General features: G+C 43.2%; 3 protein-coding genes across 11 annotated transcripts in view; all 3 read right to left on the bottom strand.

Moving 5' to 3' along the window:
* LOC306946848 (scavenger receptor cysteine-rich domain-containing protein DMBT1-like) overlaps nucleotides 1-5949 on the bottom strand; it is a gene marked incomplete at both ends in the record, with an annotated part of 7628 nt that extends 1679 nt beyond the window's left edge. Inside the window, 7 exons of the mRNA XM_079535949.1 lie at nucleotides 504-898; nucleotides 1286-1458; nucleotides 2979-3187; nucleotides 3420-3573; nucleotides 4048-4098; nucleotides 4360-4671; nucleotides 5889-5949. Of these exons, the coding sequence (XP_079392075.1) occupies nucleotides 504-898; nucleotides 1286-1458; nucleotides 2979-3187; nucleotides 3420-3573; nucleotides 4048-4098; nucleotides 4360-4671; nucleotides 5889-5949 (1355 nt within the window). The remainder of the gene's footprint in view (nucleotides 1-503; nucleotides 899-1285; nucleotides 1459-2978; nucleotides 3188-3419; nucleotides 3574-4047; nucleotides 4099-4359; nucleotides 4672-5888) is intronic.
* A 12688-nt stretch (nucleotides 5950-18637) lies between these two features.
* HTRA1 (HtrA serine peptidase 1) lies at nucleotides 18638-45263 on the bottom strand (the record flags this gene model as incomplete). The annotated part of the gene is made up of 9 exons (XM_079535321.1): nucleotides 18638-18806; nucleotides 20740-20835; nucleotides 21694-21751; nucleotides 21876-21990; nucleotides 22884-22916; nucleotides 23589-23783; nucleotides 32429-32633; nucleotides 32964-33063; nucleotides 44807-45263. 9 exons carry the CDS (start codon nucleotides 45261-45263, stop codon nucleotides 18638-18640), a joined length of 1428 nt encoding a protein of 475 aa, XP_079391447.1.
* Nucleotides 45264-50384: 5121 nt separating this feature from the next.
* Nucleotides 50385-64560, bottom strand: PLEKHA1 (pleckstrin homology domain containing A1; the record flags this gene model as incomplete). Of its 9 annotated transcripts, none has more annotated exons than XM_079536262.1 (12): nucleotides 50385-50714; nucleotides 53440-53514; nucleotides 54549-54638; nucleotides 55865-55928; nucleotides 56774-56838; nucleotides 57406-57474; nucleotides 58284-58427; nucleotides 59020-59151; nucleotides 60683-60780; nucleotides 62936-62981; nucleotides 63783-63839; nucleotides 64420-64560. In XM_079536262.1, 12 exons carry the CDS (start codon nucleotides 64558-64560, stop codon nucleotides 50385-50387), a joined length of 1311 nt encoding a protein of 436 aa, XP_079392388.1. The 9 variants fall into 9 exon arrangements, with proteins under 9 accessions (XP_079392388.1, XP_079392389.1, XP_079392391.1 ...); XM_079536265.1 differs by having other exon boundaries at nucleotides 50489-50714; nucleotides 53440-53498; XM_079536264.1 differs by having other exon boundaries at nucleotides 50489-50714; nucleotides 53410-53480.
* Between the last annotated feature and the right edge of the window lie 4233 nt (nucleotides 64561-68793).

Below are 68793 nucleotides of genomic sequence, written 5' to 3'. Positions count from 1 at the left end.
AAGCACACAAGGGAAATAAATTAGCAAGAGTTTTTCTTTCCTGGAAGAAAATGTGACACCAAGAGCAACACTTTTATGCTTCTAGCTCTTTGTCTATTTAGCATTACTGACAAGAGAGCACAAATATTCCATTTCAAATTAAAAGGCAAATTTTGTATAAATTCAAGGAAACAGTATTTAAAAAACTTTGATTTTGGAGTACAGAAACAAAGAGCCATCGACATTCCAGTATTTCATTCATCTATGTCAGAAACAAGTCTAGACCTCAGTTTCTACGCTGCCTCCTGGAGTGAAACTGGAGCTTGACTGCTACTTCTCAATGGGATTTCGATTGCCACATTTAATTTTATTTAGTCTGTGACAGAAAGTGTTTATTAAAAGTGTGTTTGTATTGAGAATGATAACCAATGCACACTGGTCCTAAGTTATATCTTTCACAAATGACTCACTTTAAGATCTCTGTATCCAAATACTTTCAAAATCATTCCTAAGAAAGTTCTTACCCACTTCTGATCAAGTCGTAGGTCAGTGTTGTAAAATCGTTAGGATCAGGTGATGCCACACACGTATCCACAAACAGCACCAGATTTGAGTCATTGCTGCGAAGAGAAGCTTGAAGGAACAAATTCTGATTCAGCTCAACATAGTAAGGAAAGTTATACACTGGCAAAAGGAAAGAGGAGGAATTGTAGAATGCAAAGTCCACTTCATATCTGCCATATTGGGTTTCATCAATGTCAGCAACACCACGGTCATTAGCAGTGTACATTACTTGTACCCAGGTTTTCTTGAGCATTTCGCAGTTCACATGCAAGTAAAGGTCCTTTTTCCTCTTGATGGTGGAATCAGAAGCAAATACTCTTATCATGTTGGAATAGGTGAAAGTCTCGTTGCTGCTCTGTTTGACACATTAGATGAGTGCAAGATTATTGCGCGTAGTTACGTTCACACCGTGCAGTACAAACTGTATGTGTCAGATCCTGCTATTACTCAGAAAGGAAGTGTCATACTCAGAAACCTAAAGCATCCTATATGTGACTGTTCACTCTATCCTACACTTTCTTCTTTAAAGCATCACTGAAATACATACAGATATTACTTAAAATCTAAGAAGGACAAGCAGGAATGTTTAATCAACCTTAGCCTCCGGAAAGACATGCTTCTTTTGTGTGTTCTGAATACTTGTAGACAGCAATGCCCCGTGCAATTCTTGACAGTATTCCAACTGCATATTAAGTTTCTGTGCCCAGATCTGGAGATATGTCCAAAATACACTGACACTCACCTGTCTACGGGTACCGCAGCTGTTGTATGGAATGTTGAATATAACCTGGGTTGATGTAATTCTTGGACTACAAGAAGAGTCAGACAAGCTAGCGTTCCACACAGAGTAACCCTGTGACTGGAGGTAGCTTCTCTCTACAACTGCACGCATGTGGGTTGGGAAACAAAAGAGAGCTAGGGCAGAAAATATGAATTATTAGTGAAGTGATGTAATTAATAATGTTCACATGATAAAATTTCACCAAATGCAAAAGCTTCTACCATTTAGGGAAGGTATTTCATTTTTACACCTCACGCTTAGATATGAATAATCTCTGACAAACTTCAGTTTAACTTCAGTTACTCTCCTAGCAAAAACAAGTAGAATACCATAGTATTTTGATGACACCTTGATCCAGTATCACCACTCATGCAAAAATGATAAGAGATGGGAGTCTTTTCTAAATAAGCATCCAAAAGCTAATGTGGAAGTTGTAGAGACAAATGTACACTGTTTGCAGAAACACTACTTGCTTAGGGAGATCTAGAAACCATCCTCATGACTGGATCCATTACATGGAAAGGAATTATCCCAGGGAGATTCTTGCTTCTGGCAGAGATAAGTGTCCAGGGACAGCAGGTGATTTCGTAAGTATTGATGGCAACTATTTGTGCTTGGAGTGGCTGTTAGAAATTAGAAATGCATTAGAAAAATTCCCGCTCTAGACCGCAATGGAAGAGATCACTCAGAGAAGTTGTGGCTATGAAAATTTCATCCTTTGGTGATTTGCAACTGATCATCAGGTTCAATCTTTCATGGGATAAGGAGGCACAGATGAGGTTATGTAGCAGCCTGTCCAATCTCATCTAGAGAAACTCCAACGACAGAGATGCTAGAGATTGATTCTTCTCACTGAAATTTTTTTTCTTCTACCAAGACAAGACCTCTAACCATGCAACTTGTACCTGTTGCCTCTCATCTCCTCCATGTGGCCCTCTTGAAAAGAGCTTCCATCCTCTTTGTAGCCACACTCTTAGCACAGGAAAACTGTGATGAGGTCCTCCTATCTAACTCCTTCAGTCTTTCCTCCTAAGGCAAGTTCTCCACCCTTTGAACATCTATGTGACCACCTATGGACACCTCTCCAGTCTGTCTACATCACTTCAGAATTGGTGGGACAAGAGCTGAACACAATACTCAGGCTGCTGTCTGACAAGCACTGAGTAGAGGGAAATGATCACATCTGAGTCTCTGCAGGTAAGACCCCTGGAGATGCAGCTCAGAGTCCAATTTCACTTTCATTGCTACTTAAATTCATAATGGATGTGATCTGGTGCTGGTGATAGTCCTGCTTGGAATAGTTGGAGTAGGGAAAATTCAAATATCCTTTCTAATGAATTTTTGTACAAGAAATTGTCCACAAGAATGGAAAAAACGTGAAAATAATGAGGTGATAAGAATAAAGATGAGTTTAGACTGACCATCATAAAAAAAACCGTGTAAGTGGAACCAACTTGATACTTGAAGGTCTTTATAAAATGAAAAATTAATTATTGTCTGGAAGTAATCAGTTAATAACCACTTACAAAATTCAAGTAAGAATGTCATCTTTTTTAGGAGCGGTGCAAAAACATTAACAAATAGTTTGGCAAATAACATCAGGGTATAAAAGCCTTTTGGCCAAGAAAATGTTATAAAGTGAATGGAAACTTACTGGTGTTCTGATCTGCTGGAAAGGAATGATAATCAGCATAAAACCCTCTATTTGAATATCTAGAGTCACTGTGAAATCTGACAGTCAGCATATTTGAAGAGGATGTGTACATGATGTTGTAACCAGAACAAATTCTTCCAAGCAGAGGAGAAGTACTTGGTGGACCATCATAGATCTCAATATAGTCATACTGGCATCCACCTTGCAGCCTGGGGAAGGAACACGAACATAGGGTAAAACATGAACAGTGGGGTAAAACGCATTTGGTAAAGTTCAGTATTATAAATGCTAAATAAACAACAAACCAAGATACTGCACTGACACAGTTTCAAGGTAATATTTATGATACGCGTTTAAGTATTGGGAAAATGTTTGAGAACTGTGCTTTTAAGCTGAAATTTTTGCCCCATTAACTAGTCAGGAAACAAGCCATTTACTTACTGAATACTTCCAAATGTGAGCATAATGCGATAATTGTTCACGACTTGTATTTCCCACAAGCAATCTGCATTATCTGGATAATTTGAAGGATAAAAGGGACTCCGAATTGTTCCAGATGAATTGGAAAGGAAGCTACCACAGAAATATTTTTGAGCTGAAAAAAAGAGATGTAAATGAGATTCACTTAGATTTCCTTATCAACAAATTGATATACAGTAAACCTACACATACCAGAGCAAATGATGGCAAAGTGTCCAGATGAAATGAGTGGATATACTCTTCTTAACAAGGCTAAGGTGTAATCATTACAGAACTATGAAGCTACACTGCTAATTAGCATTTGGCAGGCTTAAAGCATAAACATCCATGAAAGAAAAGAACAGAAACTGGCTAAAATGGCATAAAGCATATGAGAGATCAGGAAAGTGACAGATGCCAAAATATTCTCACAGGACAATCAGAGTAACGGAAGGGTAAAAGGTAGGATTTCACAAGTTAGTAGATATCGTGGAAAATTCAGAATTTTATTAAAGACTATTAAAGACAAAACTTTGAGATATAAAATATAAACGACAACCCATACAAAAATAAGCAAAAACAAATAAATAAATAAAAATCACATACATACCAGGCGTGCTGGATGGTGGTGAAGTAGGAACAAGGGTTGAGCTATTAGCACCTGTTGAGGCAGGAAGAGAAAGAAGCAAGTAAGGGACACTGGGAGGAAGGAGCGCACCAGGTTTGCTCCCAGCACTGGGGATGGCAGTGCTGCCCTGTCACGCTGCAATGCTCAGTGTGGGGGACTCAGCAGGGCCATCTCCCATAGGAGCACGGCAAAACACGGGCTGCAAACGTGGCTCCACGACCTCCCCATGCCAGGCAAAGTAGGGCCAATTCATCAGCCCAAGTAGCAGGACTTGGGAAGGACAATCAATGGTACCTGAGCAGACCACGCTGGCATCCTCAGAGTGGTTACAGTTGTGCACGCCCCAGCCACGGCTCCTGCACTCAAAGAGGGACGACTCGTTCCCCGTGCACTGCACATGGTCCAGGTAAATTGTGCCTGTGCCTTGTCCAAAATAGGCATTTCCTGGTGCTGAAACTGCAAAGCCACAGTCCAGCTGCCTGCACACAACTGTGGCATCATTGATGTCCCAGGAGTTATCACAGACCGTGCCCCAACTCCCATTGTAGTAGACCTCAACGCGCCCCTCACAGCGGTTCCAGCCATTCACCAAGCTCAGAGAGGCATCTGGGAAAGGAGAAACAAGGAACACATGGGAAAACACTGCAGCACGCACACATCTCTCCTTCACAGGGCAATTTTCAACATGAGTTCAAGGCCATGAAGATTGCTACTCTCAGCTGACCTAGGCTCCTCGTTTCCATTAGTCTCCTCTCCCATTCCTCTCTTCTGCATCTCTCGTGCTTGTTGAAAGGATGTAGGAGTTCTGGTGGATGGAAAGCTTAGCATAATTCATTTCTGTTCTTTGGCTTTCAAAAGGGCCAAGCCTATTTTGTGGTGCACTAATCAAGCTGCAGTCATCCTGTCAAAAAGAACACTTGTCCCTCTACATTCAGTGGAGATGCAGCTGCACATCCTGTACCATGTGAAGCTTTGGGCTCCGAAGTTTAAGAAGGATATAAAAAAAATGACAATGACCTAGAGGCATGGCTTAATTGATACAGAGAAGCCTTTTTTCCAATGCAAACTGTGATGCTGTCAGGTATGATACAGCTCCAGAAGTGTTGACTGGGTATATTGTGTATTCAAATATTAACTCCAGTAAAATATCAGTAGTAGTCAGAAAGTAATACTAAATACTGGTTTCTCACAAAGCCCAACCTACCTGAACACGGTTGTGATTTGCAAGTGTAAATTTGCCAACTGGGCTTGTATTGTCTCCAGGTTTTCTTTCTATGTGTATGAAAGCCTCAAGGACACATCTGGTAGAAAAATACATGTCCTTGAGACTTCATGACACCATATATGATAGCAGCTGTATCTTACTACTGTGTTTCCATTACATGATACAAAGTGAAGCATTGCTGCTCCATGTGCATCTGCAAGTTGAACTTTGAAGTCTTTTAAAGCAGGTATGCACAGGCAAGAAACTACATTCATCCTAAATTTCATACTAATAGACATGGATTTATACAAATAAAGTCATTCATATTTTCACAGTAGTACTTTTTGTTTTAATCTATGCTACAGGACACTGCTGTAAAAGTCAGAATAGCATCAGTTCATTGCACTAAATTTACTTCAACGCGAATAATAGTTAATCACAAAGTTGATTCATATTTTTTATAAGAAAACAATGCTATCTAATTGCAGTCTGTTTTACATATACAATCTTTGAACACAGTATTAGCACATGAGATACGTGTATGAAATTGGTGAAGAGGACTAAGCCCCTCTTCACTACCTATTTGTAAGGATGTTCTAAAAGATTTTAAGTAGTTTACCTGAGATGGCACACAGAATTGCTGTGCTTACGAGGAAAAGCAGGATCTTCTTTGTGCCCATCGTGCACAAGAGGTGCCAGTGAAGCAGAGCATCAGAATTTATACCCCCCACCTGTGAAAGGGTGAGGCTCCCAAGGCCAACCTGTCCAAACACTGGATGATTATGAAATGTAGTTCAACAGTCATGATCCAATTTATACCTGACTTCTTATCCAGTGTTTTACGACAACCAGATCTGTACAGCAACAGAACCTACTAAGAACAAAGTTCCTGTTTCCTGGAAAATTTGTTCTATCATCATTATTACAAATTAACTGTATATTTGACTTGTGAGCATGTCCAGCATTACCTTTGGACCAGACTGGTGAACTTAGGTATTCCTTTGCTCCTATCATCCGAGTTTGATTTCTTTGCTGCCTGTAGCTAAAGACTTAATTAAGCAGATTGCAACACATATTGCAAGGCCAGGCAGCAAACTCACGAGCAGAGATTCCAAACTCACAAGCAGAGATTCTATGTCATAAACATAGATATTTATGTTTCTGATGGCTTCCTCTTGAAATTACAGGCTTGCTTCTCTGCTGGCTCTCAACAAACAGCACATAATACATGGGATTAAGTCACGTATCAAAAATAAGGTATTGCAAGTTATTTGTTAAATACCCTAACTGGAGCTCATTAGGAGTCTCTGCTGAGCTTGCTCTGATTTAGCAATATCTGCCCCAAATCTGCCACTGTGCTCTTCTGTTGAATTTGTCAGCAATTCTTTGAATCGTAAAGCTTATCAAAAGGGAAGGAAATAAGGTCTGATGAAAAATCCATAGTTCCATGGAAATGGTTTCATCAATTGGTCAGTGTGAAGTCTTAATGCAGTTTTAGACAGCTTTGGGAACAACTGCCCATAATCCTGTCCTGCTAATCTCTTAGCTGGAGTCATTATATTGCAGTTCTGTAGTTTTTCCTCCTCACATACAGGCCAGCTAGCAACAGATCGTTTGTTGGTCTAATATTCCATTCAGTGCACTTCAACCAAGCTTTACCTGTCTGCTCATTTTGACTATGGTACAAACAGCAAACAAATAACAGCTGAAATAATTCATGATTCCTGATGGTATATTCCAACTCTTCTCCTGCAGCAAAACAAGTCTTGCGTGTAGAAACAAAAGGAAATAACAAGTCCTCTTTCTGCAAGGTTCACAGTGCTACAAGAAAGGAAGAAAAAACAAAAGGGCAGGGTCCAGCAACAGAATCAGGAATTATCAAAGCAGCCACTGAGAAGAGCAAACAATTGGAGCACAGTGGTAAATACGACTGATTGTATTCATGTACTGATAAAGAAATGTAAGCATGAACATTGCTATTCACAGCTCTGCCTTCCTGACAAAAGCAAAAGCACCATGTGCTCAGTGGAGTGATGGCACATTGTGTTTGGGAAGGGGCTACAGGCTCTTATTCCTTCCTCTAAATTCCTGAGAAATGACCATGACATGGGGCATCTTCAGGGCTCTCTCCTGATGGGGGGCTCCCCTGTGCCCCCCTGCTTCCAAAATCCGGGTAAGCCCAATGCAGTGAAACCCACCTGGGGTGCTGATTCCAGTCTTGGGTTACCCAACTTGTAAGAGATATGGACATAGTGGAGGGAGTCTACTGAAGATACTAAAATGATTAAGGAGCATCTGAAGAATGGAGCATCTGTCTTACAGGGAGAGAGTGAGATATTTGAGACTGTGCAGTCTGGAAAGAGAAAGCTCAGAGGGATCTCATTCGTTTGTATAAAGACCTGGTGGGGTGGAATAAAGACACAAGTTGACTCTTCTCAGTGATGCCTGGTGGGATGGCAAGAAGCAGTGCGCATGAAGTATGGTAAATTCCATTTCAACATAAAGCATTTAGGTTTGATAACAGGTACTTTTGATTTACGTCTGCTGAAACGCCAGCATCCTCTGTTAAAAAAAAGAAAAAAAATCTGGAGCTTATTCCTCCTTCCTACTGTAAATCACAGCAGGAGGAAGTGTGATGTAAAATAAAGTACCATGAAGACTATAAAACACCCAATGTATTGCACTGCAGTCTTGATAACATATCAGCAATTAGCTGCTGTTCTGACAGCAGAGCTCAGCTTTTGGCCACGCAACACTGAGACAGAATACATGAGATCTAGTGTGTGCTACCACAAAACAAAAATGCCAGGCATGCAAAACCTAAAGGAGTTTGCCTGAGAAAACCCACCTGATGTCTCAGGACATCTTATATTGGAGTTCAGATGTTTGCTAAAGCAAGTGTCCTCAGAGTACTTCCACTTGGATTAAAGACAAAATGTTGTGTTTTTTATGCAGTTAAATTAAGTATTCCTCAGGTTTTTGTTCTTAGCCTGTTTTACTGTGCCTCTATAACATGAGAAAAAAAACGTTAGCTGTCAGTCTACAAAATAAAATATCAGAGTTCTTAGAAAGAGCAATACACAGATGAAATAAATCTGTCTGGGCTCTAAGTAAGTCTAACATTTGGATAGTGCCTGGCTGGGTAGGTTCTCACATCCAGCAACACATCTGGGAAAGCTACAGATCTTTCAAGCTGAGAGTTTGCTGCAATGTCCCATTCCTTGAATGCTGCTTTCCATTCTTTCTGCCTGTCAGGAAAGCATATAGGGAACTAACACACATTTATCACTTCCTTTTTCAGACATTGTGGTCTTTCAGTATTCAGAAGAAAGAAACCAATCATTCAGTAAGGTCGCAGTAATTCCCAGCACCAGCTCACTTACAACGTATTACTCAACATTTATGCTACTTTTCAGCTTATAGAAACTGTTGAACACAAAAGTCATTCTAGAGAAAGCTAAAATTAGCCTACTTACATCATTTTGTCTAAATGAGAGTAGCCATTCCGACTCCTTTGATGTCCTGTTCCTGTGTATTTTTAACTACCCTACATTTTTTTCTTGTTCTCACCACGTTAACAACAATAATGTAATTCCAAAGACCTTCCATGCCTTGTGAACTTCACAAAAGCCTTCAAAGTGAGTTATCTCACTGCAATACACCTTTATTAAGGACTTCCTCTTCATCCTATGTACCTCCCTTTGTCAGCATCTAAAAAAATTATCGTGTGACTAAACATAAAAATGCAAAGAGAAAGACGAACTGGGTTGCTTAAGAAAAAAAAAAATTACATGGGATACAAAAAAATGTGACTAATTCTTATTAAAAATAATTAAAAAACATGTTATTTGAAAATCAATTGCTAATAGAGTAAGAATTCCTTTTCGTTACCTGTCACAGTGAATTTCGTTACCTGTCACAGTGAATTCCAGCCCCATGTCTTTATCACATCTCTGTCTCTATCACACACTTCTGCAGAGAAACACTTGTAGTTCTACGTGGAAAAAAAGCATTGTATTTACTTAATGCTTTTAATCATAAAGAATCCAACAGGATTAAAGGCGTTGATTCCCTAAGATAATGAGCGCTCATTTTGATGATCAGCTCGACTTGTACAAGATGATTCCCAAACTTTCCTACTTGGTGGCTGGCACAGCACATGTCTACGTTGTGCTGCCCAGAAAAGTCTCTTGCAGGAATTTAATCTTATTTCACAGGTTAAAAAGCAGAAGAAACAAAGAGCCATAACGGAAAAGTCAAGATTACTGGTTTGGGATATTCTCATCTGAAAGGTCTCCAGCATTTAAACACATCCAACAAGCTCTGCAGGGAGAACAAGGAAGGCTTCCATCCTTGCACGTGCTGAATTTCAGCAAGGCCACCAGATTTCTGCCAGGGAAGCAAGCCCTTCCATCCATGCAAACAGAGGGGTACCAGAGAATCCCACAAACAATCCAGCTGTATTATCGAAGGTAATGGGAAGTTCCATCAAGAAATTTGTCTGCTGCACTAAGGCTGAACCAAAACACAGCTCCTTGCCAACACAAAATCCACACAGCTAACACTGTGGTAAGAATTGATTGAAATGTGCCACTGGGGAGGCTGCTCATAGCTAATGCTATTCAGTGCACAGGTCTCGTATGGCTGTGTCACTGAAGTTTTTTTTCCAGCTAAATGGGCAGATCGTTTCCACCAGTGCAGAACTCTGCTTTTCATCATTTGAGGAGTGCCATGCATGTGATACTCTGTGAGGTAACAGGAGTGTTGGACTTACTGAATGATGGAAACGCAACCATCTTGTTCCCCCCACCTTTCCCCTTCATTACTATTCATTATAAAAAAAAATCTGTACACAAGGAAAAGATGTTAATGAATTTTGCCACACTAGATAAAGTCAGTTTTAATTATATGTTGCTGTATCATATATTGCACTACTTACAGTTTAACTGGGAGTCAAGATAAGTTGTTAAAATTAAACTTTAGAATTGACAATGAAACTCTGCATGTGTTTAAGCTACTTGCGTAACTTTTCTGCCATGAATGGTCTCCTGAAAGCTTTGGAAATATTTAGCACAGCTGTTTGCCTATCTCTCTTCAAAATCAAGCCGTCAGTACTTTCCCAAAACCATTATGAAGATATTTGCTGAAATGCTTTTAGCTCAAGTGATGCCTTCCATTCATACTTTACAAAGAGGGTGCATTCTGAGGGCACCATATCTCAAAATCCACGCTGGAAAACTTCCAGAGGCCAATCCAGCCTATGCAATAGGCTCCTACAAAGCTTAACTGGAGCATAACCATAGCAGTGCCAAACAGTAGGTTTTGTTCTTTAGTATGAAGAGAAAACACAGGAATGATCTTGGGTAGGCTGAGTAAACAATGAAATCTGCCCAGATAGCTCCATGGTGTGCTTGCCTTCACATAATTAACAGCCAAGCATTATTTTGAAGAAGAGAGCTTAAAAGCCAGCTGTAGCATAACATATGGCCAAGGACAGGCCAGCCAAGTTCATCAGCTGATTCACACCAGGTGGCCCAAGTCTGCTGAAAAGGCTTCAGCTTTCAGACCCAGTCACTTTGCACCTTGCAGCTCTATCCTCATTAGATAAAGGGCATTGTATCACTCCATCTTGACTAATAAAAAAGCAGAAGGGAAGGAAAGGCGATGGAGGAAGCGATTAAAATATCTTCCCATCGTTTTCACTAACATTCAGTTTTATTAGATTGATAGCAAGCTCAAGTACGATACAAGAACAGTGCAGATCAACGGAAGTGTTTAAAATATCCTAAAAGGATTCCAATACCTTGTATTTGGAAGTTGTATTTGGCAAGATTCTAATGCATCTTCTTCTCTACAGGACCTGTGTTTCTATCCTGAGAACTTCAGTCATGCAAAAGCCTTTGGCCTTCACTTGTTCATGTGAATACTGTAGTACAATAAATCTACTCTGTCATGCATCTCATAAGGATGCAAGAATTGTCCTTTAAAATAGGAAAAATACAATAGCCATTGATGAATTCCACTGTGCATTTTCTAGCTGCCACTCTACTGCAGTCGTATTGGTGTAGTTTCAAACCAAGAGCCAAAGCTAAGGACAGTAATACAGGGTCTCACTGAACTAACAAAAAGCACTGAAAAAGAAATAAGTACTACAGTACTCCATCAGAAACATTCTGCAGAAAATTTCCCCCACTGCATGCAGTTGCACTGTATCAGTGGTAAGTCAAGACACTGCATGCTGATCTAGTTCTTAGTTTGAATGTGCTCCAAAACAGGAGGGCTGTACCAGTAACCTTTTGCCCATTTACAGCTGCTTCCCCCAGTTGCACCCAAACTGCTTAACCTTACGTGCAATGAAAGGCTCCGCTTCTCTTTTAAATGTTGCAATAAAGGTATAAAAGTTCTATTGACTCAGGTGAGACTGCCCACTTGTGTCCATTTCCACTGCCTTGGTCACATTACTGAGCCAGCCCCCAATGCACACAATCCAGTGCTATAAGACAAAAGCACACAATCCAGAGTTGAAGACAAAAGCACACAATCCAGAGTTGAAGTCCACCCAATAATGAGAGCCATAATGACACACTCTTGATTGCTAACAGCATTACAGTGCCTCTGGTGTCCTGTTTTGTGCCAAAGACACTGGAGGCACAGTGGGGGAGCAGGCGGGGGACAAGGAAGCACAAAATTTCTTGGGTAAACCAGATTGTCCAAAGATCTTTTTAGAAGCCTCCTCGTGATGGGCTGGCAGAGGCAGATCTCCTGATATCTCAGCCCAACGTGTTCCATCCAAATCATCTCTTCCTGCTGAGAAAACTAAAGACGATGAATTGCCACAAACCAGATTACAATGCAGGCACCCTGATATCTGAAAGTTAACCTCTTGACAAAGATGCTGTTCTTCAAAAGGTTCCTCATTTTGGTAAGTAGGAATGTTTGGTAGATTGCTGGAGTTGCTCATCTTTAGTGAGAGCAAGTTTCAAGTTTTAGTAGTAACAGCAGCATAATTAGCATACTATAACATATTGTTGTAACCTTGATCAAAGGGGTTTCTACGGCCAATTAACGTATTTGAGCGTTATCATTCATGCTTGACTCTTAAAAAAAGAGAATTTGCAATTGGCCAAGTGTTTATTACCACCTTTTATACTCTTTTGATGGTTATATGATAGTTAAAAGATTTCCCTACAGTAACATCTGGATATTGTGACATTCATATTGTGATAAGATAAACAAAATAGCTACTATAATTTGTGTTGGCACGGGCTGCCCAGGGAGGTGATGGAATAGCCATCCCTGCAGGTGTTCAGGCAGGAACCATGCGGATGTGGCACTGAGGGTCATGGTCAGTGGGCATGGTAGGGGTGGATTGGGCTTGAGGATCTGAGAGGTCTTTTCCAGCCTTCATGATTCCGTGATTCTTTGTAATATTATCCTGTATAACATCACTCCACACTGCTATCTACAGATTAATAGATGGTTGGTCTCTGATGAGCCATCCCTGGGAGGTGTAGCTGGACCACAGAATGTGGCTCTATTCTGTCAATGCAGCTGCAAGTGGGGTCCACCAGCCAAGCTGGGCATTGATTTCAAAAGGGATTTGGATCAACTGGAAAGAACCCAATGGCAATGAGGCCGTGTTAGGAAATCTGACCTGAGATGAAAAACAAAGTTAGTTTCCAGAGGATGGAAGTCCAAAGGGAAGCCTTCAAATACGTAATAGGCTGCTGAGAAGAGGAAACAGACAATGTATGATGTCCATGCCAATAACACACAGATAATGTAGCAAAGTCATTCATTAACAGCCTAAAAGATTATTCAGTATCCAGACAAGAATGAACTTCCAGGTGATGGGAGTCAAAAAGCTGTGGATGTCTGAGGGGCTGATTCAAATTCAAAGAAACTGAGCTGTGTACAGATGATGCAACCCATCTCTAGTCCTGTATGCCAGGAAGACATTATCTGTGGTTGCAGGAATACCCCTAGCTAAAAACATTCTCCTCTGCTCTGCAGACTATAAACCAAATTGAGCAGAGGAAGCCCTTGAATGTGGTGGTATTGCTTGCAATGGCCCTCAGTGCTTACAGGGCTGGAACAAAACCCGACAGAGCAATTCCTTCTGCACAGCACTCCTCCTTTCTCTTGTGAAATGCTTTTCCTTCAAACAAATTAGAAGAAAAAAAGGAAACTCTTTGAGAATAAATAAATAGATTGTAAAAAAGAAATAAGATGTGCATCATAGCTTCAGCACAGTGTTGTCCTTTATGGGCACAAGCTGGAAGACAGTTACAAGTGACTGGTTCCATCTAGACACTGGGCAGCACTGCTGTACTGTGCCAGTGCCAGAGTCCTGACACAGGGACCAGAGAGGTTGTGGGATCTCCTCTTTGGAAATATCCAAACCCACCTGGATGTGGCCCTGGGCGCCCTGCTCTAGGTAAGGTAGAACAGTGGCGGGGGGGGGGGGGGGGGAGTAGAGGGACTCCAGAGGTTTGGGACTTCAAACCAATCACAGCATCCTGTAACTTCCTGTGTTTCCAGTCCAGACTATCCACTCTCCTTCCTTGCTGGACACATGAGCTTACACGAGATACACATCTCTTGTCAGAGATGCTCAGCCACTCAAAACTTGAAGTCAACTCTTCTGATGCAAACTTTCAGTTCTCATTGCTGAGCACTTGGTACCCACTTCCACACAAATCTGCTTTTCCCATCTTCTCTCCCTATCTTAAGCTTGATCTTTCCCCCCGTACTCAACTACAACATTGGGATTTTTGGCTTCAATTCGCCCCCTCGTGGACTCACCTGAAAAGAGGTGCCCATAAACACCTATTTATACCATGGGACCACAGCTGCAGAGCCAGCCCCATGAGCTGCTTCTCCTCTCTAAGCTTTTGGGCTCTTTGGGAAATGGGGATGGAGCGAGACACCACAGCCTAAACCACAGCACCTACAAGGGTGCAAGACGTGAGGGCTATTAGCCATTACCATCCATATTGTATCAGTAACAACACCTCACAGTAAAAATGTCCTCCACCACCTCAGTTCTGTTGGTGGGGAAGCAGGGGCTGTGCTAAGCCAGAAAGCAGACATACCTCAGAGATGGGAGACAGAAGAAATGCAGCAACCCCACGTGTGCTCTCAGCCACAGAATATCCTTAAAGCAGCACGGTGGAAAACTTTGCTTCTCGGGCAAGGCCTGCACAAGTTGCCAGCTGGAAAGCATATGATGTTACCTTGGAGCTCAGAAGAGGATGAATGTGTTGAATTAGTCGTAAATCACGGAGCCTACGCTCTGCATGCGAGAGGGCTTTGAAAGAAAGCAAGGGAGCATGTTACAAAAACACCAGGACAGGATCAGATTCACTGCTTGCTTTAAATAGTAGTTGAAAGTATAAAGCGTGGGGAAAAAGAAAGCATTGACTGTGAACTGAAGTGATGAAAAAGCTGGAAGGGAAGAAGAGAAGGGAGATGGGTCTGGTTTTATTAGTAGCATAGTCCCTAATTATTCAGGATATGTAGTTTTATATGTTCGTGCTCAAAAAAAACCAAACCTTATATGAAGTAATTCAGGTGTTTCCATAATCACTCATCTCACAACCTGCTTTGAAAAAAAATAGTTCTGCTTAATGTTGTCTTTCATTGAAGCTGGCCCATTGGAGCCATGCCTGCACAACAGGGCACAGCTGAAGGAAGCAGCTGCCATTGCTGTGCACTAATCCCAGCGGCTGAGGCAGATGCATTCCCTTTTTGATACATCAAAATACACCATGGGAAGGTGGTAATTAATGCAAGCAGTATCTTTCTGGCATGTTCATTGGGAGCAGTGATTGCCACTGCTGACATCCAATGAAGCACAGAGCAGCAGCTGCATGCCTGTGCAATGCACTCTGCGTCCCTCACACCTCCACACTGCAAACATTCTGACAGTCACTGCACTCTCCCTGCACAAACACTGAGCAGAGAAGCAACAAAGAGCATACGTGATTTTGTTCTCCAGCAAATTAAGCAGTACTTCCGAGCTACTAAAGTTAATTCTTCATGAAATCCAATTGATTTGACAGCAGTTCTTTAGCTCTGACCTCATTTTCTCTCTAATCAATTCCGAGTTATTATCTACTCGAGGAGAGAGGTTAGGACGACAGATGCTACTGTGCCACGACCACTGAAAAACAATAACACTGACCTTCACATTATCACAGAATCTTTCAGGCTGGAAAAGACCTCTCAAATCCCCAAGGCCAGCCCATCCCACCCCCACCATGCTCACTGCCCACATCCCTCAGTGCCACATCCCCATGGTTCTGGAGCACCTCCAGGGACGGTGACCCCACCGCTCCATGGGCAGCTGTGCCACTGCATCTTTCTGAGAAGAAATGTTTCTTAACATCCAACCTGGACCTCTCCTGGAGGTAATAATGCCTCTAAAAACCACTGCTCTGGACTGGTGGGTACTGCTTGACCAATACAACTGCAGCTTTAATCACCTGTATTTTCTTGTATGTAATAATAACAAGTGCACGTTCTCATGCACTACTCGCAGCGACAGACCTCTAGTAAAACAAAAAGATACTTTTAAAACCATTCTCATCTCCCTTAACATAAAAGAGAATAGGCATTGTAAAAAAATACCTTCTGGTGCAGAAAACACAGGAGCTCAGTGTATCAGCCACTGAATCCAGACAATTGTTACTCATTATTATTATTATTATTATTATTATTATCAGCTCTGCAGACATCTCCCTTATGGAAGAAATGACTTTGCTGCACTGAAGACATCTGACTGCGGCCACATGTAGCAATGTACTCAGCATCAGAGATTCAGGAGCTTTCCATTCAGACATTCCACAGCCTGGAGGCCTGATTTCCCTCATTTAGTCTCCAACACTTGCTGGAATTTCCAGGAAACGGGTATTTATGCAAACTGTGCCAGAGTTACTCCATACAAAGTATTTTCAATCATATTTTGGAAAGAACTGTGTGAAAACAGCAAAGAAAGAAAACTTTCCACTCTACAACCCAGCAATACACCTGAATTTATGCAAGGACAAATGCCATTTTGTTGTCTCTATCAATAATCTTATTTAAATATTTATAAACCACTCAGAGATGTTTTTAAGGAACCTTAAGCTACAGATGTGGCTGAACACAAGAGGGAATTCTAAACCTTTGTGAGGATGTGCGTGCCTTGCTGGGGATCGGAGGCAATTACAAAATATAAATACATAACAAAAGTAATGCACTGGCACAGGCTGCCTAGGGAAGTGGTGGAGTCACCATCCCTGGATGTGTTCAAGAAACATGTAGATATGGCACTGAGAGGTATGGTTGGTGGGCATGGAGGGGATGGATGGTTGGTTGGACTAGATGATCTTAGTGGTCTTTTCCAACCTTAATTATTCTATGGTTCTATGAAAAAAAACCAACCAGCTGCATGAGAGAGACCAGCTGGCATCCCACTAGATGGAGCTGTGGCCTCGAGAACACCAGCTAGAAATGAGATGAAGCCTGTCATTAACCCCAGATGCATGGAAACCACTTACAGAAGTGTTTCTGTTTGCCCCGAGTTAAATTTGTGCCTCACAACAGTGTGCAAAGCACAGGCCCTAAGGATGCACTGCATTTGTTGTCAGTGCAAGGACATCAGCAGCAAACTGATAGTAGGTAGGTTATAAAACATGCTGAGGACAGCAACAGAGGGGATTCCTATTGAGAGAACAGCACCACTAGGAACAGAGAATCAACCTACTTTGTAAACGATGCAAACACTTGCTTTGAAATAAAAAAAGGCAGATAACTTGTTTGAAATACAACTTCCCAGCTTCAGGGCTTTGGAGCTTTAGAGTGGCTAATGGAGCGGGGAAGGTAGGTGGCATATTTTAACTTGCTTTTGCTGAGTTATTTGTGACCACACTACGCACATCTGCAAAGCACACGACTTCAACAGAAATCTCAAACGTTAATAAACGTGGATAAAATGAACATTCATTGCAAACATGTTAAAAGAAAAAAAAACAGCTCTGCAAGGTGTTCTACCTTGTATCAGAGATGCTAGGAAGTGCTGCAGGCTTTCAGCACTCGGCAGATCTTTGGGCACGTGCATTTTTCCACAGTGAGCAAACTCCATGCGACTGCCCACTGTAATTTGGGCGAGTCTGGGCAGGTACTGGCACGTGGAACTTACCAGCAACGATGCTGAAGAGTTTCACTAAGAAGTAGTTTAAAAAAAGAAGAGAGTGCTTAGGAATGGCAGTCAAAAAAAGTTTTTGACCTCACATTTATTCTCTGCAATGCGTATTTCAACAGGGAAAGGAAAAAGCTGCTTATCCTGTTGTTTACCCATGAGTAATTATTTAATTTAGGTGACCTTGACAGCGAGATTGCCCCTTTCACCTCTCGAGCCTCAAGAGCATCCAGAAATTTAGTTTTTATGTTAGAATAATGCCCAGTACCCTACTCAAAACCAGTTCTTACCAAACACACACCAGCAATCAGATTGTTAACAGAGGAGCCTGTTTTTAAGTGTCTCAGGGCAGCCAGATCTACAAAGCTTACAGACATCCCACCATCTGAGAGATGCTCTGTGAGCACAATTAATGCGATAGGCAAACACTGTTTCAGGCAGCATTTGAGTCATAATGAAAACCAAATAAGGAAAACAAGCTAACAGATGGAAGACAGGCAACACTGGAGAGCCAACATGATGCACATACCAAGAAGCACTTTGCTTTGTGATGATTAAAACGAGGACATCCTTAAGGCAGATGTGCTGTTCACAAACAGAACGCTCCATAGGGAGATGCGAAATGAATCACTCACAAAAAAGTACTGTTGAAGTCTTTTAATAACACTAGGAAAATATCATAATATTAAAATCCTGCTCTCAAGGGGTTATTTCGGTTGGGATATCTGTGTTTATAAGCCAAACTTTTTTACCCAGTTGTGTTTTACTTTAAACCAACTACTCCTTTACAATGGCATTTCCAGTTAAAACACAGCTAACCTATAAATACCTGAATACCACAGCACACACTGCGTGCGTGGGTTTTGTTTAAATCTTAGTGGAAATAATGGAAAATCTATTCAACACAGGGAAGCAAATGTCGATTTGTTAAGCGGGGAATGTAATAGCCAGTAAAGAGTACATTGCATATATAATACAGAAGGAAAAATTATCGTCTGGAGTATGTGAAATTACACGGATCTTTGCACCTTAAACCTATTAGAAGTTATTCTGTTGGCCAATACTAATCCGCTGAAGAAGCAGAACGTTGGTCAGAAGTCTAACGTTTCCTGTACCAGCACAGAGAGAATATAAGCAGTCCAATGCTGTTAAAAGAAAACATGAAATCCAGCTCATGTTTCTGGTTAGGGATCAATTTCTTCAGGAATTACTGTTAACATAACATCTTCGTTACCCCTGCGAACAACCATGTTCAAAGTACTGTCCTTTTTAATAATGTCACTGACATCAGAGGCTGAAGTTATCGACTGTCCATTGATGCTTATAATCACATCATTGTCCTTCAGGCCACCACTGAAAAGACAAAGGAACAAGGAATTACTATTACGGCCATTTCATTATCCTCGCTGTACTTTTGACCAAATCCAAAAGGCACTGGCTATTTCCAATTTCCCACCTGACAGCAGTTGAACAGAGACGCAGCAGGCCCCCAAAAAGCAAACAATTTATGTAGCGGCACACATCGCTTGGCAGCCATTCATCCTACCTTCATATTTTAAACGTGCACAGATCTAACTCAGTCACCAGAAGCGTCTGAGTGCCTATAGAAGCCAGACCCAACCACCAGACAGACACCAACCAAATGGGACCGGCCCAGCGTGGTTCCTCTGCCCAGGGCTGCCCAGACTGCTACTGGAACCAACAAACGGGGTGCTGAGGGATATCATCAACCACAGTGTCTTGCCTGGTCTTGCACAACAATCTGGCTCCAAGTCACGGAAATATTAACCAAGAAACCAGATCAGACATGATTCAGCCCTTCAGCATAATCCGTTTTTGCAAAACCACAGACCAGTCATAGGCCTCTTCCGCCCGCAGAAAATGCCTTACATGAGTGCCTCTTGTAAGCAGGTTGCCTCGGCCAACATTGTCAGCCTGCTAACAAATCTGGTTGCCTACTTTTAGCTGTGACTTTCAGCATTTTCCCCAGAAAATCCATCCCTGAGTGCCTCACACTGACTCAAATCCCACGTAAGTGCTGCAGACTCCCCTAAACATCTGTCCAAGTGGAGCGTCTTGAGTTTGCCTTCAAACTACAAGGCTTTGCCACCTCACTGTTTTCGAACTACCATCTTACTCTCACCCTCTGCTAACTATTGTTATCGCTGCAACGTTTTTTCTGCACCTTCAGTTTGGACCTGCACGTGAGGGCAGCTGGTACATTTCATTTGTAATGGAGCAAACAGCCAACAGAAGTTTTGGTTCACATTATAGACACACACTGGTATTCTGCATAATCAACCTTGCTAACAGGAATTATCTACAAAAAGCAGCAATAATTTAAAAATACAAGCTAGACAGCTAACGTTACATCTTGTATTGACAAAAAAGGGATCATCCAACCATCCCCCTGTGATAAAATATGGTGGCACCGAGCAGCTTTCTGCCCACATCTTTGGTTCTACGTTTGCTTCTCTGCTGCCACAAATTTGCGTCTTTCTTAAATGACCTCCAGTTTCAGAAAATGGACAATGTTTCCTATTTCCTGCTCTGGATTACTGAGTGATTTCATATTAACCAAACTCCAGAAGGTAGGTGCTGCCAGCATGAACCAGCCAGCCCAGTCCCACTGACTGGAAGCCTTCAGCAAGGCACCCCATGAAGCATGGCAACGAGCTGCCTTTGAGGTTCTGAGCAGTGCTGAGTAACACTAGGAAAATATCAGTTGGCCAAACCCAAAAGCTCTTCCCAGCAGCGTGAATCCTGGAAAGGCTTCACAGAGAGGAATGTTCCATGCCAAAAGAGGATCTCACCTCAAACAGAGGTGCACCAGGAGAGCCATTGGGTTTGCCATTAGCAAGCACAGAAGTGCCTGGGATAAGTCAGCCACATCCTTGCAAGGCAGGAGCAAAATCTCTCCCCTTGCCCTCACACAGCAGTGACCTGCAGGAGCCATCAGCTCCAACTCAGCCCTGGCATTGGGAGAGCAGAGGTTTTGGAATTGATAGCTGAGAAAAAAGAACAGTGAGCTTTCATGCTCCCTGACTCCTTGCCCTTTCAGCTGGGAACTCTGACAGGGCTTTGCAGCAACGTGCTGGCACATCTACATTATTGCTGATCAGGGAATGAACAAAAACCACAAACTGATTTCAAGCTGACAACCTAATAGCTATCAGATGGTCACAATCCTGTTCATTTAGCTTAACCAGGATAGCCAGCTAAGCATGGAACATTCTCTCCTTCAGACAGTGGCAGTGGTTTTGAGAAAAAAAGCACTCCAACTTACGCTTCAGCTGGTGTTTCTGGAATTACATCAATAACATAGGCCCCAGAGACAACGTCAGGAAAGTCTTTATGGCGATCTTTCAGCTCTCTAGCTTTGCTGGAAAATGAAGAAGCATCCATAAGAATATTGTGCCAACAGGGGGGGAGAAAACCATGGATTTTTATTCAGTTAACATTTGCCAGCTGGGATACTTTACACATTTTGATGTGACACCTCACAATTCATTTTAACCCTTAAAAGTATATCTAGAGTTATTACACTTTTCCATGCAAATGGCTTTTACTGCTTATTTCTGTCAGCAGAAAAGACCAGCTGTTTTAAAACTTGGACTTTAGTCCTAGAAGATTCAGAACACCTAAAAAACCTTCCAGTTTTCAGTGCTTTGTCATGCTGCTGATCCTTAGGCATACTGAAATGCAAACTGCCTGCTTGCTCTACTACAGAAAGTAGTAACAGTCCATATTCTGCAGCCTAGAACACACAACGTGTTTGTTGACCATTCCTATTAACGTAACTTGCTCTTTTCTGATTTGAGTTTGAAAAAGCAAGTCTACACAAAAGCTTCATTTCACATTAAGGTATCTTAATCAAAATCATTTGATACAAATGAAGCTATGCAGGGAGCTGCTGTGACCCTCGACCATGGTGACAGTGCAGGATAGATGGCAGCAATAGCAGTTGAGCCCCAGCACAAATTAACAATTGCTGCATCTTCTCTTCTGAAGTGCTAAGGGAAAAAAATCAAAAGGCAGGGAGTTGCTGGACAGCAGTTCATACAAGAGCCCATAGAAGAGTCCAACTGTGTAATGGACGCAGCAACAGAAGGGAACAGCAACTGGGAGGGTTGGCACCAGCACTCTTCTGTCCCTTCCTGTAGATTGTTAGCTTGATCCAAACGCATGTGAAATGACCTCAGTTCAGCAGGATAAAAACCATTTTTCTACTTTTACTTACCTAGGAGTTAGTGACATCATTCGTATGCCAATGTATTTCTTTTTGGTTATAGCCTTTCCTACAAAAAGTAAAACAGGTCTTCATCAATTTCTCTTATCAAAAAGAGAGCCTTGGGGGCTGTTGGCTCTCTGTTGGATCACCAGTTTTATATCTATCTCTTTAACAGCAGTGCAGTACATTACCTTTAGCTTGTCTGTCATGGGATTCAGTTAGGAATTTCTTGATTTTATCAGAGGGAATAGCAAATGAGATCCCAGCCGTAACTTTCAGTGTGTTAATTCCAATGACTTCACCGTCCTGGGGAAATTAGGAATTGTTGTTAGCAAAGGTGAAACGTACATCTCAAAGTGAAAGGGATTATTTCGTCCAAGCAATCACAAAGACAAAGGTGCAAAACAATTCTGTAGCTGGTCTTCAGTCTTCTGAAGTTCCTTTTCATAGAATCATAGAATTGCTTAGGTTGGAAAAGATTCTGAAGACGATCAATTCTACCCATAGTTTCATCCCGTTTCTCTGAATCACCTACTGATATGAAAAGTATTCTACAAGTTTTGGAAAACCAAAAGCTCTTCCCGGCAGCGTGGCTCCTGGAAAAGCTCTCAAATGGAAGAGCATTCCATGCCAAGAGGATTTCACCCCAAGCTCCGTACCAGCAGAGCCAGTGGGTTTCCCATTAGCAAGCACTGACGTGCTGGGGCCGAGACAGAAAAAGGCTCTGGATTGAAAGAGCTCACTATCCAACCACAACTTTTAAATGGCAGGTTACTAGTGCTGCAGTTTTTTTGCAAGTCAAGTAGAAAAAAGTTGCCAAGTTTCCAGTGCAGAACCTCTGAGAAGCATTTTCTCCCCGTCTGGGGCTGACAGAGCTCCTGCACGGCCAGCTGGTTTTGCACCAAGTGCAAACACCTCACATTTGAAATGCACTTATTACTTTTCTTGCAAAGTACAGACAAATTACTTGGGCATTACAAGTACCCCAAACTATGCAAAGTGTAAACACCTAAATAGTGAAATCGTGGTGCAGTTTGTGATTTGACAACAAAAACACAGACAAGTGATTAGTAAGTGCCATATGAATTTTGTGTAGTCAGGCAAATATCAGAAGCTCTGAATCACACTTGTGGTGCACTTGTTTTTGTTTTTGGACCAGAAAGTAACAGGTTTCACACTAAGCCAACAAAAACTCTTACCAGGTTTACTAAGGGTCCTCCGGAGTTTCCATACTGCAAACAAACATGGAAAGAGCAGATTTAATATCCACCTTTCACGGCTCAAGGAATTTTTGAAATGTTTTTGTAGCAATTTTTTCCATTCGCTATTAAAGATATGCAATTTACAAATCCAAACTGTTGCTTAACATGCACTTAACATCCCCCCTTTTTTGCAAACACTTCAATCCTCCTTCTCTTGCCAGGGTAACCTATGGAAGCTGGGGCTTCTCATTGGTTTTAATAGTAGTGCACTAGCAGCATAGAAGACTGTAATACAGCTTGGGAGCTGCAAGCAAAGACCCCCTACAACGCCAACAGTAGACAAAAACTATTGTTTTGCCTTAATGCTGAAACAAACTTGAGTCCTTAAGCTAAGCGTGGCTGCTTTCTAGAAAGCATGGCAGATTTTGAGCAGATACTTATTCGGCAGAGAATGCTGCCTCCTCCCTTGCAAGCGGTAAGAAGCCGAAGGGAAGGCAGCCATTAGACTTGGTGTGGTCCCTTTGGGATTTGGTTTAATAACAATCAGGCACTGCTGCACTGCAGATGTCCACATTTGCGAGGATGAAAGAAAAGCCAGCTCTGCTCTCTGTACTTAAGGACTTGCATTACTGGAGGAACTTTCAAAGCAACTATTCCAGAAATCTGAGAGCCCAACGGGCCGAAGCTCGAGGCAGGACCTACATTGATGATGGCATCTGTCTGAATGTAGTCCATATCGGAGTTGCGGAGCCCCAGCTCCTTTCCTCCGCGCTGCGTGGTGCTGACAATCCCTGTTGTCACCGTGTTTTGGAGCGAAAATGGACTTCCAATGGCAACCACAAACTCTCCAGGCCTCAAGTCTCCAGACTGACCAAGCAGTAGGACTGGCAATTTACCCTACAAATGGAAATAAGAAAAAAAGAAACATTCATACGTCGTTAGGACGTTACTATGCAGGCAGAACAGAACTGTTCTTTAATGGAGTAGAAGAAAAAACACTGGAAGGGTGCTTTATCCACAACAGGTACCCATTAAATCAAAACCAAATGAAGACCAAAGGAATATTTGTGTACTGCTGTACAAAGCAAACATTCGTTGATACCAGGAAGGAGTTGTTCCCAGCAGCTTCTTGAAGTAATTAGCCAACAGCTGTTGATGTAAAAATAATATATTCCTTAAGAGTGAATTCTAAAGGGAGTCATGAAAGCAACAGCCAGAGTGTATCAAACAAACATGTGTGTAGTTAAAAGCATTTCATATTCCCCTAAGACACGAGCTAACGTTTCATCTATTGTTCAATAGACAACTGGATTGCCTCCCACATATCTAGGTGTCCTCTGAAGATGTGAGGATTTAAAGACTTCCGAGTGTTTTTATGACAGTAAGGGATGCCGTTCTTTCCTTTCAAGATCTTATCTCTAAACATAAACTATCACATCATTAAACTTTTTTTCCCCCTGAGACAGAAAACATTCCTAAACCCAGCATCAATGCAGAGCGCCGCAATTTACAGCAATTAAAAAAGAAACTAATTAAAAAGCAGCGGTTGGACCTAAGACCCTTGTCAAGGCGGCAGATAAACTCAGCATCGTTTCTCCAGGCCATCTGAAGAGGACACAGCAGATGGTTCAAACAAGACCAGTAATGTCCCAGTGTCCCTTTGAGAGCTGCTGATAATGGCAGGGAAGTCCCGCAGGCCTCCTGCTCACAGAGTAATTAAGGGCATTCTGAACGTGTTTCAAAGAAATGCTTTGCACTGATGTATCATCCCCTTGCACAACACTGCCTTGGGTTTGCTTCATGTTTTTAAAAGTCAGTCAACGCTCTTTTAACGATGTTACATGTTTTTAACTCTTTCATGCTTAACCCTTTGTCTAAAGGATCCTGACCATTTCCAGGTACTTAACCGCGGCACCAGATCGTTTCCATCATTATCAGTGGATTAGGACATTCATCACTTGAGGCTTCAGTTTAAGCATCCTGCAGGAATAGAAAGGTACTGAACCCTAAAAGAAAACAGGAATCCCCCAAGGCAGATCTTTTGCTTGGTAAACCTGAAGATAGGTTTCCTCCATGCCCATCCAACTGAAAAATCCTTTCCTTTGCACAACAAGCTCAGCCTCCCCCCTTTCTCCCTCCCTCCCCCCCAAAAAAGGCATTAATACAAACTTCCAAAATAGGTGACTAATTCCAGATGCAGTGGATGCCCCATCTATGGATTAACTTAAACCAGTTTCCAAGAAATGGGTAACCTATGTGGTTTTAATATAAAAGGTATCTTTAAGGTATTCCTGAGCTTTGTCCCTAAAATGAAGGTACAAATTGGCTTAATAATCACTCTTGCTGCCATTGATCTCTTACTGGAAGCCAGCAGAGGTTGCCTTTTTAGCCTGTATTTATCCCAAAGCATGCGACTTACATGCCTAAAGTAGAGGGGTTTATAAAAGCAGACTGTGTGCTTACAGAGCAAAAAGGCAAGGCAGCATTTAGTATGTCCTGATTATTTGTAGATAGCCCAAGGTAGTGATAACTTTTCTTTAGAAGTCAATAAAAGCTGAATCACAGCTACACTTTGACAAAAGAGAAAATATTACACGTTTGATTTGGAAAACAAGAGCTAGCTCGTTAGTCAATTTTTGTCATCAGCAGCTTGAAAGACTGTACCAATAAATCACCCACAGGGACAAAAAAATCCACTGAGCAAAACTGAACCAAACGCACATCGCTTTGTATTTGTCACCTCTGGTTTCACGTCAAGTGTCCCAGGAGATGCAGTGTCCAAAAGTAAAAACAGGAGACAGCAGTTGTGTCCCTATGTGCTGCCACAAAGACAGGAGTCACAGCTCCAAGATTCAACCAGCTTCATTCTGAGGATCCTTTATCCAACTGCATTACAATTCCACCAGCACCACTACGCTCAGATGAACATATTGTTTTAATAAAGCCCATTGCCAAACCCCAGACAAGATCAGATGCTCTACGGAAACTCCATCTCTCGGTCTCAAGATGACAAGAAATAATTAGCCAACTGCTTGTTAAACAGAATCACTTGGAAGAGCAACAGAACAGGCAATGCAATAAAGAAGAGAGAGAGAGAGTGAGAGAGAGCAATCCCAAGCTTGCAACCAAGCAGCACCATCCCAGGTCAGCTGTGCTGAGCAGTTCATAACCTCAGAGCACAGCCCTGACTCCCCTAGCACAGGACAGCAGCAGCACGAGCTGTGCTGGAAGCACACAGCTCCATATGGGTATTGTTTGCACAGAGGGAGCACCCTGGCCCTTCCTTGCCTCCAGATGCTATTAAGCTGACGTAGCACGTGTTTTCAAGACGCCGTTGATCCAGAAGCGCATCTCTTTCTGGCACTGCTTTGCAAACAAAAAAAAGACAAGTGGCCAATGCACGGAAAGCAGATGCTTTATAAAGAAGGAGGGCATTTAATCAGTAAACAAAACAGACAAGGGACTATGAAGAAAAATCTCTTTCATTAACAGAGACACCTGATTGGTCACACGCAGAGTTAAGACTTAGACAATCTTTCTCAGTTACAAAAACAGTCAGAAAGCCAAAATTGCATTTGGCGGCAGAAAGGCAAAACACGGAGCAGTCTCTGACTAACACAGTTATTTCTTATTGTGCTGAGTTTTCAAGCCTGTGCCTATACTAGTCGGGCCTCAGTTCAAAGCCCAGCGCTGCACGGATTGGCGTGGGCCATCTGTGTGATTCAGCACGCCTTCTGGAAAGAGTTAGGGCTAACCTTTCGTCTGCTAGCAGCAAAAACCTACTGCAAAAACTGCCTTGCTCTGCACATTGTGACATTCAGCTGTGGAAAATGTGCCCTCTGTGCAGCACATTTCTAGAGGCAACGTTGCCTAATGTAAAAATGCATTATGCCAAGTTAACTGTAAATGACATTAACGCAGTTGGTTTGCCATACTGTGTTCATCAATGCAACAGAACTGTTTCCTGTTTTATAGCCCCATGCCAACACACCAAAAGAACGAGGAGGATGCTGAGCACACTTCATAAAGAGCTACAGGACCCATGCTAAAAGAAAGACAGAGGGACTCGCACAGGTTTTCACAGAACCATAGAATCATGAAGGCTGGAAATGACTTCTCAGATCTCCAAGCCCAACTTCAACCACCCCCACCGTGCCCACTGCCCACGTCCCTCAGTGCCACATCCCCACAGCTCTGGAACACCTCTAGGGATGGTGACCCCACTGCTCCCTGTGCAGCTGTGCCACTGCATCACTGCTCTTTCTGATAAGAGATTTTTCCTAACATCCAACCCGAACGTCCCCTGGCACAACTGGAAGCCATCACCTGTCCTTCCAAACATCATCTTATCGTGTTCTCTGCAAAATTAACAGCACTGCATGTAAATATTCCCATCAGCACCTCTGTAGGTACATGTCAGGGAGAACTGGTTACGACGAATATATCTACATCTACATAACATATATTCCAATGGTTTTAAATTTGTGAACTTGCTCCCTAACAGCATGACGCAGCTGCAAATCATAATTGTCTTCACTCAGCTACGGATTTGCCACAGCAGTTAATTAAAAACATAGGCTAACCAGCATGCCCTGCAGTGCTTAAACACAGAGCCAGAAGCACCCAGCACCTAAACCCAGCTTTCCCAGTGACTCACTCCATGACCTTGGGCAACACATAACTTGCTTGCTCTCCCTCCATCTTTCATTAGATTAACCCTCAGGCGCCTGCTGATCGGCACTGACTCAACCAGGCAAATCTGCAAGCGCACAGAAATAGGACTAAACATGCAAACCCATATGTGGCACATGACTCACTGTTTACACCCAGCCGGAGAGGGAGCCATTAATTAGCGCTAATATTTTAAGCCTCTCTCATCCCAAAGTGCTCCACACATTTTAATATAGGGTTTTGACTCAAGCCTTGGGTAAACAGAACTCCCACGAGATGTGGCTTCACCCAGCACCAAAATGCAGCCATTGCATGTGCTGAAGGGCAAAACACACAGACAGATGTTCACCAGGGACAGCAGCAGAGCTGGATTTGGGCAGAGGACAGCCATCAGTAGTGTCAGTCATCAGTGAGCGTTGGGTTGGAAGCTTTTCATCCACAAAACGTGTGAATCTGCCTCTACATTGGCACTGAACAAAAGCAAATCCCATCTCTGCACAACCATCTCCTTCCACCAGGGATGTGAACAGTTCACAGTTCAATAAAGCAGTGAAGAGGAGACAAACGTTTTGGGCTCTATTTCCGTTAAGGAGTGACAGATTGCCTCCATGCTTTCCATGTTTAGGTAGAAAAGAAGCAGATGTTTGTTGTGGTGCTCTAATTCAGCTGTAAGCAACCCTGGCAAAGCACGCGGCTTCACTGGGAACTGTATTCTGCTCTCATTAACATTACTATTTAACTTCCAGAATACGTTATGGCAAAACAAAAACACAGGCCGTGAGCTTATGAAAATGTGGAGTGTCATCTACAATCTTGGAGCTATTTGACCGAATGCCAAAGAAAACGAAAAACCCCAACTGAACACATTACAAGTCTCCAAAAGTATTTCATCGACAGTTAGAAAAACAAAACTGAGTTTCCTTATCTAAATATGGAGCATGGGAAGCTTGCAGGAAAAAAAGGCCAAACGCTGTCTTGCCATGTCTCTGGGACTTCAATGGCCTGGCAAGGCACTGCTGCTTTCCCTTGAAATAAGATGTAGTAAGGATGAAAGCTCTGTCCCTTGCAAAGGCTGTTCTCAACATGTGGGGAAGGAAGCACATATGACAACATCCTCTGCTCTTAAGATGGAAATAATAAAAATAAAATTAAAAAAAGCTTTTTCAGGGATAAGAGAGGGGCACAGGGCAGACAACCACCCCCATGCTGCCACCCAGCCCAAGGAGCACCTGGAGCTCACTCCCAAGCCTTTCCCATGCTGTCCCATTTCCACAGGTCCCAAATGCTTCTGCGACGAAGATGAAGGCTTCCTTGTGGGAGACTCGGGAGGAAGCAATGCAATATCCAGTGACAGATTTCCAAGTCAAAATGAATTGGAGAAAAGCCACTGACATCTGGAATTCAAGTAGTTTGGTTTCTAAAAATGCAAGCTATTAGAATACTGATACGTAAACAGGAACGCTTGCTTCCCAGCTTCCTGCAGTGTGTACACACAGGGAGACAGGCAAATCCCCTCTGACCACAGCCATACAGAGCCTGCATTGCCTCACGAAACCACCAAAGCAGTGAGGGCAGGAGGTCCTGTTGACTTAAGAGCGCTGAACCGAGTGGCTGTTAGTACAATGTTGGAAGGAAGCACGAGCAAAGAGCTGAAACACGACCGCAAAGCAGAGGTGCAACACCAACCCGCTGCTGCTGTATCGCATGGGTGCCAAACCCTTTCTAGGAATACAGAAGCACGCAGGTCTGCTTGCACTGAGAAATGAAAGCCTTCACACCTTGGCAGTCAGTGGCGAATGCCTCAGGGCTGCTTTTTAATTCTGCAGAAAGAAGATATGCCCTGAAAGAGCCATTCATAGGGACCGACCCATGGGCAGAGGCAAATTTGCAGGGTGAAACAGGTCCCCATTTGGAAGGATAGTTCCCATAACTGTAAGCCACATCACCTTCAGGTTTAACACAGCTGTCCCCAACAGGCTGCCTACTTTCAAGATTTCAGCAAATTGCTGTGGTTTTCAATGGACACAAGAAATCATAGGATGGCTTTGGTCAAAAGGGACCTTAAAGATCATTGAGCTCTAGTCCACCCCTGCCATGAGATGGCTGCCTCCAGAACCATCCAACCTGGCTGTGGGTACCTCCGGGGATACCACTTCTCCTTTTATAGACTGTGAAAATAAACCTCTTTGAGAATTGGAAGAACAATCCCAGCATTTCTGTTCCTCACTGACTTTGGTATGTTTTTAAATGAGAATTTCATCAGGGAAACTGTTTACTCTTGCTGGTGCCTAGATTTCACCGTCCTCTTTAACTCCCTACTCCACTGAACAAAACCAAATAACTTTTAGAGATGTCCTTGGCCAGATGTTCACAGCTTAAAGAAAAATACAGTGCAAGCTGCTGCAAAATCTTAACAACTTTAGGAACACCAGCTAACAGTCTCAACTCATACTTCAGGCTCTTTCTAACCACAGAGGCATTCTTCAGCCTTCAGATCCTGCCTTGCCACAGAAAAAATAGAAAAAATAAAATGACATCGTTGATGTCACCTTCAAATAACATGTTCAAAAAAGAGACTTTGCCTCTCACTTCACAAACATTGTTGGGGATGGCTTTCATGCTGCATCTAGATTTGTAAGGGGTTATTTGTACCGTCACACTGACTTCCTCAGTCATCAAATAAATCAGAACTCAAGAGCTCCTCAGATGAAACAGGCATTGCCAATGGAGGAGCAGCACACCAGGTGGAGTTGTACAAAGGATAGGTGCTTACCGAGCACACAGCAAACGACAACTATCAAGTTATCCAAGTTCTGCTCAATTTAGAGCAGAGTCCTGCTGCCCAAATGAGTGTGCCCAGTTGCCATCACACAAGGCAGCAGAGCCCACTCGCTTCCTTCTGCAGCAGCTCTGCCTCCAGGCATCAGCTCTTCCCAACGATCCTTTCCATCATAGATAGCAATGTCAACATGTCAACACATCAAGAAATCTCCTGCTGAGGTAGTGCTGGGTGTTTCCAAGACAAAAAATGCTCCCCAAGAGAATCTGCAAACATGAGTGAGCTGGGTTGCAATGCTCACAATCTGAAGCATGCACTGTGCTGGCAGCTTCAGAAGCCAATACATCAAGCCAAAAACACCATCTTGTATCCTCAGTTAGCATGCTGCATTCAGAGAATTCTGTATAAATAATACCTCTAAAAGACACTGCTTGTCAGATCAGAATCATCTATTTTTGTCTGTTCTGTGGCTGAACGCTGAAAGAGGATTATACCTTGGAATGATAAACACATGCAGAATGACCTGAGGTGCCATTCTCAAAGGAAGGACACGCTTATGCCCAAAAGCTCAAGTGATGGAATGAGACTGTGATCGGCACTTCATTACATACCTGCAGAATTCTTTAAAAAAGAAAAAAAAGAGAAAAAAAAAAGATGAATATCTGTCATCTTGAAGCCCAACCAGAATCACCAGTTCAATCCTGCTTAGCAGCGCTTTCCACTATCGGCGTGAAATCTGCCTGCCTTCCCTTTTTTCCAAGCCACTTTCCAGGCTGCAGGCGCCCGGCTCTCCCTGGGGCTGTGCTCACTGCTGCTCTGCATGAGCTTCCCTGGGTCCTTAAGCGCTCACTGTTTGCACAAGTGAGGCCTATTAGTTTTTAATAAATGCACTCAGGCTCTTCCATCAGGCATTGCAGTGCCAGGGAAATTTTGGAGTGATTTTTTCAGGGTGTCAGATAACACAAAACTCAATGCCTGCTCCCTCCTCATGGCCTCAAAACAATGTGTTGCATCAGCTCAGTGCCTCCTCCCCCTCTATCTCTGAGTTACCAGCTACTCCCTTCTCTGCAGCCCGCTTTCGTATTACTTCTTTAATCCTCAGCAAAGCAGGAAAATATTTTGGGGATAATTTTTTTTTGGCCACGTTGTTGATAAGAAGGTTTTAAATAAGAAAAACCTGACAGAGCCTTTAAACAACAAAGGTGGCGAGGGAGCAACCCTTGGGTCATCCAAGAGTTCTGCATCAGGCATCTGATTTAGTCACAAACTCTGGAACAAACACTTCTGCCTCGCTGGGGAATAGCTCTGAACTAAAACAACCCTGCAAGGTCTACTGAGTCACGTGTTTCAAACAACAGATGACTGCCCGTCAGCTTTGGAGGCCGTTAAGCAGAAGCCCAAAGAAGGGAAACCAATATGAGCAGTACCTCAAGCCATCACATGCATCTGTGTTATGCAGAAGTGTTTCCACACAATGAACTCCATATGCACAACCATGTGACAACTGTTCTGCTATCGCAGGAGGCAGAGTAGCACTGAGAGCCACAAGTCTGACACTGCTGAAGACTGTGGGAGAGAGGTTCCATTCCAGCTTCTTTGGAAAACCACCTGCAGTGGAAGAACATCCTTCCACGTTGGCTTTAGCTTGAATGTTTGAGATATGTCCTGCAGTAGTTCTGCATTTTGCTATCTACATCTGTGTGGTGCAGTCCTTCAGAGGCACAAACCTACCTTCCTCAACCTACCTTCCCATCTCTGCCAACTGCAGGGGAGTCCTCCCACATCTCCTCTCAAAGCAGGAGAGCTGCATTAGCAAAGCACATGCTGATCAGCCAGCGAGCTGCGCTGCTGCTTGTTTTGAGGATGCACACTAAATGCTGGGTGCTTGTTTGCATGACACAGAGAGGTCCTAAGATAAACCATTACCAAAGCCAAGGTTGTGGCTGAAGAAATGCACGCCCACCACGTTTGCTCCAAGATTTGTCAAAACTCAACACCAAACCATTGCTCTTTCCTTTAAATTAGCAACAGGACATCCTCTTTTCTGAAACAAAGAGGGATAAAATGCGCCTTGCTCACTGCCTTCACTCACCTGAGCATCTATTTTAATTAGTGCAATGTCAGCTTTCTCATCAACGTCTTTAATTTTAGCTTCGTATGTTTCCCCGTTCTTCAGCTCCACCTTCACCCTGTTCTTGTTGGTGACCACGTGTGCGTTGGTCACTATCAGCCCATCCTCTGAGACGATGAAGCCCGAGCCACTGGCAACAGGGATCTCCCTCTTGGAGTAGGGAAGTCTGAAAGACACAGGGAATAACAAACATTTATCTCTGCAAAAGCTTGCAGGACCACAAACAGTGCACAGCCAAAAGGAACATGGTAGATTTTGATGCTTTAAAGTATCTGTTGTTACTTTCCGTCATTAATAAGGCAATGCACATGCATTAGTTTAAACTGGGGTGGGGTTTCTTATGCTAGTTTTTTGTTTGTTTTTTTTTTTTGCCAGGACTCTTAAGTTATTTCTAATGCTTCAGCATGACACATCTGTCAGCTCAGAACCCTCTTTGCTGCTGTCTCACAGTCAGCTGCTTGCAAGAATACAAAGTCAAGCTGGGCATGGTGTTTACTTGCGGAATAACTCGATGTGAACCACAGCAGGAGCGATCTTCTCCACCACATCTGCTATAAAGTTGTACTTGTGCCGCAGGCTATTAGGATGTTCTTGGCCTGAAATAGAAACAGAACACATGTCATGAGTTCTTCAAGTGACGGGAGAAGGATCATTGCAAAACACCTGAATTGAAAGCACTGTGTGGGTCTCTCTCCCTTCCTTCCAAGTCAGTTGCAGCACAACCCTTGCTCTGCAGTTTCCCTTCTGGCTTTTTGCACAGCAAGCTCTGCTGTTACAACAGAAAACCCCATGCAAACTTCTCATTTCCAGTGCATGCAGCTGGGCCATGGGGCTGCAGATCTGCTGCACTGGTGTCTGCGGGCTGCAGCACCCTGCATGGAGCAGCCCCTGCTCCAGCCCATAGGTGATAAGGCCCTAATCCCTATCTAAGCCTAAAGCTGGGAAAGGTTAAGGTGGGTACAAGGTTTGTGTTGCCTCCCAGTGAGTCTCAAAGCCCAGCCCTTCACAGGCACAAAGACACAGAAGCTCCATGCATTGCCCTCAGTCCACCAGCCACATGGAGGAGCAGATCCCATGGACTTTAGAGCTACGGAAACACCCCTAAAGCTATAAAAATAGATACGCACATGGAAACAATGGGACCACAAAGCTTTGCATTCCTGGGCAGTATTGGAACACAAAAGCCCATGGTCACCGAGTATTCAAGAAACATCACTGGGATTTCCAAAAGCAACTGGATGCTGAGCTCCTATTGTAGCCAACAGAAAACCTGTCTGCACCATCAGATGTCTAAAAAGCTCTGGAAAAAAACAGACAGATCTGACGCATCTCCCCCTTCTCACAGTTCAGAACTTATGTTAAACCGGGAGCAACTCAGCAGTCTGGCACCCTAAGGAGCACCAAATATCACGTTTCCATAGAAGCAAGAAAGAACATCCCCTGTTGTCATCAGCACTCTCATTTTCTGTGATACACGTAAAACGCAAAGGTGATCTGTGTGACTTCCAGATGAGCATTACGTGCCATGCTGCACCGTCCACCCCTGCCATTTGGCTCCTAAATCTGCAGATTAAAGCAGTAAGCAGCTTGGGGATGCTGCAGGTGCTCGTGACAGCTTAACAGGAGGATTTATTTGCAGAACCCTGGGAGACATGGGACTGTGCACTGAAACCATCCTGTTTATCCATATCCGAACCACTTGCATTACCTGTTGATACCAAACCAGATAAACCTGAACATTTTTACCCAGCTGATGGAAAAAAAATAATCAGTTTCCAGAGGAATAACTTGGGAACGAATCATTGGTGCTCTCAACTAGATACTGGTTTGTTTCAGGGTGAAAACCAGGTTTCAGCTGACTCAGTAACACCAGCTGGCACATATTGCCCTCAGGCACTGCATGATGCTCAACCCAACCCAACCACTCACAATCCTATCTCCCCATTCGCACCCTCTGAAGCACCTCAATTGCTTCTAATGCAATCAAGGAGCAACAGCATCAGCCACTTCATCCACTAACAGTTCGGACATGTTAATCTGCTCAATGATTCAAGCACGCTGATCAGAAAAGCGGTGCTCCCACCTATTTTCCTCTAAAGCATCGTCTGACTCGTGCTTAAGTGGCGATCCCTGGATTTAGCACCAGAAAGGCAGAAGGATTAGCAACCTGATTAGCCAACACCTTACCCACCACAGGATTTACATTTCTCTTTATTAGAAACGCCCAGGAGAACCGCATCGTAAAGCTGGCAATGGAAACTGGAGTTTCGGGAAGCTGTAGAAGAATGAGAACCATGCTGAGAATAAGCTTGAATCCATTCGCTCCCATCAAACAGAAGCTCAGACAGATTATCAGACTGGATTAACGTGACGTGGGGATAAAACACCACGGGGCACGGCCGTATCCATCAATATGCTTTTTGATCACCGCTTCCAAAATCATTTTGCCTTCGTTGCAATGCTGCAGGCATTTAAAGGTCACATCCTGCCCTTGGGAAAGAGAGCCTCCACAGATTGGGGGGGGGGGGGATCTGCACAGGGAACACAGTCTTGGTTTTTTTTTTAATGCTTTCAACCTATTTTTCTTTCAGCATTTAGCTATTTGAGAAGAGCTGTGCATGGTGAGACTGCTAATGCTCCATCACTTTGAGCCTGGAGCTGCAATGGCCAAGACCTGAGCAGCGATGCTCTTCTTGCATAGAAACCAGTGTGGGCCGTCCCAGACGAACTGAGTGAGAAGGTCAGAATTTTGGACTGTGAAAAAGTTAGGTAATAAATACTGATTCATGGCATACTGACCTAAAAAGCTTACACCAGCTCACCACGCCTGTCCTTTGCTTATGTATTAGGAATTCTTGCATTGTGTAACACGGTTTTGCAACAGCTCTTGACTGAGTGCCCACTTAAATGGAAAACACACCTTTTTTTAAGCAAATAAACAAAAGTCAAAGTACTATTCAGATGGATTCATTGAGGAACACCAGCAGGAAAAATCCCTCAGAACTGGTCTTCAGCATCATACAAAGAACATCAAATCTACAAGAAATGGTGCAAGAATTAACGTGTTGAAAAACTCTTGTGTATCTGTGGAATAGTGCCAAGGGGGGATAAAAGCAGACCAAAATGGACACCTGTGTGCATCCAGTTTACCATTACATATGCACTCAATGCTCATCCCAGCGCACTGCTCTTTGGGATTACTGAGCAATGAGCTGAGAGGTGCAGTTCCCTTTCCTCCAACAACAACCTCCAGGCCCAATTTTATCTTGGATTTGAACCACCAGCAGGCACCAGCTCCTACAGGGGAGCCCAAACTGCCCTGCAAATTGCAGCACTACCAACCTAGCACGAACAGATGCTCATTCCTCATCAACCATGTGGCAGCATGCAACCATCAGCAGCCACCAGAGAAAAAAGCAGAGAACTTTGGGACTTCTGCAGGAGATGCATTTCTCTTCTCCCTAACGAATGCATTTGTCAGCTCTGGTGATAGCTCAGGGTTTAGCAGAAGAGACTGTTTGGAGAGTGGAGCAGGTTGCACTCAACATCCTCTGCGTTCTGACTTATGGGGCAGGTCAGAAAATCATAGAGTCGTGTGAGTTGGAAGGGACCCTTAAAGGCCATCTGTTCCAACCAGCCCTGCAGCAAACAGGGACACCCACGGCTCCATCAGGAGCTCAGAAGTAACCCCAACCTATCCCCTGACATTGGGTGTCTGCAGGGATGGGCACCACCACCTCTCTGGGCAGCCTATGCCACTGCCTTACCACCCTTATTGTGAACAACTCCTTCCTTATATTCAATCTATATCTTCCCTTTCATTCCCTATTTCAACTGATCCCTAAAACCTAGATTTCTCTCTTAAAACACACTTTTTTGGGATAACCACTATTGAATCCATGCTACCATTCTTCCACAGTTTTGTGCATCTCTTTTTTGTATTCTAACCCAAACCCTTCTGCAGTTACATTCCTAGTAGACTCACTTTATCACTTTGTGGGTTTTTTGGTAGGTTGGTTGGATGTTCCATTTTAAATATCCAGAGTTGGCTTGAATAAAGCTCTAGTTCCCAAATACCTTCAGGCTTCAGTGTTCAGATCTCTGCAGCCTGCTCTCTGCCTATTTATATGCTGTGATTACTTGTTTTGTGTCGTTTTTATTGAACTATTGCACAATGCCCCAAATGCCCACAAGCGTGGTTAAGAAACTTTCATTAATGCCATTAATAAGATGATTGTTGTGCATTCACTTAATGACCAAAAACTGCCTAAGAAAACATAAATAGGTTACAGCATGAAAAATTCCCAAGGCAACTACATTTTCAAGGACTTCAAAAGGTGTGCTGGCTGCCAGCCTCTGAGCAAAAAGGAAAAACCTCTGCCAACTGCCATTAATGGCACTAATATCAGTAAACAAACTGCTGAAAGGAAAGGCTGAATCCCAAGTCATGGAAAAAAAGCACATGAGGCTGTAAACAACTGAAAGAACGTGGTTTCACACGGAGGAGCCAAAAAGCATGTTAAGATCTAGGTTTTCATTTCACAGCTGCAATGATGCTGTAATGCTGATACACGCTGCTTTTGGTAGTGTTTGGAGCTAAGCTGAAAAGATGCTTTGGAGATAGAGATCTAGCAGATGTCACCTCTCCCCTTCAGCTGTGAGAGCTGCATCTGCTCACACAGGTGGACCCACGTCTCACGAGAGACTCTGCATATGAAGTTGTAGCAGTAGATCTTCTCCCCATTCAGTTTTCCTGAGTTTTCAAGGGGAACCCATCACCCAGGCAACTGATGAGTTTCAGCTCTAACTGAATGAGATATGAGAAAACCTCAAAGTTTCACACTTGTCCATAACACAACTCACCTGCGGGCAACTACCGGCCAATTTCTGCCTTGCACAAACCCCTGGCTGTAATCAACCCAGACATCTTCATGTTCTTTTTCAAGTGAAAAAGCTCAGATTCAGCCTGGAACGAAGACTTCAGTTTCCTTAAAACCTCAATTACCCTAAAGATCAACAAACTTCCCATGAAACAAAAGTCATCTAGGCAACCACCCAGGAACAACACGTATATTGCAAAGGCTGCTGCAAAGGATGCTTCCATGCAGGCTGCAGGGAGGGTGGAGCACCTCCTCCCACTTCACCTTTAATGGTGCTTCAATGGACAAGCACTACGCTCCATCTTTCCTGGGGAGCCAAATTTGGGCTTGCTCCGTGAGCAGTGGGAGGACTCCATGTTCAAGGCCAGGTTGGATGGGGCTTTGGGCAACCTGTTCTGGTGGGAGGTTTGTCCTTACCTATGGCAGAGGACTAGAACTCGCTGACTGTTAAGGTCCCTTTCAAACCAAACACTCCTATGGTTCTGTGACAATCACCCCATCCACCAAACCCACTGATAGCACCCTGAACATTGAGATCTTGGGGTCCAGGGATCCAAAAGCAAAGCCTTGGTCTCCCTATGGCCCCAGCAGAGCTCCAGCACTCATGGGGACAGCAGAACCGGTGACTACTGACACAAACCACAAGATCATAAAGTTTGACTTGGAAAACTTCCACCCTCCCAACAGCACTGCAGCCACCAGTGTCTGCACAACTCCCATTGATACCATATAGGCACTGCTATGGAAATAGAAAGTGGAGGAAATGTGCTTTGCTCACGCTGAGAACGGCGCTATCAACACTGCTGGAGAGGCTGAAGGAAAAAGTGATGTGTGGGATGATCCTGCTGCCACTTCTTAACATAAAACTGCAAGCCTGAATATTCTGCTTCCTATTCAAGGGTGAGTTGTGTAAGACGCCAAGAAAGGATATTATGCAATGAAAATAGTAGGGAAAGAAGAAACAACACTACGTATTGCAGGCAATCTGCTCAGGAACAGCTCTGAGATCAGAGGAGGGAAGTTCGAGTGGTCTAAACCACAGAAGCACAGTAATAAAACCACCATTACATCAGTATTATTTTTCCTGCATAATCAAAGGCGAAAGAAACAAAACGTCACTGATTTCTGAGAAGAAAGTCTATATCTCCGTGACATCCCCAACAACAACAAAAATATTTTCATAGCACTAAACGAGGGCGATTTCAAGCACCTGACTCTACCAAACAGTAATGTGAACAAATCCAGCATTCACTCAACACATCTCCTGCAGCAAGAACCACGACAAGACTGAGGTGAGAATGGGAAGTGAAGTTGCTTTTTGGCACGAATGCAACTTGCACCAGGCTGGTCTGGGCTCTGAGCACCTGATGGAGCTGTGGCTGTCCCCGTTCACTGCAGGGAGTTGGGCCAAATGGCCTTGAAGGGTCCCTTCCAACTCCAACCATCCTATGATTCAAAGGTGAAATAAAGAACCCCCTCGAGGTAATGTGCTCAGCTTTCTTGTCAGGAATTTCTATGCAACTTCAGATGTAAACCATAAAAATTCAGGCCAGCCAGGAACACTTGGCCTGAAGGCAGAACAACATACGAGTCAGGGAGAATGCTGTGTTGCAAAAAGCAACTGCTGAATTGCTAGAGAGATGTCAAACAGTTGGAACATTCCTCAGGAGGAGCAATAGCTGTGTGCATCCACTGTATGGATGGATGCCCTTTTCCAATATCTTACTTGAACAATATTTTAAAAGTCAGCTTTGTTACTTATACACACTGACCATACAATATGTTTTATATGTGGCTCGAGGTGATTCCTCTCGACACAGCATTTACAAAGCAGGCAGTGGGGCACCCGTGGCTGCAGCCCCGTGGGAGCAACCTCAGAATGAAGCACTTGAGAAAACATAACGCATCCATAACTCTCTCAACTGTAATTAGCAGAAATATACGACCAAAAGCTCCGTAGCTGGTGGGGGCAGAAGCACGGGAAGGCTCCAGCAGCCTCATCCAACGCAAGAGGAAGCAGCATCTCTCTGTAAACAAAGTGCAAGTGAGCCCAGCTCCTGCCAAGCTGCTGCAGGAACACGCCGTCCCTGGGCACTGCCACACAGCAAGGACAAGTGATGGGGGCAGCAAAGCTTGGTGCTGCTTGGCTGTGCCCCGTCTCAAAAGCTCAGAGGCCACAACACTGGAGAGGGGGGAAAAAAAATCCTTTTTTTTTTTTTTTTAATTTAAATAAATTATTTTATAATTTAAATTAAATATAATTTAAATTAATTATTTTAATTTAATTTAATTAAAAAAAAAAAAAAAGCAAACAAAACAAAACAAAACAACAGCGATTCAGGATGAGAGGAAAAAAAAAAAAAAAAGTGCCAGGCTCGAAACCAGCATTAACAGCAGTCTTGTCTGAGCTGGAAACTAAGGAATATAAGTCAGGTTATGGAAAAGAGTCTGCCTTATTTCCTGCCGGCAGATGAAAAGAGTATTTCAGGCAACGGGTTAAGGCGGCCGTGGCATTCTCTCCTCTGCCGAAGGCTGAAAATACAGCAGATGAGTCAGGAATTGCTTTTTCCAGCGTTCGGCCCCTGGAGCTCAGCTCACGGCAGGGACGGAGCCCCACGCAGCTCAACGAGGCAACAACGAGCCGGTAATGCCGGTAACCCCGCCGGCACCCGACAGCTGCCCGGTGCTGAGCATCCCCTCAAAGCTTCGAGTCTCATTCTGAGTACGTGAGAAACGTCCGAGAGGAGTGCCCAGAGAAGAGACGACTGCTTAATTGCCTTCTGCTCGTAGAAGCCCGGGTAAGAAGGCATCAGAGAATAAAACATCGAGTTTTCTGTTGTATTTTGTTGCATGTGTTTACATTTTCTCCAACGAGAACCCTTAAAAACCCCTCGTTAGATGCAGGCTCTCCAGCCAGAGGCATTGGTGTCAACCACTTGGCAGCAGCAGGACTCTTCCCATGGTGACAGCAGAGAAAGACTCAACCCACAGACAAAAAGCCCCAAGCGGCCATAAAACCTACATACCATCCTTAGCCTGGGGTTTCCTAATGGTACAACACATAAATCCAGCGTATCTCCATCACAAAGGCTGAAAACATCTACACATCAGACAAGTCCCACCACCTCCATCAATACTTTCTATGCGCCTTTAAAAGCCCTCTTGGGAACAGAACAAAACAAGGCTCAGCCATGCTCTGCCTGTACAGAATTCTCTCTTTTCCCAGCACAGAAGTGGGCTCCTGGGGGCTGCATTCTGGGGTGGAATGGTGAGACTTGGTTGGTTTCCTTGTCCCTCCCCCTACCCAGTGCTTGGTCCCACCACGTTTGCCTTCTCTAAGATCACTTTCCATGGGAGCAGGCTGGCATCCATCAATGCTGCTTGCAGACCTTCCCCCAGACAGCAGAAATACTCATGGAAAAGAAAGATCATGGAAAATGGAGCAGCAGAAAAAACCAGCAGAGACTCAGAACGGCTCCATCTGCTCTCAGCTCCGCTCCTGCTCAGTGCTGACCCTGAGCAAAGCTCTCTATCTTCCCCTGCTCCACCCACTGGTTATTTGTCAGTAAAAATCAGTGCAAACCCAACTGCTATCAGAAGCACAGGGCGATTTTTCGCTCTTACCATAGTAACTCTGTACAACCAATGCTTTTACTGCAAAGTCTGCAAAACTGATCCAGGAACTGTCCCAATAGAGTCAGTTTGGACTGCGGTTGGACTTGATGATCTTTTCCAACCTTAGCAATTCTATGATTCTGATTTATCTCCAGGCACTAAGTGGTAGCCAAGACCTTCCTTATCATTGACACTTTAAAGTGACACCATTAGTGACTTGAGTCCCATTTTAGAAGCAAAAACATAAGTCTCCTGCTACAAATGTGAGGGAGATGTCTTCAACCTGCACGCAATCAATGCATTCCACTACAGCCCTCAGACCCGAGTGGCTGAGTGTGAGATTTTAGTTCTGTTCTGCTCTCTGGAGCAAGGAATCACAGGCAATCACAGTGACCTGCATCCAGGAGGCTGAACCGATTCTCACCGCGTTCCCTACATCCTGACTGCACACCCACTGCTCTCCATCCATGGGGCCCTGGCATGGCATGAGAGCAAGGAACGACTCTGATTTACCACAAAAGTCACATTCCACAGCACGCCAGTGTCTATTTGTAGCGTCATTTTCTTTTGCTCTCAGCTCACGTAAACTCACATTTGAAAAATATTTTCCAGCTTCTATTTCTTGGACAGCAGATTCTTTCCTCTGACTGCTGAGGACAAGCAGCCCCATCCCATCCAGTCTCCTTAATGGGCTCCTGCTTACTCACAGCTTTTAGCACTCCTCAGGTACCTTTACATCTCAAAGCCCAGAAGATGAAAGCATGGAACCCTTCCTCGTTCCAAGTCCACGCTCCTGTTTGAAGTCAGAGTTCCTCCCAGTTCCTGGGAAGGAAATCTGCACACGGGAGAGGGAAGAGGTGAGACCACAGCTCCCATCACTCCCAGCCCCCCCTCACAGAGCACAGCACTCAGCTCTGGAGGAGTTTTTCATCCCTCTCTGGGGAATTGCTTCTCTTCTGGAAATACGTGGCTGTTTATTTCCACTGCGCTCGGCTGCTTTTCCCTCCCTCCCATCCTCCTGCTGCACAAGTGGAGCAGAGGACGAGGCCTTAAGACCACCCAGATGTGAGCACGGAGCAGATGGAGGGGCCCAAAGCCACCACTGGGGCAGGAACCTCTGTGCACACAGCCCCTTCCAAGCCCAGCTCATTTCACACGTGCTGAGCAATCTGCAAAGCTCAGAACATTTCTCCAGCACGTGTGTCCATGGTCATCTTTAGGGAAACAGCTGGGAGCCTGATTCACAAGAACAGTATCTGCTCTCCTCTTGATACATCTCTGGCTTCTTTCCTGACCTCCCCAGAATGCTGAGTCTCCCTTCCTGCCCTGATTACTCATCACTGCACATCACAACACTGCCAGAGCACTTGGCCCAACAAGCACTGCAGGCAGAATTTGGGCAGCTCCTACTACTTTTCCCCATTCTTTGCTGTATGGATTTCGTTCTAATCTTGTTCTGTTGTTAAGGGATCAATTAATGACAATTCTAACGATGTGAGTCACAAGCAGTCAAGAGGAAAGTTGGGAACTGAGATCATCAACGAGGAACTTTTCTGTTTCTCTGGTTAAAGGTCAGAAGAGGAACGTGGGTTCATCTGTGTGCAGCTCTCAGAGCAGGACACAGAATCACACAATCATAGAATCTTTAGAGTTGGAAGGGACCCCTGAAGGCCATCTGGTCGAACTCCCCTGTAATGAACAGAGACATCACAGCTCCATCAGGTTGTCCAGGGCCTGATGCAGTCTGGCTTTGGAAGTCTCCAGTCTGGGGCATCAACCACATCTCTGGGCAGCCTGTGCCTGTGCCTCACCACCCTCACCTTAAAGAGATTTTTGGAAAAGACCTTTAAGATCAAGCCCAACCATCAACCTATCACTACAAAGCCCACTATTCAAGTGGAAGGAACATCAGAATCACAGAATGGCTTGGGTTGGAAGGGACGTTAAAGATCACTAGGCTCCAACCCCTACTGTGGCTCAGTGCCCCATAACTCAGGCTGCCCAGAGCCCATCCACAGCCTCGGGCACCTCCAGGGATGGGCACACACAGCTCAGCCCAGCAGTGCCAGGCTTTTCTTACATCAGGTCTAAATCTCCACCTGTTACGATGAACAGATAGAAATATTTTATCAAAGATAACTCCACTGAAAATGGGACTCAAAATAAAACTAAAAATCAACAACTCTTTGGAGCTGCACACGAGGCATTGCCTTCTACCCCCGGGGAGCACAGCACTGCAGCCTGCTCTCATTTATTTTGGGTCCTTTACACATGAAACAACTTTGCTGAGCCCCGGGAAGAACCACATGCTGCTGCTCATCCTCCAGCACCTTTCTTTTGTCCCTAATGATGGAGCAAGAGGAGGTGTTCAAGGCCAGGTTGGATGGGGCCCTGGGCAGCCTGGTCTAGTATTAAATGGGGAGATTGGCAGCCCTGCATGCAGCAGGGAGGTTGGAGATTACGATCCTTGAGGTCTCTTCCAACCCAAGCCATTCTGTGATTCTGTGAACAAGAGCTGCAGTCCCTACAGCAGTGCTTCTACAGCAGGCAGCCAGGAGCTGGGCTAGGTCAGGTCACGCCCAGCATCCTTCATGCAGCAGAGGGAATGTCCTGAGCTCACAGCCCAAATTCTGCCCATGCTATGCAGAACAAGGTGTAAAGCAACGCTATCAGTTTCATTAATTGAGAACTGAAAGGGACAGGAGGGAGGACAACAATATCACGAGGCATTATGTTACGCTGCAGGTCAGGAAACCTTAGCGTGAAAGCTGCGATTGTGTCAGGCATTAAATGCCAGCAATGTTTCCAGGAGCACAATGCGGCTCTTACACAGAGGGGGAGCAGAGGGATGGAAAACGGGCTGTATGGATGGAGACATTGGGAGCTGGAGCTGTACAGCAGGACCGGGCCCTTCTCCGTGTCCTGCTGGGGGGGTTGGGGAGGTGGAGAAAAGACTACAAGCTGCTGCTAAACAAAGTGCACAACTGGCTCAACCCATACTCAGAGGGTCAGTCCTAAGGGAAACGGAGCTACTCAAACCCTTCTGCCACTCAGAAATAGGCTTAACTCCTGTTAATTAATGAGCACGTGTGCACCGAGTGGCTCGGAACGAAGGCGCAGCTGTAGCTTAACAGATTTAATCCGATCGGTGTTAGGAAGACATCCTCCAGGCTCATCCTGCTTATCCCTGCACCCAGCAAAGTGAGAGCAAAGCCCCAGCGGTACATAATAGTACACAGCAGAAATACCGAAGGAAAACCACGCCACTTGTTGCTGCTGGAGATGCTGCTGCTTCTGGACCGTCCTCTAGAAGCACTGAAGTCAGCCTCAGTGCTGCTCAGCTCCACGTTCCCTCCTCTCCAACAATCCCATTATTAATGAGCACCGCTCTGCTAAATCGGGCGCAGCCCTGCTGCAGCCACTGGCTGTGCCCAGCTCTAACGGCGGCTGCATTCCTGGCTCGATTTCCCATGGCATTACACGGACACAGCGCTCGGATGAAAGGCTGAAAGCGCACTCGGCATTTCATAGCATCCTTGGAGTTGGAAGGGCCCTTTAAAGGCCATTTGGTCCAACTGCGCTGCGATGCACAGGGACGCCCACAGGTGCTCAATGTCTCGTCCTCTGACCTCGGGTGCCCGCAGGGACGGCCCCCCACAGCACCCCTTTTTGAGGCAGAGGAAAGCAGGGCACAGCGGCCGATTTTCCGAGCGGGACGGCGGATTCTTTCCCCCTGACACTTGGCAGCCTCGGAGCGCTGCATTCTTGCTCCGCTTTCTCACCGCGCTCCAGCCCCGACCCGAGCCAAGGTCCTCCCCCCGCTCCACGCACTCTCACCCCTTACCCTGCCCGCAGGCTCCGCGCTGGATGGCGATGATGGGCGGCTGCCGGAGCCTCTCGGCACGGCGGCTGGCGGCCCGCAGCTGGCAGGGGCTGGCGTAGGTCACGGCGTCGCTGCCGCACACGGGCTCGGAGCTGGCGCACACGCAACGCCCGACGGCCGCCCGCTTCCTCACCGTGCCCGATGCCGGCACCCCTCCGCCGGGCGGCACCGAACACCGCAGCCCCTCTCCGCAAGGCGGGCCGCCCTCGCCGTTCCCGCACGGCTCTCCTTCCTCCGCCCCGCAGACGCGGCAGCAGCCGCACGCGTCCAACACGGGACCGCCGGGGCAGGAGGAGGGCAGCGAGGGGCAGCGGGAGCGATCGCAGCGTTCGGGGCAAGCGGGCGGCGGAGGGGCGGCGAGCAGCAGGGCTGGCAGCAGGGAGAGCAGCACGGCGCTCCGGCACCACGGCGGCAGCATCGCGGCGGTGACGGCGGAGGGAGGTGGCGGAGCGGGATTTAAGCGGCGGAGCGAGGGCGGGGCGGGAGGAGGGGCGGCCGAGAGCACGGCCCAGGGGTGTTGAGACCCCTCCGGTTGGGGTTTGGTGGATTGGGGGCGGGGGGGGGTTTAGGCTGGGTGTTAGGGAAGGATTCTTTGGGGAGTGAGCGGGCACGGATTGCCCTGGGAGTAAGGGTTGTGCGACGCGGCCAGCGGGCGTGGAGGGGTCGGACTCGAGGGTCCGAAAGGTCTTTTCCAGCCTTCATGGCTCTGTGCTCGTGGCCCCCGCGTTTATACCCTCGTATTACAAATACCAGCGCTCAGACCATAAGATAAGGGCGGGATGATGGGGACACGATGCTTACCGTGCTGCCCGGTTATTCGAGGGCACAAAAGCACCGTCTGCAGCGCTGCGATCAGAGCCGCTCACAGCTGCTGCCTCCCGCTCTCCCGACGTGGCAACAAAAGAGGAGGAGTTATTGCAGAAGCAACCGAAACTAATAATATGGCACAGTGCAGAGCAAAATCACAGAATCACCGAATGGCCCGGGTTGGAAGGGACCTCAAGGATCATAAAGATCCAACCCCCCTGCCACAGACAGCAGCCAACCTCCACATTAAATACTACAGCAGGCTGCCCAGGGCCCCGTCCAACCCGGCCTTGAACACCTGGCTTGCATCACTGAAGTGGTTGTAATGCTAAAAATGATAAAGAACTGTTTGGAAATGCACACACATTGATTTTTCTTTAAGAGGTCACATATATAGGAGTTGGAGTCAGTGATACTCCATGAGACTCTTCCAAAATGGGATATTCCGATTCTGTGATACATAGCACAGGTATTATAGCAACATTTCTCCCAGTTATTTATGCATCCATTACTTACTGGCTACTTTTGACCAACTCCCAGTTGGAAACGAAGACAAGGCTGTGAGATGAGCACTGATCAGCACAAATACGTAAGAAATTCAAGTGCAGAGTGACTGCATCAGCTCTGATCAGCCCCAGCAGCACATTCCTCTGCCTTCCCCACCCAGGCATCGTGCATGGCATCGTCTATGCCAGATAACTCACAATGGCTCTTTGAAGCCTCAGCTGCTGCAGGACCGACAGGGTTACAGCGTGACAGCTCCTTGTTCCTCCCCCATCCGTGCTGGTACTGCTGGCATGGCATCACTTGGGATCTGCAGCGGGAACAAGGGTTTGCTTTCAGCTTATTGGAGAATGTTGAAGGCCTCCTGCTGCCAGCCGTGGAACCAGAAAGGATTGTAGAACCATAGAACCATGAAGGCTGCAAAAGACTTTCAAGATCTCCAAGTCTTGCCTCAGCCACCCCACTATCCGTGTTCCTAGGTGAAAGGTTATGTGTGGAGTACTTTATTCTATTCATTTTATAGGTTTCACATGGACACACAAACATAAACACCTCACTTTTCAGACCAACCAATATGTTTGGGCTGTTTGATATCCGGGTTTGCTGACAGATTTGCTAACTACCCCTCTGTGTAGAAGTGCCCAGCACTCAAAGGGCAATACAAACCCAGCCACAGCTGCAGCTCCCCCTTGCTGTAATGCTTCCGCCCAAAACAACGATCCAAAGCCAGGAGACATCTATCAGAAGGGGCTTAGCATCTGAGAAAAGCGCACTTTGGAGACCCGCCTGTAGCATCTTGCATCTCCTGCTCTCCCAAAGGAGCAGCTCGGTTCCAGTGCTGGGGTTTGCTGATGGCTGGGTTAGCAGCAGGAATGCAGTGCAGCAGAGTGGTTTGGATTCTTGACAGGTGTGCTCACACTGCACACACAGATATGCAGAATTACAGTGCTGATGGACGTTTCAAATGCAAAGCCCTTAATTAAAAAGTCAAAGGTACCACTTTGAAGAGCAGTATATCACTGCTGCTCCATTAATTACCTTTACCAACGAGTTCCAGTTGCTTTCTTAGGCAGCACAGCAAAGCCAAAGCAAAAAAGCAAGGCAGCCATTTGGAACACAGTTCACAGAGCAGCCCTCATTACTTCAGCAGAACATCCCCGAAGTGCTGCAGTCACACTGGCATCAGACAGCTGCACACTGTGCTCCAAAGCACGGGTGGGAATTACAAGGCTAAAAGCAGCTGATAGCACCAAAGCACTGGAACAGGCTGCCCAAGGAGGCTGGGGATGCCCCATCCCTGGAGGCATTCGAGGCCAGGCTGGATGTGGCTCTGGGCAGCCTGGTCTGGTGGCTGGAGACCCTGCACAGGGCAGGGGGTTGGAACCAGATGGTCAGTGTGGTTCTTTTCAACCCATGCCATTCTGTGATTCTATGACAGAAAGCACAATTACACTCATCGCACAGAGCAATGCCATTGTAGATCCTGACTGTGACCTCTAGGTGGTGCTGGCATCCCGTCACTGCAGGAGCTCAGACAAGTGCATGCACTGAACTATATTCTGGACCACTACGTTTGGCAGCTGCCTTCGGAGCAGCTGAATCGCAGGTTTAGCAGTCAATACTGCAGCAAGAAACTTAAGGAAAGGTATAGCTGTGAAGAATTAGTCAATTTCCTCTCCAATAAAGGAGAGGCAATAGCAAATGCTTAACGAACAGATGTATGACAGCACACAGCAACACACCTCACTTATTTCAGTGCCCACAGCTCAGGTCACAATGGTCTCTGAAGAAAAGCTAAGATGCATTAATTCTGTCAGAAGATGTCACAATCTAACTGGATTTGGATAACTATGTACCACCTGTATAAAACACTGTATTCAGTTACATTCCTTTATCTGAAGCTTGCATGTTGTTGAGACCCCAGTTCACTGCACCACACTGCAGTGCAGTCACTCTGGTGTGACGAAAGCCTGCTGTTGCACAGCGAGCTGCTTCCAGGTGTCACAGACATGATTTCTCCTGTGTAACACTGAAAACACCACAAAAACATTCAATGCACTGCAAGAAAACAGAGGCAGCTGTTACTTTAAGTTACCCAAAGTGATTTATTGACAATTTAAATGTGACATATTTACAGCACTGTTTCTAAAATAATTTAACAATTTTCATAGATTTATAAAAGTACTGATAAATAGGAGACCCTGACAATTACCAACCACAAATATTCCCCTATTCTACTGAGCTACATCAGTAGTTCTTTCTGTTGCCCCCCTCCCTCTCTTTTTAAAAGATCCACAATGGAGCTGCTTCACCTCCACCCGATGTGTAAAATTGCCAATACCAAAATATAGTAAAATGAACATGCAGTGTGAAAGCTGTACCAGAGCAAGTGATTTCAGATGTTAGACTACAGTAAAAATATTTTAATGCAAAGTGCCTTCCACACCGAATGTACTTGTGAAAAAATAAGCCTTTGAAGAGCTATTGTTTTGTCTTTAAAGAAGTTAAAACCTACAATACTAGTTTAGACACTTACAGAAGCTTCCAATTCTGTGCTAGTTTTCACATGTATCTAAAGAGTCAAAGAAAACCAGTAATATACAAACACCACTGCCTTAAGACTGTGGTTAGTTAGCTTATGGATAAAAAAATGAAGGTGCTGACATAACTCAAGGTTCTGAAATTAGACTATATTTCACTGTTCCATCCTTGGATCAGCAAATGATCACGGTAAAGCCATCCGTATCTCTCAGGCAGGAAGTCAGTTTGGAAGTCAGAGAGCAGATGGACTGGTATGATATGTATCTTAGGTCAGAGCAGGCAGAAAAGTAACACAAAGCTGGACTGAACCACAGTAAGCAGCAGCAATGACATATCTGTGGGCTTCTGATTAGAACAGCTTTTCAGAAACGATGAGAAGCACACGCTCAATCTAATGCAATGCTTGAAATGTAAAGGTTCCTCCCCTCTGCACCACCGAAGCCCCGTGACGCAGTGTACACAAACAACAAGCATTCATTCTCTCTTTCCCAAAAACATCTATTGCACAGCCAGTAGATGCAATACCAGAAGCCTGGCATCCCTAGCACAGGCTTTCTATTTTTAAACAGCCGTTTCAAACAACGCTATTCAGAACAACTCTCAACCCGGGGTTCAAAGCCACTGAGAATGGTTTGTGTACACACCTAATGTGAAAGTGTTTCAACAACGTGAGAAAAAACACAGGCACTTAAGATCGTTAGTGCACCAAAAGTTATAGGCCACAATTGCATGACTGTGAACAGTTCAGTACCAATAAGGACAAAACTAAACGAGGAGGTCTTCCACTGATCCAACACAGAAACAACTGTTCACAAAGCACTGATAAGAAAACCATCCTCAACACAGTAATCAAACGATACGTTCAGACACTGAATAAAAATAATTACTGCTAAGCCTCATGTAACACAATATAAACCCTATGTAGTTCAAAAGGTCCAAAGTGTCCAAACTCACAAGTCCAATTTCCCTCCTCCCCCACTCCATAACATTACATGCAGTCCGTTAAAATCCAAATGTGCAAAAAGTTATAACCCACCTTTAGGAGTGCATCAAAAATAGACTATTCAAAATATTATTTTAGTGGAAATTTTTCAGCACCATAACTAGAATTCCAAGGGAGCCCAGAATTCTTATTCTGATAACAATTCAGTTGACACTTTTGATCCTAAAGAACAGAAGAAACATTTTGTGCATTTCCTGCTATCTGAAAGCCATGGAGAGAAACAATTCTCACACGTGCATAAAATCCTACCGTAGTTCAGAATGAAGTTAAGTAATCACATATCTTGGCAATCAGGTTTTCACAGCACAGTATTAATTGTAAATTTAGTTTGCCAGATTAGGAATGAAAAGTTGCTGGTACCTTGCTAACCTGCAAAAGTACATTTTTGGTTTTGTCTTTTATTTACTTTGTAAATTGTGCAGTTTGGCCCCTCCCTGGTGATTCACTATCAGGCTTTGAGAAAACACATGAGGTCCATTTTTGACCCTCAGCTGAAAGGCAATATACAAACATATATATACACATATGTGTACATAAACACACATACATATATATATATATATATAAAAATCAGTGTTTGCTTTTTATTTTTGTTCTTATTTCCTGTAATTTTCTTTGGTTAAAAGTCTGAGCAAGGAAATTAGAGGACCGAACAAATGGATCATTCTCCAAACACTTCCATCATTACACATCGCTAACTGGAAGGCTGGCGTCATCCAGATCCACAAGGCCAGGATCCTGTTCCTGAGTGCCATTTTTGCTTTGGGGTTCCCAGAGGCCCTGTTCAGTCACTTTGGCAGCTGATTCTCTTGCAGCGACAGCCGGGATCTTGTAGCTCCCTGGCTTGGCCTTGGTAAAAGACTCGTGAAATCCTCGCTTCTCCAAGGCAGGGTATTTGGCGTGAGGGTTTGGGACCAGAGGGCTGTTGTGAGTGGCTGTGGAATGTGAGGTGGCTGGGGCTGGGAGGGCAGAACGGAGAGCATGGTTGGGGTCGGAAGAAGACTCGGGATGCTCCTGGAAAAGAAGGGCACGCGTCAGATCAAGTCACTGACACCGCATTGCAAAGATGCAGTCTCAGATTTCACTCTCAGAAACAAAATCAAGACAGGAAATACACAAAGCAAAGCGTCAGCCATAGCAGGAGGAGCCAAGTGCTTTCCCAAGGCAGTGTATTAAGTGTGAGCCTACAGCAGTGTGTGACAGCAACATCCATTGCTACATTTGAAGAAATTACATTTCTCAAATCAAGCGCAGCAGCTCCTTACGCTTTATAATGTAGTCCAGCAAACTGAAGCTTCTCATTTTATTAAGACTTTTATAACCTTCTGAAGACGTGCACCTTCAAAACTATTGAAAATGACATCTTTCAGAAATAAATTGATTCCAATGTTTACATACAACAGGCACTTGCATCCTAAATCCTGAAGCAGCACGCATTTTACAGGTTGCCCAAGGAGGCTGTGGATGCCCCATCCCAAGGCCAGGCTGGATGTGGCTCTGGGCAGCCTGGGCTGGTGGTTGGTGACCCTGCACATAGCAGGGGGGGGCTGAAACTAAATGGTCTTTGAGGTCTTTTTCAACCCAGGCCATTCAATGATTCTATGATGCTCTTCATTCTTCTCGCAAGGATCAATCTCCTTCATTTATTTTGGGGACTAAAGAGAAATGGCAACTCTGCTTTGCTATCAAAACCACATAAGAGCTCCAAAGTTAATGGCCCAGAAAAAAAAAATCTTATTCCTTTCAACTGTCAAGTTACTTTCTTGGGTTAATAACTGTTACCTGCCATTCTGTTGACCTTTACAAACTGCTTTCATGAGACTGACACTGTAGAAAATAATCTAACATTCACTTCCTGAAAGAAATAAATTACCAAACCATCTAGGTACTATTTAGAAATCTAAGGCACAGAGTGCACTTTTAGACCTGCTAGGTGATGGGAGCAGTAAGGGATGCAATTTAACTATAGTGAGAAAATACAAAAAAATGGCTGCTTCATGCTGACAGGAGAAAAGCTCTAAAGGCTTGGAGGCTCAGTCTTTGACCTGGGAGCCTGGGACATCTTTCAGCAGTGCAGGTGGCATCCTGAAGGTACCACTAATAAGGATGAAACAAAAGAACTGAGGGACAATTGATCTTAGAAAAGCTGGAATCGTTTTGGATTGGCTATACTTGTACTGTCTACTAAACACATCCTCACATCCAGGCAATAACTGCAACAGCTTTTATAGCTGTATCTATCCGTATCGGTGATCTACAATGAACAGACTTTAAGAAAATAAAGCTTGTGTGTCCACGAGCATGTGGAATCAAGCGAGCCATCATCACAGCAACTTGTATGCAGCCAGGGGCTAGGTATCCCCTTGAACCATGACATGAGGACAGCCTACCTGACCTACACCTCTACCTCCAGAAGACAGAGTCTCAGATTCTGCATCCTATCTGTCAGTTCTGCAAGGATGTCTCAAAGACCTTGGGACAGCTAAAACAGCACGGGATGTTAAGTTAAATAATACGACCAGAACAACGTGCAGTGATGCACTGAATACTTCACTGCATGTATTAGGAGCTGCCGCTGCTGCCACTTCTGCAATGCAATGTTCTGTGTTAGTGCAGGAACTGAAGAAACCGGCAAACCCACGTGTGGACACAAATCAAGGCACTTCTCAAGCACTTTATTAGCAAAAAAAACCTATCACAGATGTGTCCAAGATGCAAATACATATCCTAAATGAAATCATTTTTCCATAGCAGTTTCCATAGTTTCTTTCAGAACGCTATGACAGCGATTCATAAATGCAGTCATAATGGATTCTGCCAAATAACATCATATTTCTTTTCCATATGATGCAATACTACAGGATGAAGGAGCTGTTCATCTTTCTCTGGACTTCAATTTTGTGCTCAAATTCAATAAAGTTTTACATATTAATTGCACTGCTGTATTTCAGACCTGACTGACAGCTCACTTTAAGAAAAACATTTGCTTTAGGAGATTGTATGATTCAGCATATTACCACTGCTCATCTTTTTAACAATGCTCACAGGTGAACACGTGGGACAGCAGTGAGGGAGCTGAGAACGAGATCTCTACACAAAACTTTCTGATTATATCAGCCAAAGGATACTTGGATTTTACTACCCACACTAATTTCACATTTAAAAGACTTTGCTGCTACGTTCCTCTCAAGCTGCACTGCTTTGAACAACGACCGCACATTACAACGCTGCTACGTTTGAACTAAATTTCATGCAGACACTTACAAGCCATGCAGATCAGGCTGCAGTATTATCCTTCCAATTGCTGGAGTTAAGACGTGCAGTTCTGTGCACGCATCTGCATTAGTTTGTGGGTAGCTGAAGTTTAATTTTGCTTTTGCACAGTTTCAAAAAAAAATTTGAAGTAAAACGGCAACATGAACTCTCATGCAAATTGGTTTCTGTACTTTCATTTCTAAATTATATTACATAATTTGCTGTGTTTTAAAACATATTCTAGTTTGAAGTAAATGTTTTTGTCACTTTTCAACTCCAATTATTTTAAAGGCAAGAAAATACAGCGCAAACCTGTAAGTGAATGATGTAATTTATGAGTTAGTTCTCAGTAATGGTAACAGGTAGCATTACTTTTAGTTTCTTAATAGCGCAAATTAGTCTCTAGTTCTACGCCCTCTGTTAAGAAGGCAAGTTTCCATGAGAGCCCACATACGTGCTGCATTCACCAGTTCTTGATGTATACCTCTGTATACAAGGATTCGACAGCCTTCTGGCCTGCCGCATCTGGAACACAGTGCAAAGCTAAGATTAGAGTAACCTATACTTGGGGAAAGAAGAGAGGGAGAGAGAAAAGGGATGCAGACAGTAACAGCGAGGTTGCTCAGTTAGCCCCACGAAGGAAACAAACCAGCATACACAAGGAAAAGTTATCTGCACATTTTCATGCCCCCCGAAAGAAATAAGATTTACGATAGGAAGTTATTATTTAAAACCAGCTCTCAGCTGCGAAAATAACTGGCAGCTTAGGTTCAGTTGACAGAAACATCAATGCAAATACGTAGTCAGGTGCCAGATTTAAGTTACTGGATTTCAGATTATGGGGGTGATGACATATTCAGCTTATTACAAAACATCCCATAGCCAGAAAGTGAAGAAGCATACCTTGCAGCATCTGAACTGTACAGTATTCCATTTGTTCTATCTGGCTATACGTGGGGACGCTGTGACGTAGTTTAAATGCAAGTATGGATGAAATGCTGGCATCCACACAGCTTCACAAACATGAAGGTTTGTCACAGTGCCTCAGTTCAGTAATGCTAGATGGTGTTCACACTACGTTTCCAACAGCAAAGCCTAATTCATGCGAGCAGACATTTCTTCAGAAAGTGTTTTAAATGTGAACCTGTATCTGCACATACAATGAACTACGAGCAACAGACAACGATAGTCTAGCAGCTAGAGTTGTTGCAAGCACATTAGGATTTCGTCACTGGAATGCAAAATTCAGTTACCAAAAATGCCTCGCAGGAATTAGGAAGGTTCCATTTTACTCATAACAGCATAGCAACAAAAGATCCAACTGAACTCAGAAGAATTCTTCTATGTTAGCACTTGCATTACCTACATGTTCAAGACAGTACAATGCATGTAAAGCAACATATAGATAAGACTAAGCTAAGTGTTCATTAAAAACACAAAATAATTTATGCCTGTCAGTAGGAAATTTCATGCAAAGATGCCACTTTACTACAGGACAGAATGGAAGACAGACAAAAAGTAAAAAATCTAGAACCTCATGTGCAGAAGTGAACACCAACTAATTGCATTTCTTTAAGTTTCAGAGTAACATACGGAAGCTGCTGATCTTCCAGGTCCCCGCTGTGCTACAATGGCCCCAGAAATTGCTTTTATCCAGCTGTGCATGTCTTCTGGGCTGTCCGCCTGGATCAAACAACACGAGGCAGGTTTAACTATCAGCTCTTTTCTCAGCATGCTGACCATCTGCATAAAAATCAGAGCCTTATCCCACTGTAACCGTCTCTTATTTAAAGCCACATGGACTTGTATTTCTTAAAGCTGACATTTCTTAAAATTTTGCCTTGAATTTACCATTACATACTTATGTTTCTATAAAATAATAAGCAGCAAGTGTATAAATAAGTACACACACAAATACTATTTACATATTCTAGGTTCATTTTTTTTCCTTAGTTTAAACAAACAAATTAAACCACCCACATTAATTGTTACAGGAGATCTGCTGACCTCCCTCAGGGGACTCTGCACAATGACAACTTCTGCATCTCAGCCACTTTACTTCTATGAGGTAATTACTGAAGAGCTACAGCAAAATAAGAAGCAGTCTATATTCAGAGTCTGCTATACATTTACATAGATCAAGGGTCTTATAAAGATGAAACAGATTGACAGTGAGTGTCTGAGACAAAGAAGAAGCTAAAGCTCCCTCTATTAGGTTGCATTTGACTAAAACTAGCATATACACCATCAGAAGCACGTGTAACATGTCAATTCTGTTCAGCTGTGAGACAGCTCAGAACTCAGCATTTGGCTCCAAAACCTTTATCAGATGACACAGGCCATTCTGATCCTACAAGAGAAAGCTGGAAATGATTTCCTCCTCCAGAAACAGGAGAAATAGCACTATAAGCATCACACTTCCACACAGCTAGACAATGCAAGCCTTTGAGATTTACACTAAATCAAACCTTAAAAAAATAACATGGTAAAGATGCAGTGAATAACATGCATACAGATACATACTGCCAAAAATACTTTCAGATACTGGGTGTTCCTGTGCTATTTTCATGTGGCAACTAATTTCAATCTAAGAACTCAATTACTATAAATAAAAATTCAGTACCTCAAAGTAAAAGATTTAGTATATTGAGTGGATACTATGGAATTTGAAAACCCAAATACCAACCAAATCACACTAGGATTTACTGCTTTTTACTGTATTGCTCTTAGATACCAACAACACTTGCTGTTATTCAGAGTACCTCTCGCATGCATCTTCTAAACATAACGAAAATTGTATTCCTTCTGAAAATTACAGTACATTTAAATCCAACTTCAGAAGACAAATGGCACTGCTTCTTTGCTTTGACAATGTCAATCTGTTTCACCCAAAGTTTAGAAGAAATTACCTGTACATAAAAGGTTCGAGAAGTAGTGACAATTTCAAAGAGATTGTCTCTCATCATGATATCACTGCAAATGAAAGAAAAGAGTTCACCAGGAAGTTCAACTTTCCCAATTCACTTTAATACTCTACACCGTGCAGAGAACCAAAGCATGTGCTGTCTAAAGACCTCTGCATTCTTCATCACCCTGTATTTTTTCCTTAAAAAAAAAAAAAAGTAGAAAAAGAGCAACTCATATTGAACTTAGCCTGAAGACTCTTTAGTTCACTAGTGACACGCATGCTTGCTCGATATTTTTAATCTGAACATTCAAATTCCTATTATATTAAGTTCAAATACTGTTTTCATCAGATTTCTCCTAGACTTCATATTTATATTTTGGTTTTGATTTGGCAAAACGTTATTCCTAAATAGCAGCCTGCTTAAAAGAAAAAAAAGCACAGTATCTATCTCCACAGCTACAGAGCTGATTCATTCCTTATATTGCCACTCATTAGAAAGCAAACACAAGGAGACAGTGAGTCCTCATCTATACTTTGGTCGTTTGGCTCGAGTGCTTGAGTAAGACAAAGGTCTAAAGACTGTAAAAGCAGAAAAGGGACAACTAGAATTGTTGCCCCAAATCAGACAGTACTTATGCTTCTCTGACTCATGACTGTATGATATTCCTTTATTCTGCCCTCATCCAATCTATTTGCATTCTACAACAGTAGTCAAACACTGTATGTGTGGAACACAGCATAATGCAGCACTCCCATTATCAGTTTTACACACAAACTACCTGTTGCAAATGAAGAGCATCATACATGCATAGTAAACTGAAGCTATTTAAGTTCCTCCATGTTTCCAACAAGCAGCCCAGTCACAACATGCAGCATACTGTGTCCCAAGCACCAGCTCTTCTCTCCTCACCTTTGTTTGCATTCCTGAACTTTATGGACCTCTTTAAGTGGTATAACTCTGAGAGGTTCCTTCTCCTGAAAAAAGATAGAAATACTACTTTTAGGAAACACACAGCACTGCTTGTGAACAGCAGATTTCCTTCCCTGTCTTGGGTGCCATGAGGAAAGATCCCACCATTTGTATGATAAGCATCCCCTCATCCTAACTTCAGATCAAGAACTGCAAGATTAGTCACGTCCCTCCACAAAATGAGCTGCTGTTCAAGAATAAAGTGTATGTGAGAATGAAGTGACACAAGATATTAAAACAAAATCAAGGTGATTACAGAATATACCCTATCATTCTTCAGTGCAGTACTGGCAGAACCCTAAAAAGAAGACTAAAGGCTGATTTAACAGCCACTCTAATCATTTTTAGCATTAAATGGGGAGGCTGGTGACCCTGCATGTGGCAGGTGGTTGGAGATTCATTATCCTTGAGGTCCCTTCCAACCCTCGTCATTCTGTGATTTTTTTCTTCTTCCCAATCATGAAGTTATTATAAGACACTGGTACAAGTTTCAAGAGTACAAGGACACATTTTTCAAAAGCATTTTGGATTTTCTTGGAAGTATCTTTGAGAAGCAACAATCAGAATCTTACCAGTTCGGACTTAAAATATCCTATTGTGTTTTCATCCAACTGAAAGTATCTTCTTTTCCAGTTCTTCATCTGCAAAAGGAAAATAACTTCATATATAATACATACACAGTAATATATATATATATTCCCCAAGACTGCCTTTTGGCAGGGGAGAGCACTGAGATGATTTTATAGTAGAAAATACTGGCTTCTGAAAGTTTTTTGTGCAAAAACCTCCACTTAAAATTGTAGCAGAAATGTAAGAAGACACTAATTAAGTTAAATGCTTCTAAGTTAATTTTCAGTGAAAAACTGAAAATGCTACCAGAAGGTTCATAATTCAAGATAAAATGAGTCTGAGGGCTCACAGTATGTATATCTTGCCTAATCTGAAGAGTTTATTTGCTTTTAGTCAATTTAGCAAGGCATCACATGAACAGTTCCACTGGTATTAATCAGCCTAACAAGTGGTACAATTCTTCCTCTGAACTACAGTAAAATTGTAGCACACTAAAATAGTGTTTTGTAAACATCTCAGTGATTTAAAAAGGAATCGATTTCTAATTCAGATGCTTCTAGGAAACAAAATAAGGAGCTCAACATAACTGCAGTAGAGCAGAAGTTTTAGTTGAATGCACTAACCATAATGCGAAGACCTATGCGTGAACAAATTTTTCTCTCCAAAACATCAACAACGTGGAAGACCATGAATACAAAAAAGACAAGTTATATTCCACAGTAGGACACTGCTTACCTTTAATCAGCCTTAATACTGGCAGCAATGCTGTAATTGCTGGTAACCATGTTTTTTTCTTTACATCTGTCTACTTGGTAAGCAGAACTACCACGTTAAGACCTTTGCTCTCGACTAAGGAAACACGCTGATCTCAAGTGCTTACCACTGCTCCTTGTTTTACACAGTAGCCAGCTTTGATAATAGCATTATCTGGGGGATGTTTGGCAGTAAAATAAGGAAGGTGACTTTGTGATCGTTTCAGGTAACTCCTGTCACCTCCTTCACTGCACTCGTTGACTTCTTCTTTCTAGAAAAGAAAAAAAAGAGGGAAGTTCAGCATATTCTCATTCTTTTTTCTAATGGTGAACCTACACTACCATGCTATTGTCAGGATCTGGGCATGGAAAGACAGGATTTAAACAGCAAGGATGTTTTCTATTTTTTTTTTTTTTTTTTTTTTTATTGTTGTCCCACAAACTCCTGATGTTTCTGTGTGAATTTCCACCCCTTCCCCCACCCCAAATGTTACTGTATGTCAAGGTGATGCTTTTGTGCAAGATTAACTCTTACCTCTCACTCAAGAGGAAATGGTTACCTTAGAACATAATAATTTCTAGGCAAAACTAGGGTTACTTCTGAAAGAATGCTTTACCTCACATATTTTCACTGAACTTCACTTTCTATCTTCACAAGCTCATTTCCTATGGTTCTTTGTGATAGTTTAATCTGTTGCCATCCTTACTACCTCTAGTAGCATAGCACAATCAACTGACATCAACTCCTTTCACTCCACTCTTCCTGCCCATTAAGATGACAGAACTTTGGCACCATTAACCCCAACAACTCATTTCAGACACATCCAAAAAAAAATAATACCCCACTTCTCCCAGAGGTATTACCTGGGTAGGTGTAATGATAGGAACACCACCAACAATTTCTGTCCTGTAAGACACTTGCTTCTTTCCACCTGGGCTTTCAGCTTGACGGTTTGCATTATCCATTTGACACAGAGGATCAGACTGCTTTGGTACCTCAAATTGAAACACAACAATTAACTATGTTTTACAAAATTCGTATGAAAACAGAAAGAAAAACAAAACAAAACAAAAACCTAAGAAATACTTTCAGTTTGCACTCAGCAGGATTTAAGAAATGTTTTCTAATTGTACAGGCTAGAAACAGTTTACGTGAAAATATGTTGCAATGGCCATTCTTCAGTCCTCAGAAGAAGACCAATTAAGATGCCACCAAGTTGAAATGAATTCTAAAAATCAGTTCCAAGCTTTGCCATGATCGCTAGACTTGATCTTCCAGAAGGATGTCTAGTTTGTAGAACTTGTTCTTTATATCCCACTTCCTTTCACATTTCCTCAAATCAGTAATAAGTGCTGAATGGAGACTCCTAGATAAATATACAGGCCAGTCAAATTCCTTCAGGAAGAAGTGATACCCAGATTCTCTTTTTACACAGTGAATTTTCACACAAGTCTTTGGTACACTCAAAACTTGAAATTGAATGGATCTAGCCAAGAACAGCAGCTACTTTATAGTTTGCTGTGATTCTAGTCTGTACAGCCAGGACTGCACGTTTTACAAACAAAAGAATCATAGAATGGCTTAGGTTGGAGAGGACTTTAAGTATCATCTCGTTCCAATCTGCAGAGAAGTATGAGCAGTCCTGAGAGCACAAGTGTCAGCCTGGGACAGCTTTCCCCTGCTCCTCTTCATGAAAAACAGAAAACCACAAAGCCTTCTCACTCTGGTTTTATTTATTAGTAATAGTGAAGTTTTTCCAAGTCCAAACAAATGCCTGCATTAAAACAGTTCCAACAACTCACAGAAACATCCCTAGATAACCCCCAAATATGAGAAAGCTACCACCACCAACAAGAAATAAACTGTGCTCTGCTCAGAACTCTTTCTTGTAAGGGTATGTTCTTAAAACAGCTCATATCATCACTTCCCCAAATATGGACAGAAACAAAACCATAACTTCTGTCTCTTAACAGACTGAGGTAATCCACAGATGTTTTCCATGATGCGATAACCAGCTGCCCTGCTACAAACCAGGAAAGTAATTTAGCAGTTTTAGGAACACAGTTAATAGCTTAATACTTCTTTGAAAAGATATTACTTGAAATCAGGTAAGAGCCTTTGTAACACAGCATCATGTACCTGTTCACTATTTTAATAATACTTTATGAATTATTAAACTTCAGGTGACATCAGGTAAATGCGTGAGTACATTTCTTTGCCTGCAAGCATTTTCCAGATATTTCAATTAATACAACAGCATACAGTAATTTAAAACCTTTATTAGAGACTTTCACGTGTTTTATTGAAGTTAAGCTCACATTTTTGTCCAATTTCCAAAGCAAAAGGCAAACAAAAATGAACTCAAGTTTAGGAGGGAGTTCTGTTTGGTTCCTTCAAGTCTTGGAAATGAGCCAACACTTGTTTACAGAGATAAAATGGCCACTCCAGTGTGAAAGCCAGAGACGTGCAACACGTTGACAAAGCTGACATTTGAAAACAGTGCTACATAGGAATGAAATCACTTACTGTGATTTTGGTAGCTTTGTTCAGAACATTCACCCATTCTACTAGGTCTTGCTGATCATTGGCTTGTAGAAAATATTTTCTCATCCCTGCATTCATAACTGTTAAAAAGCACGGCAAAAAGTTAAGAAAACTGAAATTTAAGAGCAAGCTTCACACCACAGTAAGAGCTATTTCAAACAGATAAGCCAGTTCAAGTGGTTAAGCTCAGTGCTGCATTTCTTCTTGGTAAGATACACATACAACCACTGACTGGCTTCCTTTATTCAGAGGAAGCCTCACCTTCTTGCCTTTTTAAAAACAAAAACAACTGCAACACTTAAAATGCAGCACACACGATCTGTTCAATACTTTTTATTTAAAAGGAAGTACTGGATTTTAGTCAGAATGTTTTTTTTTATAGCTGTTTCCTTTTCCCAGTCTCAATTTCCCCAAGCATTAAGCATTACACTTCTGCAGTTTTGACTTTCAATCCTCTGCCCACCATCTACCATCCTTTGCAATAAATTCATTAATGCAATACAATCTCAGATTATTAATTAAATGATCAATATTGATTTTTCCAGCAGTAAATACATGATGGCCTGGACCACACACCTTTAAAAGAGTCAGAACACAAAACTTTTATTTTATTTTAGTAATTTGACAAAGAAAGCAGAACTCTAGTAATTCTATATTTCCACCCAGAAACACCCAGCAGACTTTTATCCAAAAAGGACAAACATCCTTCTTTCTGAGTCAAAGTGAAAAACCATCACTAGGGACCTCACAAACTAAGAATTTACACTGAAAGAGCATTAAGATAACCTCCAACTAAAGCTCTCCCTGCAAAGAATTTGCAGGGAAAGGGAAAGAACTGCAAAGTATTTGCTGCTTTACCTGTAACACCACAGTTCAAGTCATCACTAACATACATGCTAGAAGCAGATACTTCCACATTGCCTTCACCACTTCCCCCAAGCAGGTGGCTTAAAGCAAATATTATTAGATGCAAATATCAATTCAAAATGCAGAACTGTAGAATGAGTTGACAACAAAATTCCTTCAAAATTTAAAAGAATGACAATAAATAGGACTTCTTTTTCCCCTCTCCTGAAAGGTTCAAAGAGTCCTTAATGAGCCAAGAATATTAGAAGCTGTAAGTCAGCAACCTGGACAATTAAGGCTTCTTAGAGCTGGCCCAGCATTAAATGTAACTTTACTGCTGATGAGGATAAACATCTCTGCATGTCGATATGGAGAGGAATCTGTAGATGGCACTGAACTGACACACGAGGTACAGAATCCCTGCAGCTCTACACGCAGGGTGATTTCCAAGAGTTTCATGAGCTCCAACACAGGCACCTTAGAGAAACCCAGCGCAAAGGAGGCAACTCCCTCCAGGGAGGAAACAATACATTGCATGGGTCACACCACGTGTTAACCTTGTGTGGATCTGCACAAAGTGCAGCAAAGCTGCCTCCTCTGGGCCTGTGTGTAACACTACCCTTGGCAAAGGTGCTACCTAACTGCCAAAAAACCCTGCAGGCATTTCCAGCACCTTCAACTGAGATAAAGCTCTTATGAGAATGCAGTCATAAAGAAAGGTTGCTTGTGAACAGAATAGTGACCAACGACCATCTTTATGTATCGTTTTGTGAGTGCTAACAGCTTGCTATGAAATTCTGGAATCACGTTAAGCTCTGGAGAATTGACTTAGTTATAAGAAAAATTATTTAAAAAAATCTAAGGGATTTTATGAGCTGCCAAAGCTTTACCCAAGTTGAAACAAGCTCAAGCATCAAGAAACCTAGAAGGTACCCCAAGCAAATTATTTCCTTCATTGAAGCATCATAGGCTGAAATTTAACCCAAGAGCATTGGCAAGCATTATGGTGTTTTAATATCCATTAAATGTACTCTTTTATGAGCAATACAGATTAAAATAGTTAGATGACTTGCCTCCATAGCTGACAGGCATGCTGTATCTCTGAAAACAGCCATCATTTTTAATTAGCTTATTAATGTCTCAAAAACTTCAAAAATCTGAAGAAACAACTCTTACCTACTCCTCATTAAGCTGAAATATGAAAAAGCCATAAAAACACATCACGAAGAAACCAGCATCACGCCCGTACTAAAGAGGAAATGGTGAGCACAAGCCATTTCTAAAAACAACACTACCAGCTGTATCTAGTAATAGAATTGCAGAACGTTTCTGCAAGTTTCAAGTTTCTGAAGAACTTACTTGGCACGCATGCTGCACACAAGAACTTACCAAAACAGAACTCTGCCTTTGGCCTCAGCTTAGTTGCATCGCTAACCTAGCAGGAAAATTAACATCTTAAATATCACTGAGTACACAAAATATACATCAAACATCACCACACTCTCTTGTAAACGGCTGAATTTGAAGATGAGCAACATAGTGTGTGCTACAGATCTCATTATACCTATGACGATACACAGACAAAAAGAAAAACATTACGTAATATTCAGTTTAAGGTGTACATCCTATGGCAAAAAGACAGCTTAAGCCACATGCTCCTATTCCTTAAATGTTAGGATTCCCCATCCTTCTAAAGAAGGGAAAAATCTCACAGACAAAATGTTGAAGTTGCCAAATGCAACGCTTCTATTTGCATTTTAACTTCTGTATCTCAATGGAACTAAAAATTCAAAAGCATTTCCTACTGCTCAGGGCTTCAGTCACTAAATGTGAGCTTTCAGTCAAAGCAGTAGGAAGGAAAAAAATAGGAAGGAGATGGGTACAGAAATGTCTGTAAAGATGTGCCCGTGGTATCGATGTGGCTACTTATATCTCTCATAAGAACAGAAAAAGTAGGTGATAAGATGAAGGAGAAGAACAAAAGGAAAAAGTTACATGCAAAAAAAGGTTGATTTTTTCCACTCATTTCTTAATGCAAAATTTGCTGTAAGTTTAAGCATAGAGACTCTTTAGTTTTCCTGGGCAAGTAAATGAATAAGAATTCAGTATTTACTACAAGTTTCACTGTTCTGTTATTCAAGATTATTATTACTGCAAACTATCACACCCAATGACTTATCTTCTACTTCATACCCATATCAATATCTACCAACAGGTGTCCTACGTATCACCTTACCTTTGAAATATAGGTAAGTTTAATGACTCCAACAGGCGGAGACCCAGAGGGAAGGTTCTGAAACAAATCAATGTTACAAAGTGAGACTAAACCATTGTCACTTCACGTTCAGAGTTTACAGATAAAAAGCGAATCATTCAGTGCCACAAAGAAAATCCAACAGGTTTTTACAGACAATACACAATGTACGCTTCCAACAGGATCTAAACCACTTGTTTATTACACACATCTGGTAAACTAAAAACAGAAAGACTGCTAGAAACAATACAAGCAGTAATTGTTTCAGAGGTGTATGCATTTGACTAGAGGAAAAAAGGATTCTTGCAGGTCTCCAACCAGGAAATCCGGAAAGAATACTTTTTCCTTAACAGATGTTGGCATCTTATGTATTTTGATCAGGGCAGGCGGAAGGGACAAGAAGTGACATTTAGCTGTTATGCCACATACTTCAAAGGCTGCCTCGTGTATTTTCTAAGAGAGATGGAAAAGCTGTTGTTTTATATATATATTTTTTTCCTTTCTTAAAGTTTCCACATGCATAGAACTAATAACAAAGCACTTTTTCAACTTTTTAATACACGTACAGAAGGAAAGAAATCAAACTGATCCATTTGGCCTAATAACTATTGCACCTCACCTGGGGGTTATCCATGTACCAGACCAGACTGTCTTCTCTCGTGTCCAGAATGAAGTATCGCCGCAGAAACTTCCCGCTATTCTCATTTTCTTCAATGTCTAAGAAACCACAAATGCGATTCTGACGATCCACATAAGGCATTTCTGACCCAGAACATCACACTGCAAAACAAGAAGGAGACAAGTAAAGCAAAGCTCCTCAGAACTGCTTTTAAGACCACTCCAACTTTTCAAGCAGTTTCAACTCGGACCCAAAAGAGATTTCTACAGAAGAATCAGTGAAGTGTAGCTGTTTCCTCCCACAGATGGCTCGTCCTTACTTCCTTGAAGCACACACTCAGGATATCTAAGCAGTAATTAAAGTGCTTGTTTTTACATCAATAAACAATAACCACCAACAGGGCAAAATTGAGATAATGTTAACTTCTTTACAGAGAGAGTGGTGAGGTGCTGGAACAGCTGCCCAGAGAGGTTGTGGATGCCCCGTCCATCCCTGGAGGTGTTCAAGGCCAGGTTGGATGGGGCCCTGGGCAGCCTGGGCTGGTGTTAAATGTGGAGGCTGGTGGCCCTGCATGAGGCAGGGGGTTGGAGATTCACGATCTTTGAGGTCCCTTCCAACCCTGGACATCCTGTGATTCTGTGATGTTTTTTTATGCTTTTGTCTTAGACGTTGACCTCCGTGACCAAGGATCTTTGTCAGCAGCACCACCATCCAACATGCTTTTTTTTTTTTTAAATATATATTTTGCTCAAGCAAGGCCTACAGAGCAGCTTTTGGAAATACTGCTCACATTTTCTCTTCATTCTTCAAAAAAGAATTTCATGGCTGACAATGGTGCAAACAGACAGCTCTTCATCCTTGTACATCAAGCAGTAAAAGCGACGAGTGCAGCAGAAACGTGAACACATTTCCCAGCCTTAAGCAAAAGTCTCAATATACACATGGCACCATGAGGGTCACCACGGGTTGTCATTTTTTTGGGTTTTCTTTGCTGCCAAAGAATCTGCACTACTGTCCACCCATTTCCATTCTGCCTGCTTCAGCTTTTAAGGCTCCACTCTTTATGGTTTTGCCTTCTCTTAAAGGACAGTTGCTTTACCTTGCAAGCCAGCCCTGCAAGACTAAAAGCAAACTTCAACATTAAAAAAAAAAAAAAAACAAAAAAAAAAACCCCACCAAAATCTAACTTAAATAATAAAATCAGGCTGGTGCCAACCTTTACTAGGTCAGAACCGAAACAAAAAAAGCAAATTCTTCTTTGCATTTTGCTAAAAACAAACAAACCAAACCAACACAACAATATTAAGTTGTTGTGCTCAACAACTTAAAATATTAAGTTGATGCCTAAAAGGTTTAAGCACTTGAGACTTTTTCCAAGAACTTTCAGCTTCCACTGTGTAATTTAATATTTATTAAAATTGCACTCCATTTCCATGCTTAGTTACTTGATTTAAATAGATATACATGCACATAAGGAGGCAGACACCTGATAACTGTCTGTGTCTCACACATCACAGCACAACACAAGACACTGGTAAGTACATTTTGAAGTGCTCATGTTTGGCAATCAGATGTAGACATAACACGTACTTATTTCTGGGTATCAGATACACAAATACACAGACATAAGCTTGGATTTACAACTGTCCTTTTGTACCACTGGTTAGGATTTGAATACCATTCAAATTTCGCACCAACCACTGAGAAATAACTTTTTTTGCTGTCGCGATCCTGACACCATGCAAAAAGTTGTTCAATTAACCAGTTTTAAGGCAATTTATTCCATCTGTGAGGTAACGAACCTTTTTTGCACCAGCACCACATTAACCTCCTGGTGCCAATTCGAGCCTGAAATGCTGCCAGCGGGGACCAGATCTTCCCAATTCCATTCAGCAGTGGTTGCAAAAAAAAAGCTGAATAGACTGCAGTGTCAGAGTGAGAGGGTACTTTAAAAATCCAGTCGTTTTTCTTCCTTTTTAAATTCTTTAATCCTAAAGGCATATGCATTTTTGCATATGATGAAGTCTGCACACTTGCTGGAGACGCAAGCCGTTCTTTGCAGAGTGGCAAGGATGTTACTTGGGTATAAGCCTGCTCTGAGAACCTGACCAATTGATTCTTTTCCCCCTTAAGAGGCAGAGGAGTGCCCACATAAAGTATGCAGTGGTGGATTTAAACTTCAGAGACAACAGTTTGATCTCTAGTGAAGTATCACAATTTCCTAAGGTGATTAAATTTTCTTACCGTCCCTTGCAATGCAAGTACCACAGAACTCAGACAAGCTCTGTAACTCAGTTCTGCTTGTAACCAAGTGTGAAAGCAGACACTTGGGCACTCTCAAGACTCTGTCCTAACAGCAACCCCACCAGCTCTTGAGATCTCTTTACACTGGAGGAACACCTTCTCACTATGAACCCTATACAAACAGCAGTAGCAAGGGGCAAGCTTTAGGGCGGCTGTTTTCTAAACTATATCTCTAAACTGGCAGAACTTGGCATCACAGTTTTAATTTAAATAAATGCAAAACTTGTTATTTACCACTGCTCTCCCAAATTGTGCCAGGCTGTCCTAACAACACAAGTAGTGCTTCTGAGACACAAGTCCAGCTTAGTATCAAGTGCTGAAGCTCTCAGAGAAGCTGATAAGAAGTATGTGCCAGTGGCTGGTTTCCTGCTGGAGTAGGCTGAAGCTGCACTTCATAGGGTTTCAGAAACCTACCAGATGCTAAAAAGCCTTAAGCTTCATTATAAAATTGAAATCCAACATGAAATCATGCAGTCATCCTCCAGCCGCAGAACTCCGCTTCCATCTTATTATATCTTGGCAAGAATCCACCCCCAATTAATACCAATTCCATTCAGCTTTCATTAACAAACCATAATTTGATAACGCACGTAATGATCAATTTAGGCTTTTCTTCCAGTTATAAAGCAGCTGAACACATGACAAAACCTCACTGCAGCACCCTGCCTGGCAGCTCCAGACAGACAGCAAAGCAACGAATGCAGAATACTGCACTGCTAATGCCACTAATATCAACGCCTCAGGTTGGAAGACCAACCTAACAATTCTTTACAACATCAGCTTAAAACTGCTCTACGTAATACAGAGTTATGTAAGATACCACTTACTGTTAGTGACATTATTTCAGTGGAGCAGCTCTTCCAGCCTCACAGTGAGGGCTGTGCTATAACCCAAACAGGACGCCTTGCTTATTTTTGTAGCCTTACATCCCTTTTTTCAGCGGCAGAGTACTAATTTAAGAAGGTACATACCTCAGCCCAACTTCTCTCGGATTTCCCCTCTCACCACTCTTTTCCTCTGTGTACCAACATTCCTTAAGATTTATATCACAGCTGAAGGCTTTCGAGCCTCCTGGGCACCTCCATGTAAAAGTTACTGAGCGCCTTGTTCCAGCTTGCAGCTGGGTTATATGACCAGAACCCCGAGAGGCACACCAGCATCTTGCCCCACCAGCTGAGAACAGCCTTTTCTAACTCTCCTACACTATCTGCTATTTTTAGCTTCACACCAGCACCTGCTGAGCTCAACTCCTTTACAGTTTGAAGGCTTCCTCCACCTTTTCAAGTCCAAAGCCTTTATAAGACAAATAAAGCATGCAAGGTAGTATATCGATTACTTCAACTTTCCTTTCACAGTCGGTGCTTAATTTACACAAAGCAGGCACAAACAGAAGGGGAAAGGGAAGGGGAAAAGCTCCAGCAATTGCCTGTCTTTCCTGCAGTTCCAGTGGCAGCTCAATCGCTGCCAGCTCTTTGCTTCTGCCTCAGCAATTACCACCAGCTTCCCGCTGTAAATCAGCAGCTCACGAGTTGGTCATCATTTTTACTGACCATTTACTCCATTTATTGATTCCCATGGGTAAAGGATGAGTTCAGACTGTCCCACTTGTACCCCGCAAACCACAGCAATGAAAGCTTTCCTTCTCACATGCATACAGGACAATAAAGAGGAGGAGGGAGAAAACCCTGAGACAAGCAGTTCTGAAGAGCTTCAGAAAACCATGTAATCTCCCAGTACAGTTGCTTAAACTTTGGACTGTTCATCCCTTGAAATGTTTTCCAGCAGGGAGGCAGAATGCTATGCTGATAACTTCAGCCCAGCAACAAATTCTCTCCCATCCCTCACAGACCCCTTACAGTTTTCTGAAAAGTACCCAAAACATGCAAGAAAAATAAAGTAAAATAAAACCAAAACCCTGGCAGCTAGAGAGATGGATGACTGGGGCACTATTTTGATGATAATTTAGGACTGACTGTTCTGAAATGACATGCTAAGCTTCCCTATTTCCCAAAGATCCATCACTGTTTCTGTTCCATTTCTGTCCCAGACGGTGCAGCAAACTGAGTGCTT

This window comes from Tetrao urogallus (assembly GCF_951394365.1).
Source record: "Tetrao urogallus genome assembly, chromosome: 5".
Classification (NCBI taxonomy): domain Eukaryota; kingdom Metazoa; phylum Chordata; class Aves; order Galliformes; family Phasianidae; genus Tetrao; species Tetrao urogallus.
Note: the sequence above shows the minus strand (reverse complement) of the source record. Positions and strands in the feature narration are given on the sequence as shown.